The sequence below is a fragment of the Cetorhinus maximus genome, chromosome 10, assembly GCF_964194155.1.
Source record: "Cetorhinus maximus chromosome 10, sCetMax3.hap1.1, whole genome shotgun sequence".
NCBI classification, from domain to species: Eukaryota; Metazoa; Chordata; class Chondrichthyes; order Lamniformes; family Cetorhinidae; genus Cetorhinus; species Cetorhinus maximus.
Genome location: NC_135888.1, coordinates 70364513 through 70436601, shown reverse-complemented (window position 1 = coordinate 70436601; position 72089 = coordinate 70364513).

Here is a 72089-nt window from a genome sequence, read left to right as displayed (position 1 = left end):
ATTCACATTTGCAAGGTGAGGGTGTCAGGACTGTCCTCACTGTATCTCATCATCATCCTCCACAAATCTTGCAGCTATGAGGGCCTCCCGTGCGCGCCTGCCTCATCTGGCCAGTGCGATGGCCTCATCACCAGCATCCTAATCTTTGAGGACCTCTTCATCGTCATCCCCTTCTATGTCCTCCTCATTGGAGGACACGTGTATCTCCTCCAACTCCTCCTCAGTCAGGTCCTGCCCTCTTTGCAGTGCCAGGTTTGGAGCGCGCAGCAAGTGACAAGGATGCTTGACACCCTCTGGGGACTATATTGCAGTGCTCCACTGGACCTCTCGAGGCACTGGAAACTCAGTTTCGAACTGCCTATCGTTTGCTCCACCAAAGGCCGGGTCACGGCATAAGCCTCATTGTACCGTGGCTCTGCTGCATAAGGCCATAAGACCATAAGACATAGGAGCAGAAGTAGACCATTCAGCCCGTCGAGTCTGCTCCACTATTCAATGAGATCATGGCTGATCTGATAATCCTCAACTCCACTTTTATGCCTTTTCCCCATAACCCTTGATTCCCTTACTGATTAAAAACGTGTCTATCTCAGCCTTGAATATACTTAATGACCCAACCTCTACAGCCCTCTGCGGTAAAGAATTCCACAGATTCATTACCCTCTGAGAGAAGAAATTCTTTCTCATCTCTGTCTTAAATGGGTGACCTCTTAATCTGAGAGTATGCACTCTGGTCCTAGACTCTCCCACACAAGGGGAAGCAACCTCTCAGCATCTACTCTGTCCAGCCCCCTAAGAATCTTATATGTTTCAATAAGATCGTCTCTCATTCTTCTAAACTTCAAAGAGCACAGGCCCAACCTCCCCAACCTCTCCTCAGAAGAAAATCCTTCCATAACTGGGATCAACCCAGCGAACCTTCTCTGGACTGCCTCCAATACCAGTATATCTTTCCTTAGATAAGGGGACCAAAGCTGTTCACAGTATTCTAGGCGTGGTCTAACTAGTGCCTTGTATAGTTTTAGCAAAACTTCCCTATTTTTATACTCCATTCCCTTTGAAATAAAGGCCAACATTCCATTTGCCATCTCTACTACCTGCTGAACCCTGTATGCTAGCTTTTTGTGATTCATGCACCAGGACCCCCAAATCCTTCTGTGCTGCAGCTTTCTGCAGTCTTTTTCCATTTAAATAATATTCTGCTCCTCTATCCTTCCTTCCAAAGTGCATAACCTCACATTTTCCCACATTATATTTCATCTGCCAAGTTTTTTCCCACTCATTTAACCTGTCTATATCCCTCTGTGGACTCTTTGTGTTATCCTCACCGCTTGCCTTCCCATCTATTTTTGTGTCATCCGCAAACTTGGCGATGGTACATTCACTTCCCTCATCCAAGCCATTAATATATATTGTAAATAATTGTGGCCCCAGCACTGATCCCTGTGGCACTCCACTAGTTTACAGGTGGCCATCCTGAAAGTGCACCCCGTATCCCAACTCTCTGTCTTCTATTAGTTAGCCAATCCTCTATCCATGCTAATATACTACCCCAACACCATGGGCTCTTATCTTATTAAGTAGCCTTATGTGTGGTACCCTATCGAAAGCCTTTTGGAAATCCAAATACATAACATCTACTGGTTCCCCTTTACCTCCTGCTTGTTACCTCCTCAAAGAATTCTAATAAATTTGTCAGGCATGATTTCCTCTTCATGAAGCCATGCTGACTCTACTTGATTATATTATGCATTTCTAAATGCTCTGCTGTTATATCCTTTATAATAGGCTCTAACATTTTCCCAATGATGGATGCTAAGCTAACTGGCCTATAGTTATAGCCTATAGTTATGTTTTTGGTCTCCCTCCCTTTTTGAATAGGGGTGTTACATTGGCAGCTTTCCAATTCTCTGGGACTTTTCTGGAATCTAAGGATTCTTGGAAGATTACTACCAGTACATCCACTATCTTTGTAGCTACTTCCTTTAATATCCTAGGATGCAACCCATCCACAGGGGCGCCATCAGCCACATCCTCTGTGGGTAGTCCTTGACCCAAGGAGCCAACCCTGCAGCATCTGTGGACCCTAGATGTCAGGGATCTGAGACCCACTAAGGATGTAGGGGTCGTGGACACTCCCTGGGAATCATGTGCTTGGGGGATGTGTTTGTGGTGGTCACACACCAGCTGAATATTCAGTGAATGGGAACCATTGCAGTTGATGTAGTTGACTGCTTGTTGCCATGGAGATCTGAGCACCTTGTGAGTGCAGTCAATGGCACCCTGCACCAGTGGGAAACCTGAGATCTGTGCAAATCCCAGCGTTCTTGCTTCTTGGCTTTCCTGATCCTGGGCAAAATGCACAAAATTCTGTGCCTTCGCAAAAATGGCATCCGTGACCTCCTGGATAAATTTGTGCATGGAGATCCCACACAGGTCACCTTTGAAGCCCTGGAAGGAGTCACTGGGCAGAATCTTCTGTTCGGCGAGCGGGGGCGTGGCCCACTTGCCGACGTGTAAAATGATGCGGAGTGATGTTGGGCGTGCGTCCCGACGTCACCCTGCGCCATTTAGATTTTCAGGTCAGCAGGCACGCAGTTGAATCGACTGCACGCCCACTGAATTGCCAAAGCCCTATTAAGGCCATTAAAAAGGAATTAACATGATTAATGGATCTGCCCAACCAACCTTAAAGTTATTGGGCAGGCCGGGAGCCCAGGCGGGCTTCTGAAAAAACATGAAACCTCATCCACGGGCAGGATGAGGTTTCATGAGGATATTAAAATTTTTATAAAATGTTTAAATAAAAGACATTGACATGTCCCAGCTTATGTGACAGTAGCACATGAGTGGACATGACAGTAATTTTTTTCCCCTTCTTTATTGAAATTTTCAAACCTGTGCCGATCTCCCTGAGGCAGCACTTTGCCTCCAGAAGATCTGTGCGCTCTTATGCGCACACGCGCAAACGAGTGCACCCCTGGCTCAGGAAATCCCCCACCCCGACAGCACAGGGAGCGCATAATGCTTCCAAGCAGATGTCACGCTGGGCGGGCCTTACTTGGCCCGCCCACGTAAAATGGCAGCGCGCCCCCAAGCAGGAACCCGCCCACTCACTCCCGCGCAACCTGGAAGATCCTGCCCACTGACGTAAAAACTGAGCGCCACAGTCACTTTCAAGGCCACTGGCAGTGGAGGCCCTCCATATCCTGCAGCAGGTGGTATACGTGACCACCCAGTTCCCTAGACATGAGCAGTTTTCAGTAACACCGGTTCTCAGTTATCTGCAGGAATGACAGGTGCCATCTATAGACCCTGGGTCTAGCAAAGCACCTATGAGCGACGGCTCTCTGTGGATCTTCAGCTGCGTGTGCAGCAGGCCCTGCCGCCCCTTCATCTTGAGGGAGATGCTCCTCCCTTTGCCAAGCCAGGTGCCTCTCCTTCTCTCTTCTTCTCTGGTCTTTGTAAGCCATGAGGCACACCACTAAACAAGGCTCCATTATCCTGATGTTGTCCTCCTGCAGGATCAAAAAGAGAGACGCATGGGTTAGCATAGATGTCCAAGAACCTCTCTTGGTTAAGTCTGAAGGCCCCTTCATGCATGCAGTAGAGTGCTGGCCACCACTTGGAAGGCCAGTTTGACATGCGCTCATTGGCTGTCCGAATCCCCAACCACCTCCGCCCCACTCCACTCTGAAGCAGCAGCTTCGCCCATTGGACTGCATGCTGTGCCCCCAGCTCAGGCGCAGGCATTCTCCTAACCCACGCTGCAAGGCTGCACTGTTAGCTTGAACCATGAGGGATACCGATCCACACCTTAATAAAGACATTGCAAGGGGCCTCTCCGCAGCCCCCAGGCAAGTGCTTGAGTATTTCCTTTCGTCTGTCTGTGCTGCCTTGGCCCCAGCACTCTGCCACCACCCCCCACTCCCGCCCCCTCGCCCCACACCGGCCTGACCCTGACTGGAGCCCTTGCCCCAGCACCGCATTGAAAGCCAGCTAGGAAAAGGCGACTTGCCTGTGCCCCCCACCAATGTGCAGTACTTCTTCCTTGATGTCCTACGGGTGATGCTTGCGAGCACTGCACAAGGTTGCATACACTCACCTCCTAGTCCCCCTCAAAGTTCAGGTCACCAGGTGCGCACCTTTTAAAGGCAGTCGTGAAGCACGCCATTCTGAAGTCACGCTGACACGTGGTGGTAAATTTGACGTGGTGGGATGATTCTGGTGAGCAGGGCTTATAATTAGATGAAAAGGTATTAAAATAACATTCCCAACATGTGGTGGCGCGAAACACAGCCAGCCATTGACAGGTGGAGCGGACAATCACAAACTGGTTTCACAATGGCATTAAACCAATTTTTGGCCTTCTTGCCTACCACCCACCATGACGCCCAACGCCAACAGAGCCATTGGCATTGAAAATGAAGTGTGAAGCCTAATTTCTTCAGGTTTTAAGTATTGTTGGAGATTTTTTAAAAGTTATATTAAATCATTTTTAACATTTTCTTTCTGTTTATTTTCTCTGCCTCTTGCCCTTTTCATCTTTCTTTCCATTTCTTTATTTTGCTTTTTGTACCTGATTTGACATGGAAGTAAATATTCTAATTATGCTCTCTGCTTCAGACTCTACATGCCTTTAAGATTTAAAGACTTAAAGATTTTTCAACTTAATTGGTTGAGGAGATACATAGTTGCTTTTTTTGATCACCTCTAGAGGATAACGAACCAAAATGTCTTTCTAATCAACATTCGTTCATGCGCAAAACACAATATAAATTCTCTGGACAAGTGTAAGTGTAATGGATGATTGCTGCCATTCATTTGCACTGACTACAAAATACGGGCCATTGTGAAAAGTAAGGAAATCAGGTTCAGTTTTGCTTGCACTGACCTGCATTGAATCTAACTGACCGTGCAAACCAGGCTTGGTGTCATCCCTTTTCTGACTGCTCTGTTTCTGATTGAGAACCATGGGACCTTAGCATCCAAATTAACATTTATAAGTTAGCGGTTGTAATATTTAAGTCGTACTTTATCAGTTATGATGTGACCTTTTGTAGCATATATTCAATTCCTGAACATCATTCCAAGGCTACTATTGCAGTTTTCTTTTCTTTGCCAGGTCCTGGGAGTACCCTGGCCCTTGACCAATGTTTTCTTTGGCATGACATTCTGGATTCCTCATCTGGCAAGAGATTCCTGCACTGAAACTTTTGGCAAACGACGCAGGGCCTGTCAGACAGCTGGTACTGATTTAGAGCCTGTGTTAGAGTCTACACTATGTTCCTTCAACCATGTTTGCAGACCATTCACAATGGCAACTTTACATCAGAACTGATTTGTCAATATAAGCTTCCCCCGAAGAAAGATGTAAAGCACAGGTTTTCCACTTTTTTCATGGGATGCATTGTGGTAGCTGCTGGCATTTGTCAGCAACCATAGCATTTAGAAAGCCTAAGTGTAAACAATTATCAGGATATTTTTCTCGTTCGACCAGTTCCCATTAAAATCTTGCATAGAGGTTACAATACCATTTTAAAATTCAACCCCCGTTTAACGTTGACTTTTAAATTCCTTTGTTCCACATTTGCTTTTAGTTGTTTTAAGGTCAGCTGCGGTTAGTTCAATTGAAATGAATAGTCGTAGCAGATAGAAAATTTTAAAAATTGTTACAATTCTGTTAAGTACTTTTTGATAAATTTTTTGAAACCCTTTTCCCAAAAAGCTACCATTAAGCATTCCAAACTGTTTTACTTGTGCGATTCAGGGCTGATGTTTCTTTTATAAATGAATACTTCATTAACATCAATTCCCTTTTCATGCCAATTAAGGTTTTTCAACATATTTTCCATGTACATGCAATGTGTTATCCCTAATAACTTCATCACCTGTCACTTTGTGAGAACATGTATAGATACAGCTGTTCTTAAAAAAATAAAATAAAATGTAAAAACAGTAAGTTATTTTGAAATTGGCCTTAGTGAGATTGTTATATGAACAAAATTAAACAAGACGCTTATTCAAATTCTATTCTGGAAATTTTAGAGAAATTACATGCCATAAGTGTGGCCTAAGACCATTTAGCTAAAGGAATGGTTAAAGTCGACCTCAATATCCTTCTTATTAAATTAGATGACTTCTCGCAACAAGAGATGCATGAGGAGACAATTAAGCACATGCTTACATCTGTTTTCTGTAGTTTGTTTCTCCTGGAACAGGTCACTAGCCTGAAACCAAAGGCTATTGTTTGAGGGGCATCATTCCACATCATACTTTGCTGACTTGAAGTCTCTCCCACTTTTACCCATAGGCGTGTTGGAAGGATTTGCTGGTTAATATCAACCTGCTTGGCCAGGTTAAGAATGCACATTCCATGACCATCAAGTTCTGGAGTGTGGCTCAAACCTGGAGCTTCTGGCTCAGAGGCAGGGACACTACCCACTGCACCACAAGTCCTCTCAATATCCTTCTACAGCAGGGCAATTTGTCAATGTAAGTTGGAGAAAATAGATTGCTGCAATGTTATAATTAGTACTTGATGGGTTACACTAATAGTTTGGAATGCTGATTCTATAATGGTAGCCTTGACAATGCTACAAGTTTGCAAAGTTACAGGGGGGAAAAGTTCAAAGTACTCTTATTTTTGGGCACAAGGATGATTCACAATTACCCCATGACCAGTCCCACTGAGACAGATAGCACACAAAATCCATGCTTGCTCTTCAATTGAATGATTTCAGCATGTAACCCAGTGCCACTCACACTGCTGGCTAGCTGCCTGCTCAAGTGAGGGCCAAGAAGTGTGCATGGCTAGTATATGTTTCAGCTAGGCTTAAAGGCAGCCTGTTCCTATTTTTTTTATTCGTTCATGGGATGTGAGCGTCACTGGCTAGGTCTCTTAAAGGGAGGGGGGAATTACACTCATTATACAGAAGCTGCTGGTGACTCTCTGCAAAGGAAGTGGCTACAAGGAAAAGCACAGAAGATCGAGCAGAGGAAGGACTCCCAGGTTTTCTGATTTAGCGTTGGAGGCATTAGTACCGAAGGTGTAAAGCAGGAGGGAAGCTATGTTTCCACAGGGGGCCTTGAGACAGTGCACCAGAAGTTCAATGACCTCACATGGGTGGTCATGGTCAATGAATGCATGACATTTCCTACCCACCATCCCACCAATCTCTCACATTGCTCAATGCACCACAACCCCATCACTCACCCATTAGCAATCAGGACTCAGGCGTAACATTCAGAGACTCCATCTCACCCTCACACACATACCAATGCTGCCAGCCTCGCATCCACCTCTCACTATTTCGACTTACCGCCAGCCAGCAATTGCATGCACATCAATAAAACTCATTGCAGCACACACACTGACATTTTTTCCTCCCTTTTGCAGAATAAGGTGGCCCATAACAGAGAGGTGCAGAGTAGGACCACCAGGGGGCAGCTACACCAGCAGCATCTGAATCTACGAGAGGAAACTGTGTTCTGCATCGTGGAGGGGCATTTTCTCCCCATCAGGGGGGTCGGATGGGAGCAGGCGTGGGCGGGCACGCAGCCGACCGCCACCCACAATCTGCTGGGTGCCGCCATTTTATGTAGGCGGGCCAATTAAGGCCCACCCAGCGTGACGCGCACCTAGAAGCGCTGAGCACTATGTGTGCATATGGGGGGAGGAGGTGAGTCGGGGCCTGCGCGCAGAAGAGCCCAGAAATCTCTCTGCGGTACGGAGCTGACTCAGGGAGATTGGTTCGATTTTCAAAAATTTTAATAAAGAGAAAAAAAATTTTAATGGGCTTTAATAAAAACTTTTATTCAACTTACAAACACTTCATGAAACCTCATCCCGCCCGTGGATGAGGTTCCATGAAAAATGCGAAGGCCGTCTGGACCTTAAGGTTGGACGGGCAGCTCTGTTAATTATTTTAATTGGTTTTTAAATGGCCCTAATAGGCCTTTGACAGTTCGGCGGGCACACAGCCGACTCTGGTGCGCGCCTGCCGAACTGAAGATCTGAATGATGTGCGGTGACGTCGGGACACACGCCCGACATCACCGCACGTCATTTGATGCGTCGGCGAGCAGGCCCTGCCCCCGCTCACCGTCCCGAAAATTCTGGTCATGGAGCGAGGAATGGGAGAGCCTGTTGCATCCCGAATCGCTGAGAACATTCAGGATGATGGTACGCTCCTCCTTTTTGCCCCTTCACAAATCCCACTTCACCCTCATCCTGCTATCTGACATGAAGCGCAATCTGAAAATGGTGTGACCGTGAACCTTTTGCTTTCCACCCCATCCTTTTACCCTCACCCAAACCCTCCCTTTCGGTATTTCAGGCAAGGCTAGCCACTGCTGCCTCACCCAGAAATGCAAGAGCTGCTACAGACTATTGAGAGAGAAGGACTATCACGTGATCTGAGAATTGTAACCACCAGCTCAGATACTGGCATAGAGAGTAGCTTAGGCAGCATAGAGCAGGGATCTGCAGATGCCCGGCCAATCACCAGGCATGAGTGGGCTGCAGTCAGGTTGGGGGAAAGGACAGTTTGTAGGCCAGCTCCCCAGGGGCTAAGATTATGGACAAGTTCTGCTGCAGAGAACTCAGATGGGGGATTTGATGGGGCAACGTACAGGAGATCACTGATGAGCCTTCACTTGGAGCAGGCGGCATAGTCTAAAAATTAGAGTCAAATCTTTCGGGAGTGAAATTATGAAACAACTTCTACATACAAAGGATGGTAGGAGGCTGGAACTTTCCTCCACCAACAGCAATTGATGTTAGATCATTGTAATATTATATCTGAGGTTGATAGTTTTGTTTTAGCCAAAGGTTTGAAGAGATATGGGGTAAAGGCAGTTGCATGGAGTTAGGTTGCAAATCACAATCTCAGCAAATGGCAAAACAGGCTTGAGAGCCTAAATGGCCTACTCCTGGTACTATGTTCCTACATCTAGATGCTTGGTGCATTGGCAGGCCTGCCAGACAGCCAGGTGTCACTGTCAAAGATAATGGAGGAGATTGGCTCCAACTTGGCACAGAGCTTTTTAAAGAGGTTTGAGCCAATTCTTCCAATGTGCAGTTGTGGCCAAGTCCATGACAACACTGTGAGCCCAGCAGTGATGCAACGTCTGGTCACTGCTGTCACGGGCTTCATTGCAGCGCAGCCAGAAGCCACCTAATGTCTGGGTGATGTCATGGAGCTTGGACTCAGAGCATGAGATCCATGCTTGTTGCCATGCAGGCCCCAACTGCTGCAATCATGGCTGCAGATACCAGTTCTCGAAGGGGCTTGCAGACTGTCACGGCAGCCCAGCAATCTGTCCTTCCAACAGATTGCTAGGATTGCTGAGGCACCACCCTGGGGGTGTGATCATGGCTCCGTGAAACATGAACATGCTGTCCTCTCTCAGGATAGCCACACTTATGCTCCCACTGCTGCCACTCAGCCAGTGTCCTTGTTGTTGCCTTTCAGTCAGCCAACCCAGGCTGCTGCCACCCATGTGGAGGTGATGCAGTTCAAAGCTGGTTCCATATGACCCAGAGTTGTTCAAGGTCATCCTGTAAGGACATCTGGAGCCTTCCAACAGCCAATCTGTAGCCACTGGGGTAGCACTGCTTAAGACCACTAGGCTAGGCAAAAGCACCCATAAGACAGGTACTAAAGGGATACACAAGGGTGAATATTTCAGATTTGTATGTATTATTTTGATGTGTTGGTGGATAAACTTGTTATGGAAAAGTTTTTATGTTGGTGACTTTAATTTCAGAATTTTGGCCAAGATGATGCAGTGATGGGACGTAGCTGATGAATGGTAAAGCTGGGAGTTGTGAAGCAATTATTACTTTTAAATTTGAGACTTCTCCAGAAGTGGCCTCTGAATGGTTGGTGTCAAAGGTTGCACCCTCATCACAGCAAGGCTGTACAAGACAAAGCAAATCGTCGTGAACTTGGACACTCAAGTGGTCCAGGCAGAGGACTGGTCATTTCAGGATGCCAATGGTTTGCTTCACAATATTCCTTAAGGTTGCATGGCACATTGTCTTCACATCGGCAGGTGGCAGGGTTGGGAGTCATGGCCAGATGTAAATAGGGTCATCATTATCACCAAGCAGCCAGTCTCTGATTCATTGTGGTAGCCCAAAGGCACTGGGAATGGTATTCTGCCACAGGATGAAAGCTTCGTGGCTGCTCTCAGAATACCAAGCATTCATGATGTTCTTCCCATGGTCGCACAAGAACTGTATGTTGATAGACTGGTAGTCCTTGTAGTCCTGATACACCTCTGAGTTTAAATGTGGCATCCATAGGGCCGCATGCGTTCTGTCAATGACTCTCTGCACCATTGGGAATCCCATCATTCTGGCAAGCCAGATGCCTGCTCTTCCTGCTTCTTGTGGTATGAGAGAAGGCTGTGAAGTCCTCTCTCCTGGTGTATACCTCCCTGATGCAACAACAATGATGAAATGCGCTGTTGACTATATCGTCTACTTCGGCCTGGAAGGATCCACTTGTATAGAAGTTGAGATCAATGGTGACCTTGACAGGCACTGGCTTCAAGTGCTATTCCAATGAAGCTCAATATAAGCTCAAGGTGCAGCACCTTATCTTCAGATTAGGCATTTTAGAGCCTTCTGGACTTAACATTGGTTTCAAGAATGTCAAATAATAATTTCTGCCCCCATTTTGTTTTGCATTTTATAATGATTCTGCTTTCCATTTACATTTCCAATAGACCCATTATTTGTTTCTTTACTTGGTCCATTTCACCCACTTTTGCCTTGCACCATTATCCCTTTTGTCATTAATCTCTTGCCTTCCACCTTATCACAGACCTCCACTTTGTTCCATCCTCCCCTCCCATTTCCTTGCCTATATAGTTGCTTCAAACCTTTCATACCTTTCAGTTCTGATGAAAGGTCATCAACCTAAAAGATTTGTCTCTCCACAGATGCTGCCACATCTGCTGAGTATTTCCAGCATTTTCTATCATAATTTCAGATTTCCAGCATCCGCAGTATTTTGTTTTTGTTTCCTTTTAAACTATACCTAGTTTCTCTGTACGATACCGTGAAATGTCATCAAATTAATGTCACATGTTCAGTCCCACAAGTCTTAGCTAAACATATCACAAAGGCAGCATTATTCCGAGCAAATGAGTAACTTTTCTTGTTTAAAAAGCTCCCTGCAATCTATGCACTAAACACAGAATATTAAGTACTTCTAAATGTACTAAAGAACATTTCTCAATAGTGCTAAATACAATAAATTTCTTTTGATTGATAGCGATGTAGCTGAATACTTAATTACACATTAATGTACATGAGAGTCACCCCTACAAGATTTTCTGCTTATGTACAAGTGTACTCAGTAAATTTACAAACAAGTCTTTCTTCAATTTATAACTGTGACCTGCTGAACATACCTAAATTTATAACCCCATTCCTTGATTTCTTTGTAGCCTATTAATTTACCAACTAGAAAAATGTTTTCGTAGCAACACGCGAATTAAATGATCAAATCCATTTGTTTTAATACCACTTATTTTGGGAATTATTTTCTGGTAGGATTAAAAAAACATGTTTTTTCAAACTTGCACACACAGTGAGCTTCAAATATTCCCAGAAGTTACTTATTAAGTATAGACATATTTTGTGAGTGAATTTATTATTTCAATGCATCTAACATGCAGTGTAACCTTTGCTCAATGTTCTAACTCAAACCTAGAGGAGTATTCCCATTAGTATTTTTTTAAATCCTGATACCAATTATCCTTGTGGTCTTTTTGAATGCCATTATCAATCGTGTGTGCCATAGTGTGGCGCCAATTTTTTGTTCTTATCAAAAGGAACACACAAATGATCCATATATGGGCTGATTTGGAGTCTTTGTCAGTGGGAGTGAAACGGGCAAACTTAGGTCACTGTGCAGTTTGCTTCAGCATCATTGTTAATTCTATGTTCAATTATTATAATGAGCATTTCTGAGAAAAGAAGAAGAAAAATAAAACCACTGGTCCAGTCAGAACAGTAAGTGCTAGAACGTGTAAAAAAACATGGTTGTGAGCAAAGGAGACTGAAAGCAATTTATATCAGGCACAAACCACACAAAATAGAATGCCTCACAACGAATTTAACATATTACACAAGCAAGCATATCAAACTATATTTTTGCTCGTGACAAAAATTACATGCCATTATAAGAACAATTCTGCTGGAAATACTTTTTCTTATTAAGAAAGTAGATTTTAAATAAACCTGAAAGAAGAAACTGCTAATTTGCACTGAAGCATTTTGTACTTCAAATTTAAAATCAGATCAAATTGATATGGTTTATTACATGGAGATGCAAGCACATTGAAGAAAAAGGAAAAGATTAGTTTGTGAAGTAATATTGAAGATAAACTTGTACTTTTGCATCAATTTATGACATCTCAGAGCACATCATAAAAAAAATATTATTTTGAAATAGGTTGACTACTGCTCTGCAGGCAAATAGCTTCTGATTGTACAAATCAGAAGATCCTACGCAAAGAAACCAAATGAATGACAAATCAATTTGTTTTTGGTGATGTTGGCTGAGGAAAGAGGTGTTCGCCAGGGCACTATGGCAAATTCTTGCTTGTCTTCAAATCATACCATAGAATTTTTAATATCCATCTGATCCAGCAGAACAGAATATCAAGTGAGATTAGTTTACATGCTGAAATCCCAGAGTTGAGCTTGAACACATAGGCAAGAATTTTCCGGCTGACATGCGGGTGGCGGAGCCCACACGTCAGCGCTTAAAACGTCGCGCGAGCTTGCCGACATCAGCACGCGGCATCGCGATATTTCGGTCGGCGGGCGCGCTCAGCAGCGGGACGCGCGCCCACCATTAATTGAAGGCCTCGTTAAGGCCCTTAACTTGCCAATTATCCTGGATTTTGAGGGGCCCGTGCGAACTTCGGGTCGGAACACAGGCCCAACGGGCAGGCAGGTAGGAGATTTTTAAAGAAAACTCATGCAGTGTCGGGATATGTGGACTCAGAGGGGTTGTTCATGTTTTTTACACGAAGTTTTAATTGCTGAAAGTGTTTTAAAGTTGCCTGTGTGATTGTTAGCAGTTCTCATGGATTTCCAAGAGCTTCTTGTGTACTTTGAAACCAGTCTGCAGACAGTAATCTTTCTCAGGCCTGCAGCTTTCCAGAGGCCTCCATTTAGCCTGGGGATATGGGTTATGACCTCGCCACTGGAGGCAGCTCCCCTGAGGAGGAAGGGAGGGATAGAATAAGGAGGAGGCCAGGACTGGACAATCAGCCTTCAGGAGAGCCACCATTGGGAGGCCAGGCGCAGACACAAGGGGCGCAGGACCAAGAGGTTGTCCAAGGTGCAAGGGGCCGCAGAAGATGCCACTATCCTGCTGCCAGGGTATACAGGCGGCGAAGCAGCTATCTCAATATGACTGAGGTGCAGTGCCGAAGGAGGCTCCGACACTCAAGGGAGACAGTCAACTATATCTGTCAGATGATTGTCCCTGAGATATCTCCTAACTGTGTGGGTGGACACCCCATGCCAGCGGCTCTGAAGCTCACAGTTGCCCTCCACTTCTATGCCTCTGGCTCCTTTCAGGGCTTGGTGGGTGATCTTTGCGGTGTCTCCCAATCAGCTGTCCACACTTGTGTCAAGCAGGTTACAGATGCTCTGTTCAGACGGGTATTGACCTTCATCCACTTCCGCTGCAACCAGGTAAGTCAGGCACAGTGAGCCAGAGGCTTCACAGCCATTGCTGCCTTCCCCCACGTCCAGGGTGCAATAGACTGTACACATGTGGCCATCAAGGCGCCAGCGGGTGAGCCCGGTGCCTTCATCAACAGGAAGGGCTTCCACTCCATGAACGTGCAGATAGTGTGTGATCACAGGATGCAGATTCTGCAAGTCTGTGCAAGGTACCCAGGCAGCTCCCACGACACCTGCATCCTCAGACACTCCCGGATGCCGGTACTCTTCAGTGCTCCGGCTCGGCTGGATGGTTGGCTGATGGGTGACAAGGCCTATCCCCTCAGAAGGTGGCTCATGACGCCACTACGCCATCCAGGATCAGAAGCTGAGCATCGGTACAATAGGAGCCAGGGCACCACAAGGGCTGTGATGGAGAGAGCCATCGGTCTTCTCAAGATGCGCTTCCGTTGCCTGGACCGCTCAGGGGGCGCACTCCAGTACCCCCCAGATCGCGTCTCTCTGATCGTGGTAGCATGCTGCACTCTCCACAATCTTGCGCTGGAAAGGGGAGATGCAGTTGATGATGAAGACCTTGACGGCCTGGATGAGGCTGCACATGATGAATCCAGCAGTGCCTCAGAGGATGAGGAAGCACAGGGCGATGATGAGGGGCAGAACGATGACCCGCTACTACACCAAGGAGGCAGGGACACCTGGGACAATTTAATCCAAAGAACCTTCAGCTAGCTCCACACACATGGATCAGCAGGACCAGCATTGCCTGGCACTTCCACACATGGCACTTAGGTGCCACATCTTCCACCTGTTCAGCTGCAACTAAGGGCTTAGTACAGAAACATCAATGGCCACTCAAACACTCAGGATAAACATGCAAAAAAGAAAAATGCACCACAAACAAAAGACCCTCAGCCATGGTAACAAAGGTGGACTTTATTCTGTACAAAAGAAAAGCAAACAACACTCCATTACAATAAGAACAATTTGGGTCCCTATTCTAAGGGCAACACAAAATCACCAGTGACAAACCCGTGGAGTGCCTAAGGTGCCTTATGCTTACATTTGCGGCTGCTACGTCTAGGTGCCGCCCCATCGCTCGGAGTGGCTTGTGAGACAGCCTGCTGACTCTGCTGTCCTATTGGCCTCGATGACCTTGGCGGGCGTCCTCTGGCCCGTGGAGCCTGTGATGGCTCCGCCTGGGAGGGAGTGGCCAGTTCCTGAACTGGCACCTCCCCTGTTGTCACAGCCTCAACGGAAGAAACGGTGACTGGCAGAGGGGCGGAGGAGCTGCTGCCCTCATCCAGAGCGCCCTGAGAGGAGCTTGCAGCAACGACAGGCAGCTGCTGCACCGATATGAGGTCCCTTTCGACCTCCCTGCTCACCGTAGATGCATGGGCACCGAGTGCCGACGCTTGGTGCCCACAACATGTCCCACATTGGGAATGACCACATGTGGCCAGTACCGCTGTGAGGGCTTGCAGGTCAGAGCGTATCCCAATCATAAAATGTTCCTTTCGATTGAAGCCCCTCTCTATGAGAGTTGCCAATCTCTCATTAGAGGAAGCCTGAAGCTCTGCCCTGAGGGTCAAAGCTTCACGTGCACTCTGCCTGGACTCCTCCATCGCAGAGAGCAACTGAAGCACACCCTCATGCAACCCTGCCAGATGCAAACGCACTTCCTGCCGCCTGTCCTGCAGCTGCTGCATTGGGGACAACTCCAGAGGCACGTCATCAGTGCCGGACTCAGCATGTGCCTCGTCCCCTGCAGCCCTCCGTCTGCTGGCGCCATTGGCACTCTCTGCCCCTACCATCTCCTCCAGCGATTGTGAAGTGCCCTCTCCACTGTGACCCCGGACACTAGCCGACGGTAAAGTCCCCACCGAGGTTTGTGTATCTACACTGGTGCCTGGCTGGCTGAAATGATGTGCCGCAAGTTGCACATGTTGGCCCTCAGGTGTGATGGGGGGGCCGCGGGGTCGAGGTGCGGGTCGCTCTGGTGGCGATGCTGAAATTAACAACAAGGACACTGCATCAGTTAGCGTACAGTCAGTTCAACCTTTCACCCCTTTCCCCCCCAGCCTCATAAGTCGCTCACCCTTCAAGGCCCTAAGGAGAAGAACATTGGTGAGGTGGAAAAGAGTCAAGAGGAGCCCCAACCATTAAACACACATGCAGACAGGCTGGTCAGATGGCCTCAGGAATGCCACATGGCATGTTATGAACCATAGGAGTGGGGAGAGTGCAAAGGTACCTGACCTGGATGTATTCTGGCCTGGATAGTTGCGGGGCTGAGGAAACATCGCAAACAGTTGCGACATTTGCTGTGGATCACAGGAGATTGAAAGGTCACATTATTGGTCTTCATTCCGTAAGGAGGGGCATAGACCGGGTGGGCAGAAGGCAACATTTCCCCTTGGCGCAGGGATGAGTAATGTGTTGGCATTCATCTAAGCTGAGTGCCATGAGGTTCACAGCTGAGGTGCTGAGGACCTTTCGGACAGAGTAATGTGGGGCGCACGGCTGAAAGGGTGGTGGAGGTTCCAACCCCCTAAGATGCAATAACTCTTTGGCTGTGCAGCAGCGATCTAATGGCATGTTAGACCATGGTGATAGTGGTCACAAATGGGATAAGGTGACTTTGGAAGGTGGTGGAGACGCGAATCCTCAAGGGGACGAGGGTCCCTTCTGTGTGACCCACACGTCAGTGTGTCTCAGTCTGTGAATGAGCAGTGTTTCAGCATTAACGATTGCAGCAACCATCAGTGGTTTGGATGGTGGGCAGACAGAGTGGATGGGACTGTGGACCTCAATCACCTGGCCGCTGGACCCCAGCCTCGCCACCCCCAGCCGCCCTGGCCTCCTGTCTCCTGCCCAGCTCCATGGCCTGCTCCTCAAAGGTTGTGAGGCCCTGGAGGAGGGCACGCCCACCTCCAGTCCTCTGGCGCTCCCGGACATTGTGGTGACCTTTTGCCTGCAAAACAGAGAAGAGGATTTATTGGGGCTGATCGCTCATGTACTCTGCATGCGCACGCCGCACCCCAGCCAAAGTGGCCCACCTGAGGCCTCCAGCGGATCCTGTCCACAATACTGGTGATCAGTTCCCAGAAGATAGTGTGGCTGCTCCCAACCCCCTCCCCCAACAGCCACCTTGGACACATTCGGCGTCCTTCACTTTGAATAGCACACGGGTCCTAGCACCCATGGCAAGGAGGCGGTGCGGTGCCGATGCCAGTAAATGCCACTTGGCCAAAACACCTTAAGGCACCCCTTGCACCACCTCATCACCATCAATAAGACATGTGTTGGAGTTCTGAGCATGTGTCTAGCAGCCTCCCCTGCAGGTTGCCCCCAGACTACTCAAATGCCATAAACACCAACATATGCTGCGGGCAGAACCCTTCTTCTCCTCAACCACTAAGGCTGGTGTAAGCATGGTCACTATCTGTTTGCCCACCCAGCGTGCGACAGATGCCCTCTGCAGTAACGACAGCAAGACATGGTGGGGGGTGCTCAAAGGCTAAGGCTGCCTTCTGGGTCAAATGGCCAAGACAGACATGGTACTCACCCGTCCAGAGCGCAGCAAATCATTGAATCTTTTTCTGCACTGGGTGCCAGTGCGCCGCACATCATCATGGGCACTGACAGCGTCACCCGCCTCCTCCCACGCCTGGCTGGTGACATGGGGGGCCCTCCTCCTCCCATCCTCCGGATACAGCACGTGCCAATGGATGTCCACCTCTTGCAGGAGGACAGCAAGGCATGCATCTGAAAATTGGGGTGGCACAGTGGCCCCCCGCTGGCCTCTCCTGCAGCCTGCCCCCCTCCTCCTGCTCATGCTGCTGTCCATTCGGTCCTCCCTCCCTCCCTCTCTCCACGAGTGGCCATGGTGCACTGCCTCAAGCAGGCTGCCTGGCCACTCTTTATACAGGCTGCTGGCTCCCCATTGGAACCGGCAGTCTGAGGCCACCCGCCCCCGTGACTATTTTCCCGTTCTCCACAGGAGTCACTTACCCACTGGGTGGGCCTTAATTGGCCCGCCCGCGGAAAATGGGCGCAGCCCATTTCTCCAGTGGCAATCGGCCGCCCGCCCGACAAACGGAAAATTCTGCACAAAGCCTAATTAATCAGAAGCCAGAGGCCTATAAATAATCAGGCAGAGGTACCAAAATCCCTTGTGACTTATAAATATGCTTATTTTAAGACTAATGAAAGTATTTTGACAATGCAAATATTCTTTCCGTTTTTACAACGCTTTTATTTTTCTTGAAGAAATGTCATTTGGGGAATATCAAGCAATTATAGTAAGAAATTACAAGAAAAATGTTTCAATAATTTCACCAGGGCATTAATTTAATAACTTTAGCTTAAGTATTTCATTAAGTTTCGAAAAGTTACACTTTAGTATAAGCATTTAAAATGCTCTGAGTTTCTTTTGTTGTTCAGTGTGAAGGCTCCATGCACCATGGATTTGATCTTAACCTGTCCCTGAGAGACAACAAAGGTCCAGGTGAAGGTTTAAATTCTAAAAGGCAATATCCACCACCAAGCCCCCTGTGTTCCCAGTCGCCATTTTTAAAAAATTATTTGTTCATGGAGTGTGGGTGCGGCTAACAAGGTTAGCATTTATTTCGTATCCCTAATTGAGGATGAGCCACCTTCTTGAATCGCTGTAGACCTTGTGTTGTAGGAATACCCACAGTGCTGTTAGGGAGTAAGTACCAGGATTTTGACCCAGCAAAAGGAACAGTGATACATTTCCAAGTCAGGATGGCTTGTGACTTGGAGGGGAGCTTGCACATGGTGGTGTTTCCAAGCATCTGTTGCGCTTGTTCTTCTAGGTGGTAGAGGTTGCAGGTTTTGAAGGGGCTGCCAAAGGAGCCTTGGCAAGTTACTGGAGTCCATCTTGTAAATGGCAGATACTGCAGCCACGGTCCATTGACGGTGGAGGGAGTGAATGTGTAAGGGGTGTCAACCAAGTGAGATGCTTTGCCCTGGATGGTGTTGAGCTTCTTGAGTGTTGTTGGAGCCACATTCTTCCAGGCAAGTGGAGAATATTCCATCACACTCTTGACTTGTGCCTTGTAGATCATGGAAAGCGTTTGGGGAGTCAGGAGGTGAGTTACTCACTGCAGAATACCCAATATCTGTCCTTCTCTTGTAGCCACAGTCTTCATGTGGCTGGTCCAGTTAAGTTTCTGGTGAATGGTGAGCTCCAAGATGTTGGCGGGGGAATTTGGTGATGGTAATGCAGGTGAATGTCAAAGGGAGGTGGTTATGCCTTCTCGCTTGTTGGAGAAGGTTATTGCCTTGTGTGTTGTGAATTTACTACTTGCTACTGAGCAACACACTCCTGAATGCTGTCCAACTCTTGCTGCATGTGTGTACAGACTGTTTCAATATCTAATCATTAGTGAATGGAACTAAACACTGTGCAATCATCTTCAAACACACCCATTCATGCCCTTAAAATGGAGCGAAGGTCATTGATGAAGCAGCTGAAGATGTTTGGGCCATTCATGCCCTGGATGAGGCTCCTCCTAAAAGCAGGTAGGGGTCTATTTAAGGTTCAAAAGTTGTGGCCTGATGATATAATCAGTTCCAGGCCATCATTATAAGATCTATGCAGGGGCGCCCTGCAGTATCTATCACCCAGCAGTAGCAAAAGGACAAGAGGAACAAAACTGGCCAGAAGTAGCCCAGTAGCCTTGTGTGTCTTTGAACTCCTTGAGAGTTGGGAAGGGCCAGGAATCAAAGTTAAATACCATTTGTCAAAGCTTGTCCCATTTTCCCTAGTATATCCTAATCTGCTGGCAGAAACTCTTGTTCTCTTCCATGGGACTATAGCCCTTACACAAATATTTGTATAATTTGCAAACCTGTGGATCGTTCACCCAAAGCATACGTTGAGGCATTTATGAAAACAGCAAAAAGCAATGGCCCTATTGCTGTGAGATACCACCAATAAGCTTCCAAATCTGCTTCCAATCAGATTTGCAACCATTAAAAACAATCGGAATACAATCAATTCTTAATCCATTGCAACAAGTTCAAACTGACTTCACAAGATTCTGTTTTATTGAGTAACCTTTTGTGAGGTACCTTAGGAAAGATCTTCTGAAGATCAAGGCAGACAACATCAAGTGGGTGATCCTCATCCTCTATTCTTTGTAACTTCTTCAAAAAATTATAGCAAATTAATGAGATATGAACTTCTTTTCAGAGGTTGTGTGCCTCTGCTGCTCCTTCACTATCCAGGTAATCAAGAATACATCTTAGAACCCCTTAAAGTATCTTATCTACAACTGATATCAGATTAATGGACCTGTAGTTCCTTGAGTTCGATTTGTCACTTTCGGAATTACATATCTAAGAGAATACTTCCAGATTCTAGTGATTTGTTAAAGATGTAGGTAAGGAGCTTACAAAGCACATGTGCCATTGGGTGCATATCATCTGAACCTGCAATCCAACCTGCTTTTTAAGGGTCCTTATTCCTCAGCTAATTTAGGAGCACAGGGACACGAATAGGCCAATTAGCTCCTCGAACCTGCACTTCCATTCAATTAGATCATGGTTAATTTGCACCTCAAAACCATTTTCTCACCTTCGTTCCACATGCCTTGATGTCCTTACAAAAATCTATCTCAATCTTGAAATCTCCAATTGTCTGAGCATTCACATTCTTTTGGAGGAGAGAGTTCTAAATTTCAACCACCCTTTGTGTGAAGAGGTGCTTCCTGATTCTGGTCCTAAATGGCTTCACCTAATTTAAAGATTAATTGATTTTTTAAAAATTCATTCATGGGATCTAGGCATTGCTGGCAAGGCCAGCATTTGTTGCCCATAATTGCTCCTGAGAAGATGGTGGTGAGCCGCATCCTTGAACCGCAGCAGTCCACGTGGTATAGGTACACTCACGGCGCTGTTAGGAAGGGAGCTCCAGGGTTTTGACCCAATGACAGTGAAGAAATAGCAATATAACTCCAAGTCAGGATGTTGTGCGTTTTGGACGGGACCAGGCAGGTGGTGGTAATCCCATGCATCTGCTTCCCATGTCCTTCTAGATGGTAGGTGTCATGGGTATGGAAGCTGTCAAAGGAGCCTTTGTGAGTTGGTACAATGCATCTTGTAGATGGTAGATGCTGCTGCCACTGTGCATCAGTGGCAGAGGGAGTGAATGTTTAAGGTTATGGATAAGGTGCCAATCAAGTGGGCTGCTTTGTCCAGCATGGTGTTAAGCTTCTTGTGTGTTGTTGGAGCTGCACTCACCCAGGCAAGTGGAGGCTATTCATTTACACTCCTGACTTGTGCCTTTTAGGTGGCAGACAGGCTTTGGGGAGTCAGGAGGTGAGTTACTCTCTGCAGAATTCCCAGCCTCTGGACTGCTCTTGTAGCCACAGTATTTATGTAGCTAGTCTAGTTCAGTTTCTGGTCAATGGTCATCCCCAGAATATTGATAATGGGGGGTTCAGCAATGGTAATGCCATTGAATGTCAAGGGGAGATGGTTAGATTCTCTTTTGTTGGAGGTGGTCATTGCTTGGCTCTTGCATGTGCGAATATTACTTGCTACTTATCATCCCAAGCCTGAATGATGCCCAGGTCTTGCTGCATATGGAGACTGATTGCTGCAGTATCTGAGGAGTCACGAGTGATGCTGAACATTGCACAATCATCAGCGAACATCGCCACTCCTGACTTTATGATGGAAGGAAGGTCATTGATGAAGCAGCTGAAGATGGTTGGACCGTGGACACCACCCTGAGGAACTCCTGCAGCAATGTCCTGGGACTGAGATAATTGACCTCCAACCACCGCAACCATCTTTCTTTGTGCTAGGTATGACTCCAACCAGTGGAGAGTTTCCTCCCTGTTTCCCATTGACCAGTTTTGCTAGGGCTCCTTGATGCCACACTCAAGTCAAATGCTGCCATGATGTCAAGGACAGTAACTCACACATCACCTCTTGCATTCAGCTCATTTGTCTATGTTTGGACCAAGACTGTAAATAGATCAGGAGCTGAATGGCTCCTGAATGGAACTCAAACTGAGCATCAGTGAGCAATATTGCCGTGTAAGTGCCGCTTGATAGCACTATTGATGACCTCTTCCATCGTTTTGTTAATGATTAAGAGTAAACTGATAGGGTGGTAATTGGTCAGGCTGGACTTGTCCTGCCTTTCATGGACAGGACATATCTGGGCAATTTTTCTCACTGCCAGGTAGATGCCAGTGTTCTAGCTGTACTGGAACAGTTTGGCTAGGCGGCAGCTAGTTCTGGAGCACAAGTCTTCAGTACTATTGCCGGAATGTTGTCAGGGCCCATAGCCTTTGCAATATCCAGTACCATCATCCGTCTCTTGATATCACATGGAGTTAAAAGAATTGGCTGAAGACTGGCATCTGTAATGCTGGGAACCTCAGGAGAAGGCCGACATGGATCAGCCACTGGATGAATTCTGGCTGAAGATTGTTGTAAATACTTCAGCCTTGTCTTTTATTGTTCTCAATTACGTCACCAAAGGAAATTGTTTCTTCGTATCTACCTTATCAATTCCTTTTGAAATTTTAAGCACTTCGATCAGATCAACTCTCAATCTCCTATATTCAATGGAATACAAGCAGTTCCTGCAAACTTGTAACATTTTAATAACATTTTAATCTTTTTCTATTTGCTTAGCTACAGTAATGAAGGAAATTACCTGCTTGCAGGATCGTCGCGGCTGTCTGAAATTCCTTTTCTTTCATTCTACTTGTACTAACATGAAGAAAGAAATAAAGTTTACAATAAAAGTGCATTGTCCTTTTAATTCAGACATACTATTAGCTTAATTTGCCCATTGCCTTAACTTGCCTAAAATAAAAGCACCCTTTATGCACATTCCAGTCATCCTGAAGTAGTTATGACTCAATGGGTAAACTAACAAAATAGTCATTGTACCTACAAGAATGCTGAATGGTTACATATTCCAAAGATTTATTATAATTACTATGATTAGAATGCTTTAAGATTAACATGCTGCAAAATGAGAACTAATCTATTATTAACATAGAGTTTTAAATCATAGTTATTGGTAAATAATTGTGATATTCTTATTTTAAAAAATCTATTTAAATGCTGCCAGTCCACTTGCATCAACAACAATGATGACTTGCATTTATATAGCACCTTTAGTGTTCTATCAGCTGTGGCTCAGTTGGTAGCACCCTTATCTCTGAGTCAGAAGATTGTGGGCTCAGGTTCCACTCCATAAACTTAAGCATAAATTATAGGCTAACTCTTCAGTACAGCACTGAGGGAGTGCAGTGTTGTCTTTCTGACGAGTTGTTAAACCAAGATCCAGGTATTGTTAAAATCAACCTCATTGTTTTGATCTTCACTGTCTCACCCCTTCCAATATTAATATTACATACGAACATGCAAACAATATGATTAGGAGCAGCAGTAGGCCGCTCAGCCCCTCGAGTCAGCTCCTCCATTCAATAAGATCATGGTTGATCTGATTGTAACCTCAACTCCACATTCTCACCTACCCCCGATAACCTTTCTCCCCTTGCTTACCAAGAATCTATCTAGCTCTGCCTTAAAAATATTCAAACACTGCTTCCACCACCTTCTGAGAAACAGATTGCAAAGACATATGACCCTCTGAGAGAAAAATATTCTCCTCATCTCTGTCTTAAATGGGCGACCCCTTATTTTTAAACAGTGACCCCTAGGGCAGAATTGTCCCGCCATCGGGGGAAAGTTTAGGAGCGGGCGCATTGAGGCACACTTCCGATCGGCGTCCCTGATCAGGGGCGCGCTGCCATTTTACATGGGCGGGCCAATTAAGGCACTCCCTGTGCAGGCGGTGGGGGGGGGAATCCCTAAACCGAGAGTGCGCTCTTTCATGCATGAGCGCGAAAGAGCGCATTCATCTCCCTGAGGCTAAGTGCAGCCTCAGAGAGATCAGCACCAAATTTAAAAATGTAACAATAGAAAAAAAACATTTCCCTGACATGTCCCCTCATGTGACACTGTCACATGAGTTGGGACATGTCCATCACTTTCATTAACACTTTTGTTAAAAATTTAAAAACATACATGAAACCTCGTCCCACCCATGAATAAGGTTTCATGCTTTCTCCAACACCTACCAGGGCTCCTGGCCTGCTTGCCAACCTTAAGGTTGGACAGGCAGGTCCACTAAGTACTTTAATTACTTTCTCAATGGCCCCAGTTGGCCATTGGCAGGTCGGCAGGCTGATTCTGCTGAGCCCCCGCCCACCTGAAAATTGAAATGAGGTGGAGTGACGTCGGGAGTTCCGTCCAATGTCATCCCGTGTCATTTTACGGTTAGCGAGCGGGCCCGCCCCCCACTCACTGACCAGGAAATCCTGGCCCTAGTTCTAGATTCTCCCACAAGAGGAAACATCCTTTCCACATCCACCCTGTAGAGACCCCTCAGGATCTTATGTGTTTCAATCAAGTTGCCACTTACTCTTTTAAGCTATAGTGGATATAAGCCTAGCCTGTTCAACCTTTCCTCATAAAACAACTATCCATTCCATGTATTAGCCTAGTAAACCTTCTCTGAACTGCTTCCAACACATTTGCATCCTTCCTTAAATGAGGAGACCAATACTGCACACTACTCCAGATGTGGTCTCATCAATCCCTTGTATAACTGATGCATAACCTCTCTATTCTTGTGTTCAATTTTCCTGATTACTTGCTGTACCTGCATACTAATCTTTTGTGATTCTTGCAATAGGATACCAGATCTTTCTGCTTGGAAGAGCTTTGCAATCTCTCATCATTTAGATGATATGCTTCTTTTTTATTCTTTCTGTCAAAACGGACAATTTTCCCACATCATTCTCTGTTTGCCAGATCATTGCCCACTCACTTAATATAATTATATCCCTTTGTAGCCTCCCTATGTCCTCTTCACAGAATCACAGAATTGTTACGGTGTGAAAGGAAGCCATTCAGCCCATAGTGTCTGCACCAACTCTGAGCATTTTAACTTAGTGCCAATCTCCTGCCTTTTCCCTGTAGCCTTGCACATTCTTTCTATTTAAATAATAATTCAATGCCCTCTTGAATGCCTCAATTGAACCTGCCTCCACCACACTTCAAGGCAGTGCATTCCAAACAATAACTAATCACTGTGTGAAAAACAATTTTCTCACCTCACATTTGCTTCTTTTGGAAAACACTTTAAAATTGTTCCCTCTAGTTCTCGATCTGTTTACCAGCAGGAACAGTTTCTCCCTATCTATTCTGTCCAGACCCCTCATGATTTTGAAAACTTCTTTCAAGTCTCCTCTCCAAAGAAAACAGTCCCAAATTCTCCAACCTTTCCTCATAACTGAAGTGTCTCATCCCTGGAACCATTCTCGTAAACATCTTCTGCAACCTCTCCAATGCTTTCACATCCTTCCTATAGTGTGGCACCCAGAAGTGTACACAGTAATCCAGCTGAGGATTCATCATAACATCTCAGCTCTTGTACTCTGTGCCCCCTATTAATGAAGCCTAGAATACTGTGTGCTTTAGTAACAGCTCTCTCTACCTGTCTGCAACCTTTCATGACTTATGCACATATACACCCAGGTCTCTCTGCTCCTGCAAACCCTTTAAAATAGTATCCTTTATTTTATACTGTGTCTCCATGTTCTTTGTACCAAAGTGTATCACCTCACATTTCTCCGCATTAAACTTCATCTGCCACCTATCTGCCCACTCCACCAATATGTCAATGTCCTTTTGAAGTTCTACACTGTCCTCCTCAGTTTACAATTCTCCCAATTTTTGTGTTGTCCGCAAATTTTGAAATTGTCCTTTGCACACCAAGATCTAGATCACTTATATATATCAGGAAAAGCAAGAGTCCCAACACCGACCCCTGGGGAACTCCACTACAAACATTCTTCCAGCCCTAAAAATACCCATTAACCATTACACTCTGTTTCCTTTCCCTCAGCCAATTTTGTATCCACGTTGCTACTGTCCCTTTTATCCCATGACCTATAACTTTCCTCACAAGTCTGTTGTGTAGCAGTGTATCAAAAACCTTTTGGAAGCCCGTGTACATCACATTAACGACCTTGCCCTCATCAACCATCCCTGTTAAAAAAACTCCAGCATTAGCTAGACATGATTTTCCTTTAACAAATCCATGCTGACTCTTCCGGATCAATCCACATTTTTCCATGTGACTATTAATTCTACCCCAAATAATTGTTTCTAGAGGTTTCCCTACCACTGAAGTTAAACTGACTGGTCTGTAATTGCAGGGCAGATCTTTACAACCTTTTTTTGAAAAAGGGCATAATGTTTGCAATTATCCAGTCCTCCAGCACCTCCCCCAAATCCAGGGAACATTGAAAGATTATTGGCAATGCCTTTGCAATTTCCACTCTCACTTCCTTCAATATTCTTGGATGCATCTCCTCCAGCCCCGGTGCCTTATCAACTTTAAGTACTGACAGCTTATCCAATGCCTCCTCCTTATCAGTTTTAAACCCTTCTAGTGACTGAGTTTCCTCCTCTGTCACCATGGCCTGGACAGCATCTACCTTGTAGGTGAAGACAGATGCAAGGTATTCATTTAACACCTCAGCCATGCCTCTTGCCTCTATGTGTAAATCCCCTTTTTGGTCCCTAATCGGCCCTACTCCTCCTTTTACCACCCTTTTACTATTGATATGCTTATAGAAATACTTTAGGATCTCCTTTTATGTTAGTTGCCAGACTTTTTTTCATAATCCCTCTTTGCTTCTCATATTTGCTTTTTCATATCCTTTCTGAACCTTCCATATTCAACTCGGTTCTCAACCCGACACCTGTCATAAGCACACTTTTTCTTCTTTAACTTAATTTCTATCTCCTTTGTCATCCAGGGAGATCTGAATTTGTTTGTCCTACCCTTCCCTTTTGAGGGAACATACCTTGACTGTGCCCAAACCATCTCTACTTTGAAGGTAGCCCATTGTTCAGCTACTGTTTTTCCTGCCAATCTTTGGTTCCAGTCTATCCGGCCCAGCTCCGTTCTTGCCCCATTGAAGTCCGCTCTCTGCCAGTTGATTATTCTCACTCTGGATTGACCAATGTCATTTTCCACCATCATCCCAAACCTTATGATACAATGATCACTAAATGTTCCCCCAGTGTCACTTGATCTACTTGGCCCACCTCATTCCAAGAACCAGGTCTAGCAGTGCCTCCTTTCTTGTTTGACTGGACACATACTGCTATAGGCAATTCTTCTGAACACAATCTAGGAACGCTTGTCTCTCACTGCCCCTCACACTACCACTATCCTAGTCTATATTCGGGTAATTAAAGTCCCCCATTATAACTACTCTATGATGTTTACACCTCTCTGTAATTTCCTTGCAGATTTGTTCCTCTATACACTGCCCACTAGCTGGTGGCCTATATATTACACCGAGCAATGTAATTGCTCCCTTCTTATTCCTTAGCTCTAGCCAAATCGATTCTGTCCTTGAATCCTCTGACATATCCTCTTTCTCCAGTACTGCAATACTCTCCTTAACCAAAAACGTCATCCCTCTTCAAAACTTACTTTCTTACCTATCTTTGTGTCATCAGCAAATTTAGCAACCATACCTTTCATTCAAGTCATTTATATAAATTGTAATAAGTTGAGGCCCCAGCACTGATCCCTGTAGCACACAACTCATTATATCTTGCCAACCAGAAAATGACCCATTTATACCTACTCTGTTTCCTGTTAGCTAGCCAATCTTCCATCCATGCCAATATGTTACCCCTATACCATGAGCTTTTATTTTCCGCATTAATCTTTGATGTGACACCTTATCAAATTCCTTATCGAATTCTAAGTACAGTATATCCGCTGGTTCTCCTTTATCCACAGCACGTTATTTCTTCAAAGAATTCCAAAAAGTTGGTAAAACATGATTTCCCTTTCACAGAACTATTTTGACTCTGCCTGATTACCTTGAATTTTTCTATGCACTCAGCTATAACGTCTATAATAATAGCTTCTAACATTTTGCCCTGTGACAGATGTTAAGCTAACTGGCCTGTAGTTTCCTGATTTCTGTATTCACATGTGTAGGTCGATTTTGGATAATTAATTGGAACAACTGCTGTAAACCAGTATATTTTCTTTACTGGCACCTCAAAGAGTTATGGGTTAAGATTTCTTCATGGACTAAATTCCCAATCTTAGCTGGGACATAGGAAAGAGACATCAAATGAATGTGATTCACTTCCCAATAATAAAAGATGGAGGGTTTGAACAAAAAAAACAAAGTGGGAATATGGGAACTATGAAGAGGTAGAAAAAAAAATAGAAAGAAAACAGGCCAATAAAATATTACATAATACGTACACTTAGATTTGATACTTACTGCAACTGAACTCCAAACTTCCATTATCACCACATTCAACACCACAAAACAGATTTTCACTCTATCTTGCAATCAAAACTTAGTATTAGTCTTGAATTTTATCCCTAACTATGCTATAAGAAAAGGAAGAACTCACAGCACAATCTCAGAACCTCGATCTCAAGTGCTCACAGCCAATAAAGTGCTTTAATAGTGCAGTCACTGTTGTAATGTATGAATGACAGATATAATAACATCCTGCAGCATACCAGAATACTATTTTAACAAACCTTTTATCCTGTTACCAATCATCCCCTTTCGACAAAGGCTGAGAATTCAAGTTACCTTAGAATTTGGGTCAGATTTGTCCAGGCATTTATGTACTCTCAATAATTCAAAGGCATGATCTCTGGTGACCAATATCTGTAATATATGGAACATAGATGCATGCTCAGTTGTATTAGTGAGGAAAGTGGAGTTATGCAGTCCTTTAATTTATAATCTCGTCCCCACAACAATACCATAAGGCAAATTATAAACACCTCCTAGTAGATTATAGGAATTGCAAAACATCAGTCGTATAGCAACTATTTGCCCATTTACTAATGATGGGAAGTAAATTTGGGAAAGGTAAAATGGTGGTGTGATTAAACAGTGACAAACATATTTACAGTATATTACCCCGAAAGTAGCACAGGCAAGTAAGTTCATATGCAGTTAAGAATTGTAGTAGTGGGGAGCATATGTAATGAATTAAACCAAGCTGGCATTTTGCACATTTTGGAAGAAAAGTAAACAGGTACCAAGTCACACTTTAAGTAGGATTTAATACTTGGCACTCTGTTGAACTGATACTTTTTAATAAATAAACTATGTGAACATGGCCATTCTTTATCCTTCAGCAATGATGCAATACATGAAGAATTTTAGACAGTTTTTGGAATGTGTGATATTTTTAAAATTGAGCCTATGGTTATATTTGTTTCTACATTTAATGAATGTTAATGTAATGTTAAAGTTCATAACTGAATCTTCAAAAACAAGAACAAAAATTTGTTATGTGAGGATAATAGTGATCAAGCACTTCAGATAGTTATATGCCAAAACAACAACTAATCTTTATATAGCACCTTTAATGTAACGAAACATCCCAAGGCGCTTAGAGAAACATTATTAAAAAAAGTATGACACCAAGCCACATGATGAGGTATTAGGTCAGATAAACAAAATTTAGTCAAAGAGGTAGAAGGTGTGTCTTAAGGGAGTAAAGTGAAGTGGAGAGGGAGGATATTCCAAAACTTGGGACCTAGGCAACTGAAGACATGGCCATCAATGGTGGAGCAATTAGACTTGGGGATGCACAAGGGGCCAAAATATCTTGGAGTGTTATGGGGATGATGAAGGTTACAGAGAGGGCCAGGGCCATGGAGGGATTTGAAAGCAAGGATGAGACATTGCTCGATTGGAAGCCAATGTAGTTCTGGAACACTGGGGTGATAAAGGAATGGGACTTGCTGTGAGTTAAAACATGCACAGCAGGATTTTGGATGACTTCAAGTTAACGGAGACCAGCCAAGATTGCATTCAAATATTGGAGCCTAGAGGTAATGAAGGCATGAATGGGGAACAGATGAGCTGAGGCAAGGACAACGTCGGGCAATGTTACAGAGATGAAAATAGGCAATCTTAATGATGGCATGAGTATGACATCGAAAGTTCATCTCAAGATCAAATGTGACACCGAGGTTGTGAACAGACTAGCTTAATTGCAGGCTGTTACCAGGGAAAGGGATGGAGTCAGCAGTTAGGGAACAGAGTTTGAAGTGGGGACTGAAAACAGTGACTTCAGCCTTCCCAATATTTAACAGGAAGACATTTCTGCTCATCCAGTACTGGATGTCGGATAAGCAGTCTAATAATTTAGCAATAGTGGAGGAGTCAAGACAGGTGGTGGTGAGGTAGAGCTGGGTGTCATCAGTGTACATGCGAAAACTAACACTGTGCCTTTTGATGATATCGTCGAAGGGCAGCATGTAGATGAGAAATGGGGGGGGAGTCCAAGGATTGATCCTTGAGAGACACTGGAGGTAACAATGTGGAAGCCTGAAAAGGAACCATTACAAGTGATTCTTTGACTACGATTGGTCAGATAAAAATGGAACCAGGTGAAAGCAATCCCACCTAGCTAGATGACAGTGTAAAGACATTGGAAGAGGATGGTGTGGTCAACAGTGTCAAATGCTGAAATATTGTACATTCTGAAATGTAATAGCTATCAATATCCTTGCCTTTGAGTCAGAAGGTATACAAGCAGCAGAAAATCTAGGCTAACATTTCAGTCAGTGAGTACTGCAATGTTCAAGCTGCTGTCTTTTGGATGAGATGCCAAATGAAGGCACAAAGGATTAAAAATTAATCTGCCCCATTTTGTGGGCATGGTGGTAGTGATTTGTGATGTGCCCATGCTGGTTCTGTTGGAGTTGGGTGGCACATACATTTGGTGCTCCCACCTTATTGCCATTATTGTAGCAGATTCCATGCTGCTGTCTGCCCCTTTGTGCTGCCTCTGCATTGTGCAGATAGCACCTGGTGTAGCCTGCCTGCTCTTCTTAAATGTAGTCTGTCCTTCTGAAAGGGAAACTTCACTGACTAATGTTTGTGGAATTTAAGATAAGAAAAATGGAACACTGGGGCAAAGAGAAGGTTGCACAGAGATGGTTATGGTACTAAAGGCATTAGTAGTGGAGGTGGGCAGTAGGAGAAACACTCTGGTTCCATGGGGGTGCCAGGGGGCCCTCAAGGATCAGCCTCAAAAGGGAGTGGGAACAGGTGGCAGCTCCTCAAGTCCGGACCCAAAGACCTGGTAGCAATGGCCCAAGAAATCTAATGATCTCGTATGGGTGGTCAGGTTCACTGAATGCACCTTCACAGGATATCTCCTGTCTATCGTCCACCAACATCTCAAGCTGCTTAATGCACCACATTCCCATCGTTCAGTAACATGCTCTGGAACTTAGCATTACTGTCTACCTCCAGACACAGTACCTTATCCTCACACCAATATTGCCTCCACATTCTCCTTCTTCAGATACTATGCCCTAAGAGGGCATTAGGAAGCATTAGATTGGTCCATGATTATGCTTGACAACGTACTGCAGTGGTTTGCTGTTGCCTACTACAGAATGGCTGACAAGGAAACTTCCCGCTCTTACCACCTGCCATCAGGCGTATTGGAAAGATTTACAGGCTGATAATCAACCTGTTTGACCCAGTTATGAACACACCTTCCATAGACACCCAATCCTTTAAGAGGGACTTGAACCCAGAGCTTCTGGCCCAAAGGTAGGGACACTACCACTGCACCACAAGACACCTCCACATATGTCCAGTTATTCAGCACATCACCTAAACACAGCACTATAAAACGGCTGACATTCTTTCCTCTAACTTGTAGGACCAAGTAGCACACAATAGAAGGGAACATGAGCAGAGCTGGTGGGGGACAAAGATGCCTGCATCTCCCAAGCCCTCCAAAGAAGACTGTTTGTCTGCATCATAGAGCTGGCTATGACATAGTCCGTAGCATCTAACATTACTGAAAGCAGTCAGGATGATGGTATGCTCTCACTTTAGGCCCCTTCTTAACTCCCAGCTCACCCTCATCCTACCATCTGACATCATAAGCAAACTGCTGATGCTGTGACTACGGACCTCTTGCTGCCCACCTCTTCCCCCGTCTTCCTGCAAATCAGCACTAATGAAGAAGCCCGGACACTTGATCTGCCAATCATAGCTACAAGCTCAGTCTGGGACAGCAAGTATCTAGGATGTAGGTATAAAAATGGGATCAGCACATGGTGAGTGGGCTGTAACCAAGCCAGGGTGAAAGGATGATTTATTTGCCAGCTTACCAGAGGGCAAGGTTGCTGTGAGTTCTGCTGCAGAGGACGCAGATGAGGGCCTCAATGGGGTGACATACAGGAGAATGCCGACTGAAATGCTGGGTGCATTGTCAGGCCTGTCAGATAGCCTTCTGTCACTGTCAAGGAGCATGAAGGAGTCCAGCTCCAAGTTGGCAGAGGCTATTGTACAGAGCATGCTCTTTCTGCAACCTCTGCTCCATCACCCTAACTTTCCACAGACCTAAGGTCACAGCAACTGCTGCCCCTACATCTGACACTGCCTTTGTGCAGACAGGTGACCTACACCTCCGCCTTACCCGTGAGGATGCAGAAACACTCTCTGGCAAATCCAATAATTTATCACATCATCTCCACTAGAGTACATCGAGACACTTTGCAACAGCAAAGATATTCTTAAAAATCAACAGACCTGCAATTTGGGAGCCTGTCCCTTTAAATAACCTTACTGCAGGGTCTATCTTGCCACTTAGCGCTTGTCTTTTGCAGTGATGCACACATTGGTGGCCCGAAGCTCTGGGGTTCAAATTAGGTATCTTGGTGTTATCACACAACACAACAAGCTGAGACGTTAGTGTAGCAAGAGGCTGGCAGTGCAGCAGTCCCAATAATATGGCAGTAGGCCTCAGTTGGCAGCACCACGGAGATAAAATTTGTACCCAAATTTGGCTCAGGTAGATTTAAAAAATCTTATCATCTAATTTACTGAAGAACAGGGATTTCTCCTGGTGTCCTATCCAACACTCTTACATCAGCTAACACCACCAAAATGAGATTATGACTATTTGATGTTTGCGGGATCTTACTGTGCACTAGTTGACTGTCACGTTTGCCCTTCTAACAACAAAGGCTACACTTCTAACAAATTTAAATGCAATTTTTTTTTTCTTTCTTAGTATACAGCAGGAGCGGGAAAATATCTCTTTTATATTATAGATTTGATACCATTGGAAATTCTGCAACATAAAATTAAATACCACAACTCCCACTAGAGTTGCGAAACTGGTTCCCCGCGGCTTCTACAGAAAAATAGAACTGCCAGTTATATTGCCAGCATTGTGAGTGACATATTCTCGACTGCTTGAACTCCACCTGCCAATACACACCAATACAATACAAGGCTTCATACTGCTGGCTGGCATGGACCTGAACTGACATTGCCATTGTGTTTTGCAGTGGAAGGCGGAACTAGCTTATAGAGCGACAGAAGCCCTCCCATATGGCAGGATCACTTCAAATTAGAGCTGTTCTGTTATGCAAAGGGCACACAAAATCCAGCCAGAAATTCCTTGGAATTATTCAAATGAACCCATTCAATATGAGAGAATTGCGCATGTTACCTGTTAGAGTTCATATTAAATTGTGATTCCAAGTGTGTGCAAAGACGTGCTTTGCGATGTCAACATAAAAATAGTCCAGATTTTGCAATCAGCGGCAAAGTGATAGTGGGAGGTTAGGATGCAGTTGTGGTAAGTATTGCTACTGAATATGGCAGTATATGTTAGTAGGGGGAAATGGTATGAAATAGAGATGGAGACTAAACTCAGTAAGCAACTGAATCTGCTTATTTTAGTTAATTTCTTAATCTTTTTTTCTTAAATTCCACTGTGTGTAAAATACATAGGGCAGAATTTTACAACCCCGTCATGCGGGGGTGGGCTGGAAACTGTGGTGAGGCATTCAAAAGTCCATTCACTCAGGTGGGACCAGAAATCCCATCGGCAGGAAGGGCCGTAAAATTCCTCCCTTAGAGAATTCATTTAAATCTTTTTCAATCCCCTCCCCCCAAAAAAACACATTTAAATCCCCTTATAAGTTTTTTCACAAAATGATGGAACTAAGCTGATGGGAACTATAATCAGAAGTGCCGTTTTTACAAGTCATGTGATTTCTCGAAATTAGACACTGCACATTTCAGAGATAAAAACAAAAAACTACTGCGGATGCTGGAAATCCAAAACAAAAACAGAATTACTCACATTAATTACTGCACATTTCAGCTTGGCTTTGTCTCAGGTGCATTTTAAACCACTCTCACACATAACGGTTCCCAATCTAAGCCAAACTACTGGTATTGAAAATTTTCAATACAAGCCAGAGAACAGCAATCCTGGCAGGTCCAAACTGGCAGAGGTACAGCAAGTGAGATTCAGATGTCCTTTCTATCTCATTCATTCACTTTGGTTTGCTCTTTTCCAATAGCGAAGGAAACAGGTACCAGGTAAATACATCTCCTGGTGTGAAGGCTCCCACTAAGGCCAACAAATTACCCTATTGTTTACAATTATCCTTCCTTGTTGAATTCAAATTGCAGAATTGTTCAAGTATTGGATTTGTTAATAATTTTAATTTCTCTTTGCCTTTGTAAATAACTTGCACATTTAAATTTCTGTGGTTTTCTCCAGTGGTTTCATTAACTTAGAAGATTACTCACACAAATAATTCATCTTTGCCAAGCAGGGAAATCGACTTTTAACAATTCAGATATCTCAAACAAACAGACTGCTGCTATTTTCATAATGATCAATTTCTGATTTGCAATCTTTTTAATTTTAGCAGAGTAATTGACATAGTTTACTTGTGGCCCTTTAATTTATAGACCAACAGAAAGAACCATACTTAGTTCAAGGGATTTTTTTGAGATTGTGTGCATTGTGACGTGTTACTGTGAGAAGGGCATGGCAATTTTCAATTAGAAATAGTTTGGTGTTGAACTTAGTTAGAATTATGCAAAGAGGGTTGTGAAGTAATTTAACAAAACATAAAATCGGTTGCTTTGGATGGCACCAAAGGACAAGGCACGCCAGTATGAAGCCCACACAGCCTCTTGAAATCGGAAAGAAGAGTGATTTAAGGTGCCCTCTCTAATACTGTCAATCCCCTGCTATAAGACGTGAGCATCAGAATCCATTGTCACTGTAAATATCATTCTATAGACACAAGACTCATTTGCGTAGTTGCATTATCCTGGCAGCATCCACAATATTTGTATCCTGTGACAATCACCAATGCCAGCTCTCTTCATCCCTGTAAGACACACCGCAGGATGGCTGCTTGGCAACAAGGGATACCCCTCTCCTCACATGGTTCATCATGACCCGCTTCCACCATTTCACCATGCAAGATCAGAGGGCATTCAGTGAAAACAATGGAGCCAATGGAATACAGTAAAGTAAGTCATCAATCTCCTCAAGCAAAGGTTTTGCTACTTCAATCATTAGGGTAGATGTCTACCATATATACCTGAGAGGTCTCCATGTTTGTAATGGCGTGTTGTGTCTTCCACAAAAATGCGATTCAGAGACCTCAGCCACTAACTCCTGGGATCTGAAGGCCACCTCAGGAGGATGAGGAGGATGAGGATGAGAAAGGGGACAAACCACGTCCACCACATGTAACTGGACAGTGCAAGAGGAACCGCATTGTGAGGCTTTGCTTCAGATGCCACCCCCAAAATGAATTCGCCATTCTCTTACTGAAAATCAAATCATACTCCATCATAACGTCCCATTGACCAACCTCACTCAACAAAGGTCAACAGCAAAAACCTTCACTCAATAACTTTGCCCAGCAGTGCATCATAATACAAAAAAAGGAACCAGTCACCCTTATGAATCCCCTTAGTACCTGCTTTGTAAATACCTTTGCCTGGCCTATGCTCCAACACAGTATTGCCCCTATGGCTACAGCATCACTAGTGGAAGGCTGCTAGCCTTCACTGGGAGAGACTGCAGCTGGCCTTGCAGGATAATCTCGAGCAGCTTTGGGCCTTGCAATCCTGCATTCAGACTGCATCACCTCAGCACAGGCAACAGCAGTCTGGTCTGGCTGGCTGGGAGGCAACAGCTAGGTCACTGGCAGAGTGACAGTAATGGGAGCGTGAATGCTGTCATCATGAGGGAGGACAGCAGGTTCTTGCTTTATGGAGCCACTGTCACTCCCCCAGGATGTTCTTCTTAGGCAGTCCCTCGGAATCGAGGATGACTTGCTTCCACTCTGGGGTTCGATGGGTTCTGAGAAGGCTGATAAGTCCAATGCATGATCTGCAGATTCTGCCACATGGGGAGCATGTGGTGGTTGAAAAGTTGATTAGATGGGCTGTTTGAAGGTTTGTGCAATCCCTCTGACACTTGGACTTGGTTTCTGCATATTTCCAATGATGCCTCTCAATGTGTTTAGTGCCTTCCTGAATGAGACTTCTTCATTTTGGTCAGTCACAAGCCAGGGACTCCCATGAATCAGTGGGGATGTTTGATCTCTTCAGGGTTTGAGGACCTCCCTAATGCATTTCCGCTGTCCTTCTGGGAGTCCCCTGCTACAACCAAATTCTGAGTAGAGCAGCTGCTTCGGAAGTCTGGTATCAGACATGTCCAACCCAATAGAGCTGGTTTTGAGTGATTAGCGCTTCGATGCTGGGCAACTTATCTTGGGAAAGGACATTGCTGTTGGACTGCCTTCCTTGCCACCATACTTGGAAGATGTTGTGAAGGCACCGCTGGTGATAATTTTCCAATGCTTTGAGGTAGCTACTGTAAGTTGTCCAAGCCTCTGAAGCATATAGGAGCATGAGGATCACTGACGCCTGGTAAACCATGATCTTAGACTTGGGTTTGAGATCCTGGTCCTCAAATATATTTTTCCTCAGTTGGACGAAAGCTGAGCTGGCACACAGGAGGCAATGATGAATTTGGTCAGCTATGACTGCCTTTGTTGAGAGGAGGCTCCCAAAATATAGAAAATGGTCCACATTTTCCAGGAACTCGCTGTTGATCTTAATCGATGAGGGATGGCGTTGTTCTGCGGGAGCTGACTGGATGTTTTCTGGGAGTTTAGTGAAAGACTCATTTTTTCATATGCTTTGGACAAGGAGTTTACAATGACCTGCAGCTCAGTTTCTGAGTCAGTGCACACACAAGCGTCATCTGTATACTGAAACTCTATGACTGAAGTTAGAGTGGTTTTGGTTTTGGATTGAAGGTGGTGTAGGCTGAACCATTTCCCATCTGTCCTGTAGATTATCTCCACACCTGTGGGTAATTTACTGGAGGTGAGGTGCAGTATTGAACGATGGAAGATGGAGGAGAGGATTGGTGTCATGACACAGCCTTGTTTGACACCAGTTTTCACTGAGACAGGGTTTGTGGTGATTCTATTGGTGGGGATCACACTTTGCATGTCACCGTAGAGTAGGTAGAGGATGGTGGCAAATTACTGAGCGTAGCCAAATTTGAGGTGGATACTCCATAAGCCTTCTTAGTCGAAGGCTTTCATGAGGTTGAGAAAGGCCATGTACAACAATTGGTGCTGTTCCTTGCACTTTTCTTGAATTGCAGAACAATGGAGATTACGTCCACATCTCCATGGGCGATGACTGCACTATAATTCTGGAAGGAGCTCTTTGGCCAGTAGGAGGTGGCATTTGAGGAGGGCCCTTGTAATGATCTTTCCTGTGATAGAAAGCAGGGAGACTCCTCTGCAGCTACTGAAATCAGAGTTTTTTCCTTCCTTGAATATAACAACGATCACAATGTCCCTGAGATGCTGGCTGCACAACCTTATACTCCCAGGATAGTGTCTGAGCAATCCTAGTAATCTGTTGGAGGGCAGATTGTTGGACTTCTGTGAGTGTCTGTATGCCCTGTTGATAGATGAAACTCTACTGCTCAACAGCACCTGTCATCCTGCATATCAGCAGCCAGCGATCTCTTGACCTCTGTCTGAGCTTCCACTGCAACACTGAGACATCAGCAGGACTCTGTCTGGGCTGCAGTGGAAGCTGAGGCAGCAGCAGGCAGCACTCCATCATGAGTCAGTCAGGCAGTGTTGCCATGGAGATGCCCACCACAGTGGAAAGGATGAGCTCCAAGCTTCAAAACCTGTATGATGCCCTGTGCCATGGTGAAGCTATACTCTTCCATGTGACTGAAGATTACTTGACAGGCCTGCAAAGGCACCAAGCATCATGATGTGCACCGTGATCAACATTTTCCTACAGTTCTGATCTGAGTCCCCTGCAGAACTCATTTATGACCTCACCTCTGGAGAGTTCACATACGAGTTGACTTAGCCCCCAGTCTGGCGGCAGCCCTGTGACTCGCTGCTACATCTGGACTGTCCATTCCAGTAATGAGCAAGTAAGTCTTAAACCCAATCACATGGCATGGATGGATCTCTAGTAAAGAAAGAAACCCAGCTGGAGTTAAGTTTTTCTCAGCCATCCCACACTGTCAGTTTTGTTTTATATTTTATTGGTCTCAGATTTATGCAGAGATAATACACATGTTCTATGTGTACAATAGGTTTTATTCACAGTGCTTTAAAATGTCTACTCCGTGTTACATCTCTGGTTTCTAGCTCTTTCTACAGTTTGTTTATTTTTTTTCTGAGTCCACACCCAGGCTTAACCAATTAAGCACAGTGAGTATGAATAGTAAACAAACTCAGAATCAAACACGGAACAATTGCACACCACAGTCACCACATGCAGATCATGAATCTAAACTTGCCCCTAATGCACATACAGTGCTTGCATTTAAGCTGCTGGCTGCCAGTGTACAGTCAAGTGATGGTGCTTCTCCCTCAGAGGTGTTCTCTTCCTTTCTCCCTTCCCCTTGAGGGTGCATAGGCTGAACAGCTGCAGTTTTTGACATTCTGGAACCACAAAAGCACAAGGGGAGGTGGAAGCTGAGGGGAGCAATGGTGGGAAGGAAAGCAAAAGGCCCATGTTTAATCCATCAGCAGTTTCCATTTCATGCCACTATAGAGGATAAGGGGGAAGACTGAGTGGAGAAGTTGAACAAGGCAGCAATCTATCATCATCCAGGATGGCCTTGGCAGTGACAGGCACCACTGGCTCTGTTGTATTGGTGCCCATGTCCCCCAGGGCCATTTGTTGGAGGGTGTTGAGGGGATGGATGCACAGTGGTTCTCAGCTGGCCCATTGGCTCATCCTCCTGTTCAGGGCAACCTTCCCCTGCAAGAGAGAGGGCAGAATGTCAGTAACTGTGTGTCAGTGTGGTTAAGTGATGTGCCTGTCATAGCAGAACTAGTTATAGGTTTGTGGGAGCATGCAAAGGTATGCATGTGGCTGGCATGATTGGAAGTTGTGTGTGGATGAGGTGTAGTATAAGGATATTGAGGGTGAGTCAGAACGGAGTGCTGCTGGTCCAGCAATGGGGGGCCGTGGTGCATTGAGGTGGTGTGGTGGGTGTGACATGCAGATGCAGTTACACACCTTGATCACCCAGGTGAGGCCAGTAAATTTTTCCAGCAATGCTGCCATGATCTTGGAGCCACACCCTGGGCATTGACTGCCCTCACCACCTGCTCCCATTCCCTTCAGAGGTTCAGCCTTGAAGGCTTCTGGTCCCTAGCTGGAAACATGGCCTCCGCCTCTCTGTAGTGGCATCACTAAAGAAGGGGGCCGTCTCCCTCCCCTGGTGTACCATCCTCCTTTTCCCTCAGTGCCAAAAGATGATTATCAGCAGCCTGCAGTACATTGCTGCAACTCCTCTTTAATAGGGACTATGTCTTTAAAAGGGAAGGATGCCTGGGGTATATGGTTTTTTCCCAATGTTACTCAGCTCCCTGCAGTGCGCAGTACATTCTGGAGCTGTGCAGAGCCATGTTACTCTTAGGGAAATGAGGTGTGAAGACAAATTTCCGAAGGGCATGGGCAGATCTTGAATCGCAGCCCCTGCATCCAAAAGTCAGGACAAATGATGGGTCTAATTGTTATTAAACTAACCATCTTCACCCACCTCATCAATGACCATCCCTCCATCATAAAGGTCAGATGTGGGGATGTTCGCTAATGATTATACAACATTCAGCACCATTCATTCACAACTCCTCAGATGCTGAAGTAGTCCAAATCCATATTCAGGAAGATCTGGACAATGTTCAGGCTTGGGCTGATCAGTGGCAAGTAACACTCATGCTATACAAGTGTCAGGCAATGACTGTGTCCAACAAGAGAGAATCCAACCATGTTCCCTTGGCATTTGTTTTTTTTTATTCATTCATGGGATGTGGGTGTCACTGGCTAGGGCAGCATTTATTGCCCATCCCTAATTGCCCTTGAGAAGGTGCTGGTGAGCTGCCTTCTTGAACCACTACAGTCCATGTGGTGTAAGTACATCCACAGTGCTCTTAGGGAGGGAGTTCCAGGATTTTGACCCAGCAGCAGTGAAGGAACAGCGATATATTTCAAAGTCAGGATGGTGAGTGGCTTGGAGCGGAACTTCCAGGTGGTGGTGCTCCCATGTGTCTTCTATCCTTGCCCTTCTAGGTGGTAGTGGTCATGGGTTTGGAAGGTGCTGCCTAAGGAGCCTTGGTGGGTTCCTGCAGAGCAACTTGTAGATGACACATACTGCTACCACTATGCGTTAGTGGTGGGGGGAGTGAATGTTGTGGCAATCAAGTAGGCTGCTTTGTCCTGGATGGTGTCAAGCTTCTTGAGTGTTGTTGGAGCTGCACTCATCCAGGCAAGTGGAGAGTATTTCATCACACTCCTGACTTGTGCCTTGTAGATGGTGGACAGGCTTTGGGGAGTCAGAAGGTGAGTTACTCACTGCAGAATTCCTAGCCTCTTGTCTGCTCGTATAGTCACAGTATTTATTTGGCCAGTCCAGTTCAGTTTCTGGTCAATAGTAACCCTCAGGATGTTGATAGTTGGGGATTCAGCGATGGTAATGCCATTGAATGTCAAAGGGCGATGGTTAGATTCTCTCTTGTTGGAGATGGTCATTGCCTGGAACTTATGTGGCGCAAATGTTACTTGCCACTTGTCAACCCAAGCCTGGATATTGTTCAGGTCTTGCTGCATTTGGACATGTATTGCTTCAGTATCTGAGGAGTTACGAATGGTGCTGAACATTGTGCAATTATCAGCAAACATCTCCACTTCTGACCTTATGATGAAAGGAAGGTCATTGATGAAGCAGCTGAAGATGGTTGGGCCTAGGACACTACCCTGAGGAACTCCTATGGTGATGTCCTGGAACTGAGAAGATTAATCTCCAGCAACTACAGCCACCTTCCTTTGTGCTAGGTATGACTCCAACCAGCAGGGTGCTTTCCCCCTGACTCCTATTGACTCCAGTTTTGCTAGGGCTCCTTGATGCCACATTCAGTCAAATGCTGCCTTGACTTCAAGGGCAGTCGCTCTCACCTCACCTCTGGAGTTCAGCTCTTTTGTCCATGTTTGAAACAAGATTTTAATGAGGTCAGGACTGAGTGACCCTGACAGACCCCTAACTGAGTGTCAGTGAGCAGGTTATTTTTAAGCAAGTGCCACTTTAAAGCACCATTGATGACCCCTTCCATCACTTTACTGATGATCGAGAGTAGGCTGATGGAGCAATAATTGGCCAGGTTGGATTTGTCCTGTTGTTTCTGTACAGGACATACATGGGCAATTTTCCACATTGCTGGCTGGATGCCAGTGTTGTAGCTATACTGGAACAGATTGTCTAGGGGCGCAGCAAGTTCTGGAGTACAGGTCTTTAGTGCTATTGCTGGAATATTGTCAGGGTCCATTGCCTTTGCAATATCTGGCACCTTCAGCCGTTTCTTGATATCACATGGAGTGAATCGAATTGGCTAAAGACTGGCATCTGTGATGCTGGGGAACAGCAGATGGGGCTTAGATGGATCATCCACTCAGCAGTTCTGGCTAAAGATTGTTGCAAATGCTGTTGCACTGGTGTGGTCTCTGGATTACTAGTCCAGTGACAATACCACTAGGCCACCTCTTCCCTCTAATTCAATGGCCTTACCATTGCTGAGTCCCCCACTATCAAAATCCTGGGGGGGTACCATTGACGAGAAATTGAAGTGGACCAGCATTTAAACACTGTGGCTAGAAGAGCAGGTCCGAGGCTAAGAATCCTGCGGCAAGTAACTCACCTCCTGACTCCTCAGAGACTGCCCACCATCTACAAGGCACAAGTCAGGAGTGTGATTGAATACTCTCCACTTGCCTGGATAAATGCAGCTCCAACAACGCTTCAGAAGCCCGACACCATCCAGTACAAAGTACCTCGCTTGATTGGCCCCATTCATCACCTTCAACACTCATTCCTTCCACTACCGACACACAAGCGGCAGCAGTGTGTACCATCTATCAGATAAACTGCAGCAACTCACCAAGGGTCCTTTGACTAGCACCTTCCAAATGTGCAACCTCTACCACCTAGAAGGACAAGGGCAGCAGATGCATGGGAACACCACCACCTGCAAGTGACCCGCCAAGCTACACACCATCCTGACTTGGATCCCTGATGGCATTCCTTCACTGTCAATGAAAATCCTGGAACTCCCTTCATAACAGCACTGTGGCTGTACCTACACTATATGGCCTGCAATGGTTCAAGAATGCAGCTCGCCAGCACTTTCTCAAGGGCAATTAGGGATGGGTAATAAATGCTGACCTAGCCAGCGGCACCCACAGCCCGTGAAAGAATTTTTAAAAACTACACCACTGCAACCTAATTGAGATTGAACTTGTATCTTTGAAGAAATGTGAAAGCTGCATAATAGCATGTGCAGTGTATGTTTACAGTGTTGCTACAGAGGAAACTCCCGCCCCCTCAGCCCCACCACATCCCCCCCCCCGCCTCCACCAGAATACAAACAAACACGTTTTAAAATTTCAAGGTGTGGCCGGATTACTCAATGTAATGATGCAGGGGAATGTGCAATACCTGTCTGACAGACCCAGTTAGATACCAACAGCATTACCAAGAACCAGTAAACTGAGTAAACAAGTGCTAAATTCAATTATCTCACTGCAGCTGGGCGGAATCTTCAAACATTTTGATTTTTAGCAATCTTTGTCCTCTCATTGCATTGACGTCAATGGAAATGGAAATCAGGATAGGTTTATAGTGGACGCTGACACCTAGATCACCTGTCTTACACAATCGGACAAATTCAAATTTATACCCAGCTTCTTCATGTCACTTACAAGTCTGATGACTTCACCTCTTACTTTTACTCATATTCACCTCTGACATGCATTTATATAGCCTACTTAGCAAAGCAATTGTCCCAGCTGCTTTACAAAGAAGAAAGAAGGGTTAATAGATGTGGTTGAAGGTGCATTTAAAGACATTTGAAAGATTTTAAAAGTGGAGGGAGATATTTTAATATGAAATCCCTGATGACTAAAAGATCTACCACTTACCATACACAGAAGGCTAGAGTTGGAAAAGCGGAGTGCAATATGGAAGATAGAACAGGTTGCAAAAGCGCAAGACCATGAAAAGATTTACAGGCAAGAAGAAAAATGTTGAAATCAATGTACTGGAGGATGAGAAGTAAGTGAATTAATGAGTACAAAACTTAATGCACAATAGAATGTAGACAATGGATTTCTAGACATGTTGAAGTTTGTACAGTATAATGCTTAGAAACTAACTAATAAAGCATTAGAGAAGTTGATCCTGGAGCTAGCAAAGGCATGGATGAGTGTTTCAGTAACAGTTAGAGTGAGGGAAGAACATGGGCAATATTGCAGACATGCAACCTAAGTAGCAATAGAATGTCCTCAGTGATGGATACGAAATTTGCAACTTATTCAGGGTCAAGCTGGACACCAAGGTTGCAAACTGTTGGATTCATCCTAACTGAGCCATTAGGGAAGAAGTCAAACACTAAGGCAAAATGTCTCTGATAAGAGCTAAAGGATGACTTCTATCTTGCTGATGTTGAGCTGAAGAAGGTACTGGCTCATCCTCAACTTGATGTTGAGTGGGCAGTCAGACAGCACAGCAATAAGTGTGAAGTCAAGGATAGTGGCAGAGAGATTGAGTATCATCATTTTAGACCTGGAAGTTAATACCATGTTTGCAGATGATGTTGCCAAGGTGCTCATGTATATGAAAAACTGGAGACAGCTGAGGATAGACTCTTGCAATGCACTGGAGGTGACTATGTAGTCATAGAAGAAGACAATGAAGCCATCATCCTTCAACCTTCTTCGTCATGATATTTTCTCTTCATTTTTTCATTGTTAAAGCTCTTTTTCCATCATCTAATCACCCAACCTCACCAGAATGTTGACATACTTTCTATCTCAACCACTAACATTTGAAGTGAATTCCACAGCCTCAAAATGCTCTGTGTGGGGAAGTCTCTACTGCCGTCTATTCTAAATGCCTTAATTTTAACCTTATATCTCCAGTTTCTTATTCTTGATTCCTCAACAATACTCTGCTTCTATCAATTCTGTTCTAAAAAAACGTTGTTATTTGTAATAGTATTTATTTTTTATTCATTCATGGGATGTGGAAGTGGATGACGTTGGCAAGGCCAGCTGCCCATCACAATTGACCTTGAGAAGGTAGTGGTCAGCTGCCTTCTTGAACCAATGTAACTCATATGGTGCAGACATACCCACAGTGCAGATAAACATTAAGCAGCAAGGAATATTCATACCGCTCAAGTGCCAGGCGGTGACCATCTTCAGCAAAAGAGAATCTAAAAATCTATCATTGATGTTCAATGGGATCACCATTGTGGATCTCCCACCATCAACATTCTGCGGGGTTACCACTGATCAGAACATTAACAGGACAATAAATACTGAAGCGCAGGTAAGAAACTGGATATTCTGAGGCGAGTAACTCACCTTCTGACTCAAAGTCTTTCCACCATCTACAAGGCACAAGTCAAGAGTGTGATGGAGTACTGTCTACTTGCCTGGATGAATGCAGCTCCAAAATCACTTAAGAAGCTCGACACTCCCCAGGACAAAACAGCCCACTTGATTGATATCCTATCCACCACCTCAAACATTCAATCCATCTACCACCAGTGCTTGCTATGATACAAAAGGGATATAGAGGCACCACAGAGGGTGCAGAAAAGATTTACAAGGATACCAGAAATGTATAGGTATACATATCAGGAAAGGATTGACAGGTTGGTTGTGTTTTCTCTTGAAAAAAAGAAGGCTGAGGGATAACTTAATCGTTGTAATTAAAATTATGAAAGGTTTTGATAGAGTGGATAGAGAGAGAATATTTCTCTTGTGGGAAAGAGCATAACTAGAGGCCAGTATTTGCAAACCTTAGGATCCTGAACAGCTGCCAGTGCAGTATCCAAGGCACCCAAGTAAAGCAAAGTGTGCAGTAACTGTGGACTCTCTCATAAACCTCAAAGATGCCCTGCATAGGCAGACACATGCAAAGCCTGCAGGCTTAAAGAGCCAAACTTTGCAGAAGATCCAGCAGCAGGAATGTAGGAAGAAGCCAGAGCGGGTAGCGCTCAAACTGTAGCAATGCGCTATTGAGAGATGAAGGGAGGTAAGGCACTTACAGGCATTGCCAAAAGCAAAGATAGGAAATGGGGAAACACCTGACCAAAATGGATGAGGTGGATCAAGGTGAAGACACTACATCGAAGAGCTATTTCACCTTAGCGGAACATGTCCATTAACAAAACAGAAGCTTTTGCAACACTCAGATAATATGCCCGTGTAAGGCTGGATGGCATCGACTGAGAGTGAAGATTCATATGGGTGCAAGTGCCAACACTCTACCTTTCCACATGTAACCATGGGACATGGAAGTCTATGGTCTAACCCACAAGCATGAAGCCTATAGCATATAATGGGTCAACAATAAAGTGCCCAGATTCCCTGGTCCAGGTACAAAGAGTCAACATGGTCCAATCAGATGTATCAGGACAAGCAGTAGTAGAGTTGCTGGCATACAACAAACTTAACACGGTCACCATCCATGAGCTCACCGAGTCAGAAGACTACAGCAGTCAAAACAGGTGCATATCTATTGGATTGGTACAAGAGCTCTAGTGGTTGTACCCTGCTTGGAATTTCCACAGGGATGTACTCCTGCACCTTAAAGAAGGTGCAATGCTGTCAATTGACCTGCCACAAAAATGAAACGTGCACAATTGAGAAAAGTTAAGGATAGAACTGGATGGAATGGAAAAACAAGGCATCATTCAACAAGTGCAACATCACACAACTAGTGCAGTTCCATCATAACCGCAGCTATGAAAGGTGTTTTAATTCAACCTTGTTTAGACCCGAAGAGGCTAAACAAATCCTTAAAGAGATATCCTCATATGATACCAACACATGAAGAGTTAAATCCAACGTTTGCTGGAGCAAAACACTTTTGCAAATTGGATGTGAGAAACAGATATTGGTCCATATACTTGTCAAGAAATTCACAAGAGCTGACAAATTTTAGAACTCCTTTTGGCAGGTACTGTTTCCTCCACTTACCATTTGGGCTGTCAGTCAGTCAGGATATATTTCAGCAGCACATGGACTGGATAATGGAACAGGTCCCGGGCTGTGTGTGTACTGTGGATGACATCACTGGAGTGGAATGCACAGAAGGTGAGCACGACAGAAACCTGCATTTGTTAATGGAGAGCACCAGATGCAAAGGTTTGGTTTTCAACAACAAGAAATACTCATTAAGGCATACCACATAAATTTTCCACTGCCATTTACTAAAGCTTAGGTACCCACCCAGATCCTGGAAAGACTGAAGACATCCTGTCAATGCTGACACTGCAGGACAAGGATGACCTCCAAAGGTGTCTAGGCCTATTCAACTTCTAATGTTGCTGCCTAGATACCGAGCTTCTCAGAGAAGACATCTCCACTCAGAGATTGCTGAACAAAGATATACCTTGCCTCTGACAGGGCAATCACCAACACATCATTCAACACATTTTAATAAAAGCTGTCAGCTGAGTCATGTCATTATTATTATGACCCTCAGAAGGCAGCAACATTAGAAGTGGATGCGTTGCAGAAGGGTCTCAGTGCATGCCATCATCAAGACGGCAAGCCTGTCACATTTGGTTCAAAAAGGTACATTGCCTGCAGGAGCAAATTACTCCAATATCGAACAAGAAACTCTCATCTTGTCTTCAGGGTCAGCAGGTTCTACACATACTTGTTTGAGAAAGAGTTCATGGTCAAATCAGATCATAAGCCACTGGAGATGATCTGGAGAAAGCTGTTCATGAGTACACCGCCTCGACTTCAGAGGTTATTCATCAAGATTCAGGGCTATAACTGTGATTTCAGATACAACCTGGTAGTCAAATGGTCCTATTAGACAATCTAAGTAGACTGCCCAACCCTGGGAAGGCGCAAGACATACCAACATCCAGGTGGACGACATCAGTGCTAGTTTGGAGGATGTCTACAGTGTAGATCTCATGTGATTCAGTCAAAATAAGAGGGAGGAACTCCAGACCCCATACTCCAAGCTCTGTGGCCCGAGTCTTAGGGGAGATCTCTAAGTGGCAGATTTACGGTCACCGTTGGCCAAAAGGTGAGGGTCCTGCACCCGCAAGAACAGGCATGGATCCCAGCAGAGGCATCCAAGGAGTGCAAAAAACATGTTCTGTATGAGGTGACAACACCAAATGGTGCAATACTAAACTTTGGCATGAACTGGTTAGACCAAATGGCCTGTTTCTGTTCCATATATCCCATGTAATCCTATGTAATAACTAAACTACTCATCAGCTGTTAACAATCAATCTCAATTTCTTAAATCTACAGCTTCAGTTTGATTCTTAAATAACAATATAAATCTTGCAAGCTAAAGAATCAGATATAAGACACAGTAAATCAATCATTTACGGCATTTCTAACCGTGACGCTTTTGTGGATTGGCAGGGAATTTATTCTAATGTGGGAAATATTTGCCCTAGTTATTCAAAGTGTGGAACATATGGCATTCATTTAGCATTACAAAACGTCAGGGCTTGAGCTTTCTGCATTCTTGCGCTTTTGGATAGTACATAAACCATCAGTTCACTATTTAGCTTTCAATTCACTGGAATGTTGTGTACATCCTCTGTGGCACCATTATAGCAACACAGCTTTGTAGTCCTGCAGAGACAAATTGTCAGCCCAGTGTAAAGAATTTTGTAAATGTTGTCCTCTTCCATTGGCAAAGTGCCTGTTACTACTTCTAATCTCTAAAGCCAATGTTATTACTTACTTTACTTCCTCGCATGTCTGCTAAATTGTACATTTGTGTCAGTTGCGTGTTGTTGCAAATCATTGTTTTTTTTTCAGTTTTGTAGTACACAATGCAGTATATTTAACTTGGTCTAGCATGGTTAGAAATAAGTGCGACCTATTTTACAGGTCGAAATCGGTCAGAACGACCTATTTTGTTTAAATTAATTTTAACATTTTTGAAGTATTGTTATTTATCTGATGTAAGATAATGTAATGAGCTCATGAAGCACCTTGCACAATCTATCTTACAAATAAGGCCGCAATGCTCTGTACACCTGTGGAAATGAATGTGAGTAATGTGGACCTCTGCATATGACCTGAAGGGTACATGGCCACAGATGATGTGTTGCATGGAGTGAGCAATATTCAGATAATGATTGGGTCAATGCAGCACTAATGCAAAAGAGCTGTGGGACTTGTCAGATTATTAACGGTGTGCAAAAGAATGACAGGGAGACAACTTTAACAGCTGCCCCTTAAGTACCCCCAAGACAGATATAACAAACTGAGCTGGGAAGCAAACTTTAAGAGACAGGTTGAAACTGTTAAAATGTAACAAAAGCTGCAGGCAAGTTTTATTGCGCAGATTTTGCTACTGGCACAATTAAATTTGTACACGTAATCAACTGTTATTCAATACTGCAGTTAATACATGTTAGAAAATAATTTAATACCCCATGAGGGACGCTGGACGTCATACCATGCAAACAGCAAGAGCGTGAGTGGGTTAGAACCTGTCTGGGATGTTTTTGGCAAACCAATAATTATTGAACAAAATCCAAAATACACCCATTTTTTCAGGGCTATGTAATATGTTGAATTAAATCATCTTAACAGATCACTGTCTTGAAGGAAGAGCAAACCTTTATGTTGTTTGGGAGTGAGAAGAGCCAAGAAAGCTGTGCATCATTGTTGTTATGTAGAAGTGACACAAATTCGTTTCTAAAGCAATTTATACTACCACGTTTGTCAATCATTTTTTAAAAATTGACAGGTAAGGCACCACAAGTCTCGATGAGATTGGAATTGATTGTGTAATACCCTATCAACCATTGCTGGAAGTGACTGAGATTGATTTTTCCCAACTAGCTTGTATTGTGTAACTACTCTCTGCATTTTGCTGGATAATTAATTTTGCTTTCAGCAGGAGACTCTCAGGGAGTGTCAGTCATGAATTCTGTTCACTGTTTGAATAGTCTCTGCTTGCTGTAAGTCCAGCTTTCGGTCCTATCCTGGTTCCAACACATTTACCAACACAGTAAAAACTCATTGGCTGAGAGGGGCTGAAGTTTACTGTGGGCTTCGGAAGCCCGATGTTAGGCAGAAAAGTGGGTCCCGAGTCTGCATTTGCCGGCATCAGGACCGGCTCAGCGATTTTACTGCAGACGGCTTCCTAATTGGCCTCCTGCAGGCCTGCTGACCAATCAGAGGACCTGCAGATCTGAAGCCTCAGCAGCCCCACAGAATGAAGGCACCCTGAGACACGTATGTAAAAGTTAACATTTGGGGGCTGAGGGCAGTAGGCCCCATGGGATGGAGGGGAAACCTCTGCCCCCCAGGGGATCGTTGGTGCCGCAGAGGCTGTTTTTTTATGCTTGTGGCTGCCATTTTGGGGTGTGGATCCTCAGGCTCCGATGGACCCCCACCCTGCCACAGGAACAGCGCCTCCATGATCCTGGCAGCCTCCCCTTGCACAGGGCAGGGGCAGGGCGCCACCCTATCTTTGGAAAAATTCCAGCAGCGCTGCAAAATCGTCCATAATTGGGGCTTTAGCTATGCAAACCGGCTGTCCACCGCCGTTGAGCAGGCAACCAATCCACCAATTGCAAACTTTCGCAGCATCAGGAGAGGGACATTAAGCCTTCCTGACATAACTCCCCACTATTTTGTTGCACCTCTCCACAATCCTGCCACCCAGGGGTGGGTAATTTAGCCCAGTGGGGTTAATACTCACTCTGTGAAACAAATGAGAAACTGTGTGTAAATAAATAGGAAAATGTCATGAACAAGTGCCTCAAGATTGATTATTCAATATGGAATGACAAAATGGTTTGTGTTCCACAAGACCTTAAAACACAGGAAAATGTATTTATTTCAAGTCAATCGCACTTTGTGCAGTAACCGTATTTGAATTCATTGATTCCGCTATGCATTTCTACTCAGTTATGGTTCAAGATCATATGAAATTTTATTGTCACAAATGACATTTTGCTACAAAGGAATCCCTGCAAAGTTACTTTACATCTGTTACTTATAACGATGCATCTAACAAACAAGTGTACAATCTTTATGACTTTGATATTTTAGGTTTGGCTTGGTTAGTTTCCAGATTGCAGATAGAAGTATCACAGAATGGGGAGCAAAGATACCTGCAAGCATCGTTGCTGAAATAATCACCTCTGATTCGATTACAGATGACTATTTCAGCAAAGGATTCTAATACACATCTACCCTCCCCATTCTATGATACTATCTGCAAGCTGGAAGTACAACAGCCCTATATTTCAAGCACAAACAAGTATTAATGCAATTCAGTATTTAAGCTGTAATTTACAGCAAAGTAAAACAATAAAACCCCATTCCTCCTCTAACTGCCCTTTCAGTGCAGCACATCAACCTCCACAACTAGAAGTTGCTTCATCGGTGTTCTTAGGTCCCTTTCAGTCACACGGCCCCTGAACCATCAGAACTGTCATTATTGGCACCTAGTTTTGTCTTCCTTTATCCAGTAGTTTGTATTAATTTTCTCAAAATACTGTTTTCATTCTGACTTGGCTGCTTGATCAAGTTAACCCATCTGTTTACCAGTTCTGCTTTTCCCATTGTTTCAGGTGATCACAGATAGTAGCATTTCCTTATCTGATGATGCCCTCCTGATGTGATTATGCAAGCCTCAATAGTTTTTGTTCTCCCTTAATACGTTAGCAATTGCCTACAGCTTTAAACAAAATCCATTTGGTTACATAGAACATGATAGTAAAGTAGATGGCCAAAGATGTCAATTCATAAATCTTAACAAACTCCCCACCTCAATGGTGAATAATAATTTCTGATCCCTCACTACTTAGACAATGTTAGTTGACAGAACATTATACAGTTGTCATGACAAGTGCCACATTATACGCTTAAGTCAACATACCAAGATAATTAAAACAATTAGTATAATAATTCGCAATAGTACAAAGCACATGGAGATTGCCGGATATGATGGGTGTGTTCCTACAATATAGAATAATCCACACCACTCGTGATCACCTAACTTTTGCATTTGTTATGCAGTTGCCTCATTATTCTGAAGCATGGAGAGGCATTCTAGACTATAAATTGTATATTGGAGAAACACAAACATTTTTGCCAGTCAGGTTGTTTTCTGCCAAAAGGAAAATAAGTCATCCACAACACCCCTATGAAAGATAGGGCAGACTCTTCCACCTTCTGCTGTTAACTCCTTCCCCACCAATATACACTGGTATACAAATATCTACAAATATTTCACAAGCTCCATGTCTCAATATCTTCTCCACCAAAGTGGTCCACAATCAACGAAGATTTTTGACACTTGATTACCCAAGGACAATTCAAAACACATCAATAAATTGCAGCACTGCTACACACACAAACATGCAAACACTGCCTTTAACTTAAAAACGAATCGTAATTTCATTGATATAACAAAGGAAAGAAACAGTAATCTGGACAAAATAATTGGCAAATTTACACCTTGTGGATCAGGAACCTAGTAGTTTCTTGGATTCCATCCCAGTTATCCCAGTGTTGCATTGATTTATTGCTTTATTGCTTAAAGTATTGTTATAAATATATTGGCCGGGATTTTCCAGCCCTGTTGTGAGCGGGACTAGCCACAGGCGAGGCAACACCTCAGCCAGAAGCCCATTGACTTGCAGCGGGACCGGAAGGTCGCGGCAGCGGTGGGTGCAGGAAATCCCGCCCATTGTTTTAAGTATTATTGTCTCAAATTTTGGCTCCATAGTGTCCATTGTTTCATTGGTACAGGTGCCATTTTGGTACCTAAATGGTATTTGCAATGTGCATGTCCACTTCCAGCATGTCCTGCAGTGGATGCTATTTTGGTGAAGGCATTAGGACCAAGCGCTGGAAAAATGCAAAGAAGGCAAATCATGACTTTAGTCAATGTGTAATGTGGGTTTGATGCCAGCGCTGCCATTTTTCACCTTGCTGCTCCAGCTACCACCCTCTCATAAACATGCACAGCTGAACATACAGTAAGGATCCCCCACCAATGATGTTTAAAGGGATTATCAACTACTTTTAGGTAAGTTGTTTATTGATGTCTCCCAGCTGCTGCTGAGTTAAGTAGAAGTGTTTGATGATTTGTACTGCTATTTAAAGTTGTTGAAGTCGACAGGGAGTGGTATGGCATGTGATGAAGGCCTTGGTGCTCACTTCAAGGATTCTAGTCAGACTACTTCCAATCATGTGTGCTTCTATGTTCTGCAGCAAAACAGGGAACTTGAACAAAGGCAAAACAGAGGATGATAAGCTGCTGGCAGAGGGAGAACAAGAAAGGAGAGAAAAGCTCTTAGCAAAATCATAGAATCATAGAATGTTTACAGCACAAAATGATCCATCACGTCAGTGCCAGATCTCTGCAAGAACAATTGAGTTAGTCCCACTCCCCTGCCTTTCCCTGTAACCCTGCAATCTTTTTCTCTTCAGATAATTATCCAATTTCTTTTGAATGCCTCAGTTGTAACTGCTGTTAATTCCAATAATTGTACGTTGAGGGAAAATGAGTCTGAAACCAGCCTATACTTCAAAACAGGTTTATTTCCAAGACAGCAAAGTAAAGTCACAGACTTTCCTAGTTCCTCCCAGACACCCGGGGGAGAATTTTCTCCCCATCAGGGGGGCTGAGTGGGAGCGGGCACAGGCGGGCTCGCAGCCGATCACCGTCTGCGATCGGCTGCGCACCGCCATTTTACACGGGCGGGCCAATTAAGGCCCACCCAACGTGACGCGCACCCAGAAGCGCTGAGTGTTCCCTGTGTGGGCGGGGGGAGGAGACTAAGTCAGGGCCTGCGCTCTTTCGCGCATGCGCATGAAAGAGCAAAGAAATCTCCCTGGGGCACAGAGCTGCCTCAGGGAGATTAGTTTGATTATGAAAAATTTAAATAAAGAAAAAAAAAATATTTAGACATGTCCCCGCATGTGAAACTGTCACATGAGCTGGGACATGTCAATGAATCTTATTAAAAAATTTTATATGATTTATAAGCACTTCATGAAACCTCATCCCGCCCGTGGATGAGGTTTCATGATAAATGCGAAGGCCGCCTGGGTCTTCGCCTGTCCGCCAACCTTAAAGTCGGATGGGCAGCTCCGTTAATTCTTTTAATTTGTTTTTAAATGGCCTTAATAGGCCATTCCGAACTGAAGATCGGAATGACACACGGTGACGTCAGGACACACGCCCAACGTCACTGCGTGTCATTTTACCCATCAGCGAGTGGGGCCCGCCCCACACCCTGACCAAAAGATTCAGGCCCCGGGGTGGACTGGTTCATATACTCTTGTAATGATTCCCTAAGCCTTCCCCGACTGGGGTCAGTTGTGCTCAATTACCAAATCAAAGCATGTATTCTATTGCAGCACAATTTCAACATTAACAAATTCCCTTTTCTAAAGCAAAAAATTACAGATGCATTTCCTTTTCAGAAAAAAAAACTGAAGACAAAAAAACAAATCACCCATTTTGAAAATAAAACTCACATCCTGAGCTGTTCCTCATACTAATACCCCCAATAATTTTCCACTACAAGCATTCCTTTTGTTAAACGGTCTGATAACTGATGGCTTGTGTCAGCCCACTGGAGCTTAGAGATTTCCTTTTTCTCTCACATTTGTTTTAGACTTGCAATATCAAATCGTGATTTTTTTTCACTTACACTTTTTATGGATTATATGTTATCCCAAAGGGATCGATTATCAATATAACACTCTATTGGGATATTTCCTTCATCATTTCCCCCATGTAGTATTTCCCCTAATGTCTTAGATATAAAGAATGCCATGTCAACCGCCCCTCCTAACGCGAGAGTCTCTGCACCAAGGGTCCTTTTTACTACTCGCCTTATTTTCTTGGTTTCCCAAGCTGCACGTGAAAACCCATCAACAGGGTTTGTGTGAGAGGCATCACTGAACACAATCAATTTTATGCCCTTAGGGTTACCCAAAGATGCAAACTTGAGTACACATTTCTCCATCTTTAACTTTTTAAACTTTTAACTTGTTTTGTTCGCCCGTAAGATATCCTGGACTTTGGGATGTTTCATTATTGTGCTCAGTTCAAGAGCATCAATGCTTGCATCCAGCCTCGTCTGAAAGCCCAGCGAGTTAATTGCCCAACCAGACTTCACAGCTGCTCTGTCTCATCCTTGGAGGCATCAGCATCTTTTTTGCGAAGAAAAGCCCGACTGACTGCAATAGGGCTAACAATTTCTAAGTAACCTCAGGCCTGTACTGTTTTATTTCTAATCCAGTGTATTTAAAGACCCCATTAGCCTGACTCCCAATTTTAAAGTCTGCCCTAATCTTGTTAATAACTCTCTTTTGAAACTCACTAGTGCCACCCCACAGGATGTCATCAACATGCATCAAGAAGATGCCTGCCAGTTTCCTGCCATGGTACCAGTAAAACATGGCAGGATCTGCCTTCAGTTTTTTTATACATTTATGGGATGTAGGCATCGCTGACTAGGCCAGCATTTATTGCCCATTCCTAATTGCCCTTGAGAAGGTGGTGGTGATCTGCCTTCTTGAGCCACTGCAGTCCATGGGCAGAATTTTTCCCTCGTTGGGAGGGCATGGTGGGCGGGCCCAGGAACGGCTGCAAAGGCAACCGTCACCCGCGATCAGGGCCCAGCCACGATTTCATGCTGACAGGCCAATTAAGGCCTGCCCAGGGTGAAGTGTGCGCTGCAACACTCAGCACTGCCTGTTTGGGGGGAGGAAGGAGGGCGAGCGCAGAGGTTCGCGCATGCACATGGGTGCGTGCAGGAAAAACTCCCTGAGGCACAAAGCTGCATCAGGGAGATGAAGATTTTTTTAAATTAAAAAGAAAGATTTTAAAAACTCTGTCACATGAGCACATGTTAGAAATTAGTTTGAAAAATTTTTAAAAATTTTTAATGACTGACTGAAACCTCATCCCACCCATGGATGAGATTTCGCAAAAAATCCAAAGGCCCCTTTGCCTTTTTGCCTGCCTGCCAACCGTAAGGTTTGATGGGCAGTGAAAAATTTCATTTAATTAGATCTTTAATGGCCTTAATAGGCCTGTTAATTGTCGGTGGGCACACTGCCGACTCCCGCATGCCCCTACCAACTGAAATATCACACGAGTGCGCGATGATGTCAGGACACTCGCCTGACGTCATCGCACGTAATATTACATTCATTTGGGTCGGGCGCGCACCTGCCCGATGAGTGCAGTATTCTGCCCCACATGGCATAGTTACACCCATAGTGCTATTAGGGAGGAGTTCCAGGATTTTGACCCAGTGACAGTGAAAGAACTGAGATATATTTCAAAGTAAGGATGGTGACTGACTTGGAGGGGAACTTGCAGGTGGCGGTGTTCCCATGTATCTGCTCCCTTGTCCTTCTAGATGTTAGCGGTCGTGGGTTTGGAAGATGCTGTCTAAGGAGCCTTGGTGAGTTCCTGCAGTGCATCTTGTAGATGGTATACACTGCTGCCACTGTGCATCGGTGGTGGAGGGAGTGAATATTTGTGGACGGGATGCCAATCAAGTGGGCTACTTTGTCCTGGATGGTGTCAAACTTCTTGAGTGTTGTGGGAGCTGCAATCATCCAGGCAAGCAGAGAGTATTCCATCACACTCCTGACTTGTGCCTTGTAGATGGTGGACAGGCTTTGGGGAGTCAGGGGGTGAGTTACCCTCTGCAGGATTCCTAGTCAATGACCTGCTCTTGTAGCCACAGTATTTATATGGCTAGTCCAGTTCAGTTTCTGGTCAATGGTAACACCCAGGATGTTGATAGTGGGGTATTCAGCAACGGTAATGCCATTGAATGTGAAGGGGCGATGGTTAGATTCTCTTTTGTTGGAGATGGCCATTGCCTGTCATTCGTGTGGCACAAATGTTACTTTTCAGCCCAAGCATGGACAATCCAACTTTAACACCAATTGAACTGAAAAGTACCACACTCTAGAAGCATTGTTTAAACCATATACACACTTATTCAGTTTCCAAGGTTTATTCTCCATAAAAAAATTCAAAATTACCTACCCTGCTGTGGGTAAGTCAACTCTGATTTCTTTATATGTTAAGCATTCTTCAAATCCCCAGGCCACTATCCTAACCTTAGCCTTATAAGTGCCATCAGATAGGATCTTTTGCAGACAGACCCACCTATATGATAATTCTGGCTGACCCTTATTTGGGACTTTTGAACACAAACCAAGCTCCCTCCATCTGTCCAACTCCTTCTGTTTAGCCTCCCTTATGGCTTTATCCCCTAACTTATCAGTCATTACAAAAACCTCTCGGTCATAGGGACTCCTGCTCCAGCTACTTGTCATAATGATTCAGCATTCTCCACTCTACTATGTCATCTAGTCAGGCTGCGCCCCCTACTTGCCTGTTTAAGTCTTTCTGGGCTCGTACTGTCAGAGCCCTGCTTACCCTTTCAGAGGTCCAATTCACCTTACGTGAATGTTTCCTCACCTGGGATTCATCTCCCGACCCATTACTGCAACTTGGGCTACACTTCCTTATTTTCCATTTTCGTGCTCCATTTTCCCAGTCCATGGCCTTCACTGCTTGTCCATTATCCTAGGCATTCAGCCAATTCTTATATTTTCTGGTAGATTTTCCTGCCTCTTCCACTATTGTTGCATCCCTCCAGTTATCCAATCCTTCTGGATGATATGACACCTGGGAACCCACTTTGGGCAGCTGACCTCTGGTCAAAATGGTTCCTTCCAGTTGGCAGCTATTCAATTTTCTACTGATATCTAACTCCTGATCCATTATATCTTGTCCCTCTGGCTCTGCCCTGCAAAATATGAGTATGTGATGCACATGGTTCTTCATCACCTTCTATCACATTGTCAGTATTCTTAAATTCATAATACATTCTGATGACCTGTGAAGAATGGGCTTTTATTGTTTGATTTCCTGTTGAATAATCATAGTTTTCTCTGCACGCCCTATAACTTTCCCTGGGCCTTTCCATTCCCTTTGCCCCTCTCTCTTTTAATAAGCCAGATCACCTGAACTAAATTCTACCTGTCTTATGTGGTATTGCAATGCTCTCCTAACTCATTCAGAAACCTCTGCCTTGATGAAAGCTGTCCTGTCTGCATGCAAGGCATTCAAGTGGGCAGAAAAAAACAGAGCTAACGGTAGTACCTTGTAGAGCAGGGGGAGCATCCGATAGCACTGAAGGCAACTTCGGATTTCTTCCATAAACCAACTGTTATGCGCTATACCCCCCCAACCATTTGTAAAGAATTCTTTGCATGTACTGCCCATGCCAACGTCGATTGCAACTTGCAATCCGGTTGTTCAGCCAGTATCTTAAGCAACATGTCATCTATCACTGCATGATTCCTCTTGAATAAACCATTGCTGAACCGGCTCTCGGCAGCAGTATGCATAACTATGATATTCAAATTTTCACACGTCCTGAAATTCCTCATTCCCAAATTCCTCTCCATTATCCGTCAAGAATTTTATTGGTGTTCCTAATCCAGTACTCACCCATTTCTTCACGAGCTTACCGACAATGGTCCATTTGTCCTTGCCATGTATTACCATAGATAAGCTAAATATAGTTGCCATTCTACAAAATGTAGCAAAAAAAAACCCCTGGTCTTCGTCCCATACTTTTAAGTCCCCCTGCCACTACGTCATTAAATTCTCTGGTTAGTGGCAGACTCACAACAGGATGTGGTGATGTCCTTCAATATTTAACCCAAATGTCTCATTGAGCAGGGACTTGCTCAATAAGGTTGTCATATTCCTTATCAACCACTCCAGAGTCCCAAAGTAGAGCTTTTAGTTTTTGTGACACTGGACATGCGCATTGTCTATGCAACTTCCAAATAATCTTCTTCTTGTCCACCAAACCTTCACCCCCAGAAGTTAACAAGACTGCTTGAACTCTTTGACAAGAAATATTTTGGCTTCCTCAATGGCAGGCAGTAATCGCCTGACCGAGTAAAATGTGGATCCACGGTTTTTCCCAAACACAATCGCTCTGTCATTCTCCATGTCTAGCTTCATCTGTGCTTTTTTTAATCGAAAATCTGCTCAACAATAGAGATAAATTGCTAGAGACCACATCAAACTCCCAGTGACCAGTACAATTCCTTCATGGCAGTTGCCATCATCATTTTCAGCCTTGGAATTATCTGTTTCATGTGTTATTTCAAAAACACGATTCTTTCATTGCAGCAATTCATTGTGTAATAGTACTTAGAATCACAGCGATAACACCAATTAACCATTCCCCTTGTATTTCTCGGATTCAGGCGCCTATGGTCGCTGTCCCAGATCTGCTTTTTGGCTCGACTCTCAAATTACCTAAAAGTGCGACCATCTTCAGGCCGCCTACCAGCAACCCCGTCTTTGTATTGGAATCTGCATTTAGTACTTTGTCGATCTCAAAATTTAGCCACCATTGCGTTACCGCAGAGTTGCCTGTATTTGATCGGAAAGTAGTTGGAAATGACTGTCTTCCCAAAACATTTTTCGGGCAGCAGCTAGGAGAGAGTCTTTCCCATGGAATTGAGCTCCTATCAATACCAAAAGTCAATATGAGAACTGCGCACCAATCGAGCAACTTAAATGCCAATACAGACTCCGGGAATTCAAGGTAAATCTTTTTCAGTGTCTCTTTCAGTGTCTTCATATGCTTCCAACAAATGATCCTTTTTGTAAAACTTATCCAAAAACTATAATAGAAGGATCAATCCCTCTTCAGTATCCGAGTCATGCACACCCAATTCTGAAAATACTTTACTTCTAATCTTACTTTTTGCTGATAATGACAAAGCCAAAGCACACCTTGCTTCTTTCGGGGTAACAAAGTAACCCATGTCCACATCTCAACTTCATTTTTGCAGTGCCAATATGGTTCCGCCTCCAAAAAAAATCGGTGGATAGTCAAAGGCCAAGGTTTTTCAATGTCCTCACTCCATTCTGTAACTGAGTTTGTCAGCAGCAGTATGCTTCTTTTTCTCTCAGAGGACAGAGACAAAAAAACTTCTTTTGAAGGGTCATGAGGACTCGAAACGTCAACTCTTTTCTTCTCCACCGATGCTGCCAGACCTGCTGAGTTTTTCCAGGTAATTCTGTTTTTGTTTTGGATTTCTAGCATCCGCAGTAGTTTTTTGTTTCAAAAAAACTTCTTATTCAACAACCAATCGCCAAAGATTAATGTTCATCCTCTGCTGCCATGTTAATTCCAATAATTGTATGTTGAGGAAGAATAAGTCTGAAGCTAGCCTGTACCTTAAAACAGATTTATTTCCAAGACAACAAAGGAAAGTCACAGGCACTCCCAGGCACCCTAATCCTTCCCCTGACTTAAACCATATATTCCATTGCAGCACAATTCCAACATTAACATCTGCCTCCACCATACTCACAAAGTCCTTGAACATGTTGTTGGCTCCCAAATCTGTGTCCATCATTCCTAGAACTCCATGTTTGTATATCCCTCTAATTAGGTTTCTGTCCCTGTCACAGTACTCAAATGACTCTTATCAAAGTTACATATGGTATTGTATGTGATTGTACTCGTCCTTCTTGACCCTTTCTGCAGCCTTTGACATTGTTGACCACAATCCTGCTCCACATCTCTCCATTGTTGTTCAGCTGGATGGGACTGCACTCATCTGGTTCCATTCTTATCTATCTAATTGTAGCCAGAATATCACTTGCAATGGCTTCTCCTCCTGCTCCTGCACCATTACCTATGATGCCCCTCAAGGATCTATCTTTGCCCCCCAGTCATCTACATGTAGCGTCTCATCCAAAAATGCAGTGTCAGTTTCCACATGTACCCCGATGATGCCTATATCTGCCTGATGAACACCTCTCTCAACACACCTGCACTGCAACCGCTCCTCCACTCCCTCCACCATCACCATCACCAGCCCTAACACTGTTGCTAAATTCTCAGTGTGCTTATCTGACATCCAGGACTGATAAACAGAAATTTCCTCCAATTAAATATTGGGAAGACTGAAACCAAAGGCCAAGATTTGGCAGTCAGTGGCAAAGTGACGGTGCTCATCACTGACATCAACGAAAGCTGTCCACAAAGATCTAGCAATTTCTCTGGCATAGATTTCCCCTTCCCAGACTTCAATTTGTCCAGGCGTCTAGCAAAAGTGATGCCATCAAGTAGGGTAATCAACCAATCATATTGAAGTATTCTCACAGACAGCAAACCAGGAAATAAAAAACACTGATTATCCATCATTTTTAATATCATTTTACAGAGAGCAAAATAAATGATTGGGACCTACACATTGAATGAATGTAAAAGCTAAAATATCATAAACAAATTTTGAGAAAATATTTTTTAAATGTGCATTTTTATCATAATGGAGAAGACTGATACTTCACAAATATAAAACTACTTTTTCAGGGTGAGAGAAATTATTCAGTAGTAATGAAGAAGTTAGTGCACAGTTAAAAGCCCAGTTATACCTCAATTAATGATTTTTACAGTGAGATTAATAGTGTAAAAAGTTCTCACCAGTTCAGTAATTTCTAATTGATCGCTGTCTGAGACTTCAACAACACACCCTTTGAGGAAGCATAGAATCACAGACAACATCTTCTGTATTTCTGCACTCAACTGCAAATGTGTGGATTCCAGAGGTTGCTTCTATATTCAGAGAAGTATTGACGGTGCATGCTGACAGCTTCACCCTCATTTCTACTGTAAAATGTGGGCCATTATCTTTGGTCCCTGCTACAAACTTCATCCCCTGTCCACCAACTCCATCCCTCTCCCTCGTACTATCTGAGGCTGAAACAGATTGTTCACAACTTTGGTGTTATATTTGACCCTGAGGTGAGCTTCTGACCATATATCCACACCATTGCTAAGACCACCTATTGCACCTCCATAACATCATCCAGTTCCAGCTGCTCATCTGCTTCTGAAACACTCACCCATTCCCTTGGTACCTCTAGACTTGGCTATTTCAATGTACTCCTGACCAGCTCCCTACATTCTATCCTCCATAAGCTTGCGAACATCCAAAACACTGCTGCCCAAGTGTTAACCTGCACCAAGTCCCTTTCATCCATCATCCCTGTGCTCGCTACATTGGCTCCCAGTTAATATCACCTTACGATGCTCAGCCTCAAATTTTTGTTTAATAATGCTACTGTGAAGCACCTTGAGCCAATTTACTGTTAAAGGTATTATAAAAGTAGAAATGTTGCGATATTTTCCACAATCTACTTTACTACTGGATAACAGGCTGTAAATTATTAACATTTTGAAGTTATGCTTGCAGTATTTTATTCTTTGAGATTAAGACACCTGAAAATCCATTACCATTCTGGCAAACTATTGTTGCAACATTTGGGTCTACCAGACTGACCAGAAACTAGCATAGGCTGCAATAGACCAGGTATTGGTCTCAGGCCAAGGAATCCATGATGTCCTTGTGTGGGCCTGCTGAGGAGATTCCCTACCATTGGGTGTTGCCACACCCCAGACCTTCAGAGAAAGTTGGCTTATGGTCAGCAGAAGTACAGCTATTCAACCCCAGAGTTAAATCCTGATTCACTGGCAGCTGTGGGGAAAGAAAAGAAAGACTTGCAGTTATGTAGCACTTTTCATGATCCCAGGATGCTTCAAAGCACTTTACAATATTTTTGAAGTGTGGTCAGAGCAGTGTTGTGGGAGCTTGGTACACGACTGTGGTCTGCACCCCCAAGGAAAAGGAGCCTCCTATCACAAGAGAATACAGGTAAAGGGATACCAATTTATTCTTTCAGCAGGGAGACCCAACATCTCTTGAGCCGACCACTTCTGCCAGATGTCCTAGCTGGGTGCCAATGTCAAGCACACCCAATATGCTCCTGGTGGCTTTGGTGCCTCCCCATAACCCCATGAACTTGAGCAGAGTCAGCAATGTCTCTGCACATACCACTTGATGAGCTGCCCTGTATTTACATAGTAAATTGAAGTTTGATATTATATGTAAGTAACATTGCAGTGTTATCTCTTTTTCTTTTGAATAGATTTTAATCACTGTATACAAGCCAAACCTTTAATTTACAACTCTTAAATCAGCCTGACTTCCTTTTGGTTTTTCCATGCTTGCATCAAGAAGGCTACAGAAAAATAATATCAGCTGAAAGCATGGCCCCAAGTAAACAACGATTTCTTTATCTAATAGAGCAAGGCTCAAGGCAAAGCAATAACACTGGCAGAAATATTTTGATATTATCATTACCGACTCAGAAAATTTAAAAGCTAGGGAATCTGACCATTATGCAATAAGAGTGATACATTAATCAATAATAGTAATTGTATCTATTGTTTATAAGGTAACTGGATTATTAAGGGAATACGTGATTCAGCAATTTCTCCCTGCAGGTTCTTCTCCACTGGACAAAGTTAATCTGGACAGAGATTGCAGAGGAGGTGGGCAGCAAGGGTGTCCAGACATGAAGTTGAGTGAAGTGCCACAAAAGGATGAACGAACTCCTTCAATCAGCCAGGGTAAGTGTCAATGTGGCATTGCATCAAAGAGCCTCATGAGGGTATCAAGCAAAAGGGCTTTTCAAATGGGTAGAGAGGCCAGGCTGAGAAATGTGTGATCATCAACAGCCCAACATGGCAAAAGAGACCAGACCGTGTGACAGTCGTGCATAAGGTGATTGGGTACCAAGTAGAATGTGTGGCCAGTATGTGCCATGGGGATGCACGTGATAAGTAAGTTCGGTGTCTCTTGACATGCCACTAAGTCTCCACTTTGTCATGCAGGATAAGGAGACTTTCAACGCAGGGAGAGGACCAAGACTGGAGGAGGAGTGCCTGAACTGAAAGTTCTAACGCCATGTGAGGAAAAAGCCTTAGAGATTTCAGGCAAACAGGGAGGCCAATCCATTGCAGACAGTGAGGCTGGACTAGCCAGCAAGTTGAGTGAGAATGCCTCCAACATGGTGTTGAGACATTGGCACACAAGGGACACATGTGAAACTGTGGTTTCCTGATACACTGAGCTTCCCTTAATGTCTTTCTTGTAGCTCTCCACTGCAGGTCATCGTCATAGGCAAAGAAGGCCAAAGCCTATAGTGGAAACTAATGACTCCCCCTCTGATGGAGACCAACAAAACCCAGAGCATGTACAGACATCTGCCCCTCCCTCATTCTACAGCAGCTCAGTTACATTCATACAGATTTTGGAGGGTTTGCGTATAGAATTGGGGGCACATGCTGGTTATCAATTCACAGACACGTCCCAGCAGCTGAGGGAGGCTCTGTCAGCCATGGTTCCTGACAGTGGGAGGGCTGTTGGGAATCAGGCCCATGCTGAGCCCCAGGCTGATGATGGGCCTCTGGACCTGGCCACAATAAACCTGTTGGAGATGCAGAGACAGGTGGGCAAAATCAGGCAGAGGTGCCAAAGGCTATGTGGAACCTCACACAGATGGTGGAGTCCATCCAAGCCTTGACTTCTGCTATGGCTTGAGCATATGAGCACATGGTTTAATCCAGGGAGAGGTTGGTGACCATCATGGAGAGCCAGGTCTATCATACAACCCACATGCACAAAGACATGCATTCCATCATGCTGGCTACGGGCTCAGCACATCAGTGGCTAGGCAAGAGGGGAACAAGACACCTGGACCTCCCTCCAGGTGTCCCTTCCCCTCAGGCATACAGGGAGGTGCCATTGAGCACCAAGTGGGAAGAAAAGCACCACCCAGTAGCTGTGGTTAAGGTCCTTTCATGATACTCCCAAGGTGAGCAGGTGCTCTTCATCCCCTCTGCCATGATTCCAATCTCCACTAGACAAGGTTGAGGATAGTGCCCCTGCATCCATGCAGGAGACCCTCCAGTAGGCCAGGGCCCTCAAGGCCTTGGACCACCAGAGGATATCCACCCATCACACGCAACGGGGCATCACTCTCAGCAGCCTGATCCTTATCAGCTGCTGATGTCGGGGTCGCACCAAGACATAAGCAAAAGTTAAGACATTATGTGTGCGCAGTTGTTGATACACAGTCAATTTCTGCACATGCATATAAATTTCACATTATAGTTTGTTCACTTGATTATTGTGTGCATCATGTGTATTTTTTAGGACGTCCTCATTCAGAGGGCATATTGTACTGTAATGCTGCATGGTTGGGAGTCGTTGCTGAATGAAGGGGACTGAGGGACATCTCATTTGCATAGGCAACAATGTGGCAGTGTGTTAAAGGTCAGTCTTTACTGGGTGGTAATGTGCGTGGCATGATTTGTTTTTTCAAGGCAATGCAACATGGCTGAACATAAGCCATCTGCTGGCCTTCCCATAAACAATGTACTAATGTCGAGGTTACATATGTGAGGGAGAAGTGATGTTCTGCTCTTGCACTAATGGCCCTGGCATTGTGGGCAAGGAGCAGAAAGACGGCTGTTAATAGATACAGTGACTTATGTGCCAGTGAGAAGCCTGTATTCTTGGAGGCAGGCATCTCTTTCCATCCTGTGTGACGTTCTTTGGCTTAGTGGGTAGGGGTCGTGAGTAGTGAGGTGAGTCTGGATGAAGCAGACAGAGGTTGCTACATATTCAGAGCAGGCAAAGATATGCAGGCGAAGTTCTGGTGGTTATGCAGGTGTCTCATTCTTGGGCATAACGTTTTAAGATGAAGTTGTCTCTGACAGCTTTGACATGAATCTCCTTCACCCCGGCACCTTGGAAAGGTGCTGCGGTATCTGCCCTCTTCCTCATTTCCCTCTCCGCTATTGTCATCTTAGGAGGTTAGGAGCTCCTTCATGCTACCACAAGGCAATTCCTCTCCCTTTTCCATTGCAACATTGTACAATGCACAGCAGAATCCGACAATCCTGGACATCCTCTGTGGTGATTATTGCAATGCTTTGCCAGAGAGGCCGCGACATCAGAAGTGCATTTTCAGCAAACCTATGGTCTGCTCTATGATTGCCCAGGTCGATCCATGTGTTGCATTGTCCTCCACGGGACTGTGGGGATGACGCACTGGTGTCATGCCCGTGTCCTCAGGATCCCACCCAGGATCCAACCCTGCACTTGGGCAGGGGTCTCAAATAGCTGGACTTTTCATAAAGTGTATGTGCCGTGAAAGCTCCCTGGGAAACAAGCACACACCTCCATAATTGTTTTGCAGTGGTCACAGATTGCTTGAACATTAAGGGAGTGAGTAATGGAATCCATAGTTTCAAAAATTGTATTTTTTGAGGCAGAAACTAATTGAAAAGGAAACCAAAAAGGGGTTCAGAAAGAAAACTGACCTTTTAAGTTTCTAAGGAAAGTAAGACTGAAACAGTGGCTGGACGTTTCCAGCCCTGTTGGCGTCGGGCGTCATGGCGGACAGGGGGGACAATATGGCGAGAAGGCCAAAAATCGGCATCATGCCATCGTGAAACCAATTTGAGATCATCCACTCCACTCGTCAATGGTCAGCCGCATTTCCTGCCGCTGCATGTCAGGAACCTAATTTCAAAGCTTTAGCATCTCATTACACGCTCTGCTGACCGGAATCATACCTCACGCTGGATCGATGATGCCGACGTGTTTCACAACTGTACACAAGCGACGTTCAACTGGTGACCTGACTTCGCTCGGAGCTTCAAGGTTTGTTTGCCTACCTTGCTTCGGTCAGCTCTCGCAGTCATCAGCACCAAGCTTCACAGACAGCACCACATCACTTTTAGGGGGGCTCATGGACAGGTCTCTACCTACCAGACCAGCCTTAAGGCGGAGGTGTCTTTTCAACAGCTGCAGGGCTAGGGCTGGCTTGGGGAAGGGGGAACAGTGGCCTCAGGCAAGGGAAGAGATGCAGGGGGAGGGCTGTACTGGGGAAGGGGGGTAACCCAGAGTGTGTGTGGGAGCACAAGTTGATCTGTAAGTGGCCTCAAAATGGTGATGGCTGAGGAGGCAGTCTCCAGAGGAGATGAGGCCAGATGGAGATGTGAGGGTGTGTGTGAGAGAATGAGTGGTGATGTTCCTTGAGCTGGCAGTAAGTGAGATGCTAGTGAGTGTGTGATGGCCTTGTGAGTGTGTGAGTTTAGAGTGATAAGGTGGTTACCTTACCCTGGCTGCACGGATGAGATAATTCATCTGTTTTCTGCACTGCATGGCCGACTTTTGTGTGCAGCATCAGCACTGACCACCTCTGCCACCATCTCCCAAGCCGGAGTGGTGAGATTGATGGGCCTGCTGCGGCCAGAGCTGGGGTAGAGGGCATCGCGGCGGGCCTCCATAGTGTCCATAAGGCATTCCAGGGTTGCATCACTGAATCGGGGGGCTGCATTCTTCTTGGTTTTTGGAGCCATGTCTTCACCAGAGCAGTCCTGGGTTGCAAGCATTGACAAGTGTGCGCCCGGCTGCAGTTTAAATATGGCGCCCTGCGTGAGGAAGCGGCAAGGTAACTGCAATGCGGGCAAATCAGAGGCCACCCGCCAGTGAGACAGTGTGTTTCCTGTGGCTGCATAATTAATAAGGCGGGAATGGAACAATACGGTGCGAAAACCCTACATTGCGGCTGACGGGTAAAACAACGTTTTCCCACCTACTTCCGCACTTTGTGCAAATCTGGGAAGATTCTGCTCTGAGATTCGAAATCAAAACTCCTTGGGAGACTGAACCTCGTTGAAACCAACTAAGAAGGGCTCAGAGAACCCTCAAAGCTTGGATGAAGGTGATAATCCAAGTTGTGCAGTTCAGACAGGCTGAGGAAGACAGAGGCTGGCTCCAGAAACTGAGAATAGGCAAAAATATACCTTTGCAGCAGCTGGTTCTTTCACCTGATGATAACATTTGTGGATTCTTGGGGAGGTGGTGGCATGGTGGTAATATCGCTGGACTAGTAATCCAGTAGCAAAAACAAAAATAGCAGAACAGTCATGAAGAGTCATACGGACTCAAAACATTAACTCTGTGTTCCTCTCCACAGATGCTGTCAGACCTGCTGAGTTTTTCCAGCTATTTTTGTTTTTGTTTCAGATTTCCAGCATCCGCAGTATTTTGCTTTTATTATAGTAATGCAGAGAGCCAGGCTAATGCTCATGGTAGCTGGTGGAATTTGAATTAGATTAATAAATCTGGAGTTGAAAGCCAGTCTCAGTAACAGTGACCATGAAGCTATCTTCGATTGTTGTAAAAACCCATCTGGTTCACTCATGTCTTTAGGGAAGGAAATCTGCTGCCCTTACCTGCTCTGGGCTACATATGACTACAGACCCACAGCAATGTGGCTGGCTCTTAACTGCCCCCTGGAATGACCTAAGAAGCCACTAGTTCAAGGACAATTAGGGGTGGGCTACAAATGCTGGCCTTGCCAGCATTGCCAGAAATCTATGCCACCCAGACCATTGTAAGCAGAATTGAGGAGGTTCTGCAAACCTTTGGTGAAGACCATATCGAAGGTGGGTTAGCTGTGCACTGCTGTTGGCTGGGGATCAGGCTAAGTCCTGAAATTCTGCATGAGGAAGACAGTGTTTTGAAGGACTTTGTGACTCAGATTAATGACATATATGCTGAGTGGACTGCTAGGCCAATTCGTAAGATCAGTCTTCATTGTATCTGCCATTTAATGTGTAATTCGTAGTTTATAATTAACCACAATTTGCCTACTACGTCATGTTTAACTAATGTTAACTAATTTTTGGAGATCTGAAAACCCAGGTATATACAAATGGAATGAGGCTACAAGCTTCATGGGTGGAATCGTCCCAGATTTGCACTAAGTGCGGTAGCAGGTGGGTAAAACAATGTTTTACCCACCGGCCACGGTAGCGGCTTCTCATGCCGTATCAACCCAGGCCCACCATATTAATTATGCATTCCCGGGATACACGCCATTTCAATGGTGGACGGGGTCTCATTAAGCCACCATGCCATCACCTCGATACTTCATCACGCCGGACGCCATATGTAAAGTCCAGCTGCGCACACCCCACAGCAGAACACGGAGATGCGCGCTGACCTGCACGCTGACCTGCACTATGTTGCGGGAGCCATGGATAAGTTCCTGCAGTGGCAACGCGAGAGGGAAACAGTGCACCTCAATGTCCCTCCAGGTGCTCCTTCCCCTCAATGAGTCAGGCTGGGGCCCTGGGGCACCCGAAGGGAGGAGGAGCGGCAGCTGGACACCACTGGGTCATCCACTCAGGAATCTCAGAGGCTGTCTACTTCTTCCAAGTCCCCTTTGCCTGTGAGCCCCTCAACCTCGCCTTCTGTCACCATAGAGGGAGCAGCTGGCCCACGAGTGATTCTGGAGGAAGAAGTGTGTGTGTGGCAGGGCCTTTCGGAGCCTCATGCGAGCACTCTCCCATGCACGTGGATCCTTCCCGCATCACACTCATCTCAATGTCCTGAGCATTTTCAGTGCTGCCTGCTGGGGTTCGCTTTCAGGTTCCATCTGAGCTGACCTGCATCTCCGCCCACCCAATGATCACACTCCCATGCAGCGCCTGATCTCGCCCAACATGACTCCCACTTTTGATTTGGATAGCATGGTGCTAATTCGGTTTTACTTTCGCTTCCCCCATCCTTTACCTTACCCTAGTCAACCATTGCCTTTCCCCCATCACAGTTGACACCCCTGGCATCACCTTCCACCTCCCTACTGTGACCTACCAGCCACAATCCTTTTCCTTTGGGGATGACCTTGTGAACATACACGTTCCCTTCCTTCCCGAAAATCCCACCCCCATCCACATTCACTTCCCCAACCGTCTCCTTCTCATCCCCAGGGTCCATGTCTACCTCCGAGCCCCCACCAACCACTCTCAACGTCCCTTCTGCGGCTACTGTCAAACCCTCACCCTCCCACCCTACCTCCTCACTCAGCCCTCAGTCATTCTCACCATTCCATCATTCTACACACACCCTCAGCTCGCTCCCCAGGAGGCAGTCATGGACCCATCAGAGACCTCCCTTGCACGTTCACCTGGACGTCTCTCAATTCTGAACCCTTCCCCCATCCAGACTCCTTCCCCCTCAGAATTCCTTCCCCTCGGAACCCCTTCACCCCCTTAGTCCTCACACCTCCCCAGACTCCCTCCCACCTAGTCCTTCCTCCTTCCTGACTCCCTCAGACACCCTTACTTCTTCTGCCACCTTTGGTCCTTCCCCCCACCGACTCCTTCCTCCAGCCTTAACCCTTCCTCCAGCCTCATTTCTTCTCCAGCTTTGCTCCTTCCCCTTCCCGACCCCTTCCTCCACCCTTACTCCTCCCCTCTCCGCACTCCTTCCTCCTCCCGGACTCCCTCCCCTCTCCGCACGCCTTCCTCTTCCCAGACTCCCTCCGTTCTCCGCAATCCTTCCCCCCTCCGACTCCTTCCCTTACACCTTCCATCCCCCCCTTACGTCCAACCTCACCAGTTGCCTCCCTCTCCCGTTACCCCCTCCTCCCCCTTAATTCCTCCCCCCGCTCCCAAGCCACCTCCCCAATGCCTTCATTCCCCCCCCCAACCTCACCCCTCTGACACCTTCATTCCCCTCCCAGCCTCACCCATCTGACACCTTCATTCTACCCCTCCCAACCTCACCCACCCTGACACCTTCATTCCTCCCCTCCCAACCTCACCCTTCCAAAACCTCTTCCTATCCCAGTCGATCCTAGACATTCCTCTCCCACCTCCTAGACCATCATCCTTTGTGAGTATCAATGGTGACTTTCCAACTTCCATGAGCTGCTTCGCAGCAGATCCAAGTCCATGAGAATCCACCCAGCATGCCATGTCAGTGTGCCATTGCCGTCGGGCTCCAGCATCTTCTACTCCCCGGATGTCAATGATGTGAACAAGGCCCTGGCGGTAAGCCCCGACTTCTGCATGTCACACATGTCAAGGCATGTTCTGCACCGGGGTGGGCTTCTTGCAGCTAGTGTGGGGGCAGAGGACATCACGCCGGGCCTCCACGATGTCCAGAAAGCATCCAAGGCATGCGTCTCTGAATCGGGGGAGGGGGGCTGCACTCTTCTTGACTTTTGGAGCCATGTCTTCACCAGTGCCCTCCTGGACTGCAAGCATTAAGAAGTGTGCGCATGGCTGCAGTTTAAATATGGCGCTACGTGAGGAGGAAACGAGGTAACGGCATGGCAGGCAAATTGGAGGCCGCCCGCCAGCATGATGGCATGTTCCCTGTGGCTGCATAGTTAATGAGACGGGAATGGGACGATACGGTGCAAAAACCCACCATTGCGGCTGGCGGGTAAGACAACCTTTTCCTGCCCGCTACCGCACTTTGTGGAAATCTGGGATGATTCCGCCCTGGGAGTCTACAATTGTGGGATAGTTGGAGGAGATTTGAAGGGAAAACCTTGCCAAAAGTATGCAGAAGGTCCAAGGAATCTAATCCCTCATAGGAATCTTCGAAGTAATAATTAGACCAAATGGTTAATCTTCCAATTTTTGCGAAGTATCTGACTTGAGTTTTGGGAGTGAAATTCAAATGGGTGTAGAAGGAAATTTGAGTTAGGAAGTTCGGTTTAGAGAGCACTTTAGAGAATACTTTTGGTACTTTAAATATCTTTAACGTAACTGCCTATTCAAGCTGGAGTATAGTTATTAGTATACTGTTCTTTGATTTTTGTTTAGTCAAATCTTATGATTTAAACCATGGGCGGAGTCGTTCATGCCCGCTGGTGTCGGGCGTGTTCACTGGCATGAGCGGGCAATATGGCGAGAAGGCGGGCTGGCCTTACAATGATATGCTGATGTATTACAATGAGGTTATCGACGTCCGATGGTGTGAAACACGGCTCACCATCGACGGGCTGAGCAGACGATCACAAACTGGTTTCACGATGTCACGAAACCGATTTTTGGCCTGTGAGCCCCCCTAAAGGTGATGTGATGCTGCCTGCGAAGCCTGGCATTGATGACCGTGAGACCTGCCCAAAACAAACCTCAAAGCTCCAAACCAAGTGCAAGCCGCCAGGTGCACATCGCTTATGTGCAGCTGTGAAATGCTGACGTGCCCGGATGATCCAGCTTGAGGGGGGTGATTCCCGTGAGCAGGGCTCATAATGCGATGCTAAAATATTGAAATTAGGTTCCCAACGTGCGGTGGTGGGAAATGCAGCCCGCCATTGACAGGCGAAGCAGTCAGTTACAAACTGATTTCATGATGGTGTGAAGCCGATTTTTGGCCTTCTCGCCCTATTGTCCCTCCCCTGATCACAATCACGATCGTAGCATGTGAATCCCCTTCCAATTGACAAATGTAGCTGGCTGTTCCCAGGAAGCTCTAATGGCCGCATTTGTGCAGTCAATTATTCCTTGTACTTGTGGGAACTGTGTGATGGCCCCAAAGCCAACTGCTCTTGTGGCCTGTGAATCTAATGAATTTGCTGATCCTTCTGAACACCTCTCATATGCATCTATGTGTTGAAGCCTGGGAAATACCACATATATCCCCCACGATGCCTTGGAATAAGCTGTTGGCATAGAAATTTTGGATCTCAATCACTTTGAGGAAAACTGGCAAGGGATTCCCTCCAAATCCATGGGCCTGCAGGTCTTTAGGTTTAGGGAGCTTGCACAGATCAGTGACCACCTCCTGGGAAAGCCTAAGCCACCTTTGGCATTTCTTCTTGGACATCTGGAGGTGTGCGCATTCTGAATACGCACTCACGCACCAATACTCTTGGTAATGATGACAGGCTTGGTTGCCTTCCTCCTGGGAAGAAGCCTGCATCTGAAAATAAGGAGGCCAGGTTGGAAGTGGCAGAGGAAGTCAGCAGCAAGAGTGTAGTGCCACACCCCTGGACAGAATGCTACTAGAGGTTCAATGACCTAATTAGGGCAGGA